This window comes from Lissotriton vulgaris, chromosome 10, assembly GCF_964263255.1.
Source record: "Lissotriton vulgaris chromosome 10, aLisVul1.2, whole genome shotgun sequence".
In the NCBI taxonomy this organism is placed as follows: domain Eukaryota; kingdom Metazoa; phylum Chordata; class Amphibia; order Caudata; family Salamandridae; genus Lissotriton; species Lissotriton vulgaris.
In genome coordinates, this window is record NC_141698.1 from 1,021,582,829 (window position 1) to 1,021,654,917 (window position 72,089).

The window sequence follows — 72,089 nt, forward strand, 5'->3', positions numbered from 1 at the left end:
CAATTAAACTGTCTGACTTGCTAGATCGTAATTTCATGCGATAGTTTTCTTGAGGAGTCTTTTCTCGTTCAGATTCTGTAAATTCTTTCGGTTTGACACAGTCTTTGGTGGGGGTGGACGAGTCTAGGTCAGGTTTCAGTCCAGCAAACTTTTTTATGTGACTCGTGTGTACCCACCCCTTTCTTCCCTCGATTTTCACCGCCGTCCTTGTTGTTAGAAGAACGGTCTTCGGAGACTTCCAGCGGGGCTCCAGCGGACTTTTTCTGTCGAAATTGCGGACGAGGACAGTATCACCGGGACGGACGTCATGTGGCTTTACATCAGTGTTGTCAGGGAAGGCTGCGGCAACCTGTGAACGACATGATTGGAGTGCAGACATCAAGGAGGCAAGGTAATCTGTCAACATGTTAGAATCAACATCAGTAATCTTTTTTGGAATGGGCGTCCCCCACATATTCGGTGGTCTTCCAAAGACCACCTCGTACGGAGATAGCCCTGATCTCGAATGGGCGACCATTCTCATATAGAATAGTGCCACTGGCAGGGCGACTATCCAGTCGACCCCTTTTTCCTGACATATTTTGGCAAGGCGGATCTTTAATGTCTGGTTATGCCTTTCAACAAGGCCTGCGGCTTCTGGATGTCGGACACAATGGAATTTCCACTGGTATCCCAGTAACAAGGAAACTTCTTTCATTAAGGCAGACGAGAATGGCTGACCGTTATCTGAGTACACGACACGAGGCAGGCCGTATCGTGGGAAGAATTCACGAACCAACTGTCTGGCAGTGGTCGGAGCAGTGTAATCTGGGACTGGGTATGCTTCGGTCCAGCGGGACAGAGCACAGACAACTACGAGAACATATTTAAATCCTCGACAACGGTCCATCTGGATATAATCCATCTGGAGGACTTCAAAAGGGTGATCGGGAGGATGAAATCCACCTTGCTCTACAGGGACGCTTTTACCTGGATTGAACTGACAACAGATCATGCAAGTACGCACTTTCTGTTTTGCTGCTGCTCGTAAGTGTTTATTGTTCCAGAGATTTTGCAAACTGTCTAGCATTGCTTTCTCTCCTAGATGGGCAGGACTATGTGCTGTATTTATCATGACTTGAACCATAGAGTCAGGGAGAAACCATGTAGATTTTCCCTTCGTCATCCAACCTTGATCTGTCTGGATCCCTCCTAGTTCGATCCATTTCTTTATTTCTTCTGGAGTAGCATGTGTCTGAATGTCAATAACGTCTAGTGTGGGATCCCTGACTGTCATACAGTTTGTCGGATCTGTTGTCTTTGTCGTGTCAGTTGTCTGAGTGTGAGTCAGTGCTGTATGTTTTGCTGTCTGATCTGCCAGGTCGTTACCCTGGGAAACAGAATCTGTGACTTTAGTATGTGCTTTACACTTCATGACGGATATGGCTGAAGGCAGATGTATTGCTTCTAACAGTGCTTGAATGAGAGGACCATGTTGTATCTTTGTACCATGAGAGGTCAGAAAACCTCGTTCCTGCCAGAGCATGCCGAAGTCGTGTACGACTCCGAACGCATAACGGGAATCTGTGTATATGTTGACATTTCTGTTCTTGGCTAGAATACAGGCTCGGGTCAGAGCAATGAGCTCTGCTGCTTGAGCAGACAGTGTATCGATACGGTGTGTTGCTTTAACTTCAGTTTCAGTGGTCACGGCATACGCGGCCACTAACTCTCCTGTACTTGTTCTCATGCATGAACCATCCACATAAAGTGTCAGGTCTGGATTTGTCAATGGAACATCTGTTAAATCTCGTCGGGGCTTTGTTACTGCATTAATGATCTCTATACAATCATGTGGAACTGGATCTGTCATAACTGTAGGTAACAGTGTTGCTGGGTTCAGGATACTGCAGCGTCTGATTTCTATATGTGGCTGGAATAATGTCAGTTCGTAACCTGTAAGTCGTGCTATAGTCAAGTGTTGAGTCTGGGTTCTGTTTAACAGAACCTCTACAGAATGTGGAACTTGTACTGTTAACTGATGACCTAGAACAATTGAGTCGCTCTGTCTGATTGCTAATGCTGTTGCTGCTACTGACTTTAAGCATGCAGGGAGTGCCTGGGCTACTGAATCCAATGTACTTGAAAAATAAGCGCAAGGCTTATGTGAACCTGCTTGATCCTGAGTGAGGACAGACAATGCTGTACCATCACGTTCTGTAACAAAAAGTGTAAACGGTTTGCTGTAACATGGTGTTGCTAAAACTGGTGCTTGGCATAATGCTTTCTTTAATTCCTCAAAGGCTTGTGTGTGTTCCTGAGTCCAAGGGAGGGCAATGGAAGTTGCTGCCTCCTGTGTCGTTAACTGGATGAGTGGTTTAGCTAGAAATGCATATTGAGGAATCCATTGTCTGCAGTACGAGGTGAGGCCTATGAAGGCCCGCACTTCCTTTTGTGTCTGGGGTCGCAGCATATTTATAATTAACTGAATGCGATCGGGAGTGAGCTGTCTCCCCACTTTGGACAGCAAGTGGCCCAAGTACACAACTTGCTGAACACAGATTTGAAGCTTTGAAGGGGACACCTTGTGTCCCTTGTCGGCCAGAAAATGCAAAACTGTCAGAGATGCTTGTTCACATTCGGGCTCACTTCGTGCGGTGATCAGTAGATCATCGACGTATTGCAGTAAAGCGGTATTAACTGGCATTTGGATACAATCTAGTTGTCTTTTCAGTGCTTGACTATAGATGCTGGGGCTTTCTGTAAATCCTTGAGGTGCGCGGGAAAATTTGAAACTTCGTCCATTTAAACTGAATCCGAAGAGATATTGGCTCTCCGGGTCAATAGGTACACTGAAGAAAGCGTTCTTGAGATCGATTACAGTAAAGAACGTTGCTTCTGAATCAATAGCAGTCAATAGGGAAGAGATATCGGGGACCACAGGGTACTGTGGTACAATGCATTTGTTCAATTCTCGAAGATCAATCACCAGCCGATATACTGGCGGTGCATTGCGGTCTGTACGTTTAAGAATCGGAATGATAGGTGAATTACAGATATTGGAGTCGGTCTCTACGACCACTCCCTGGGCAATAAGCTCTTCAATTATTTTCAGTAAAGCCACTACAGCATCGGGTGGTAACCTGTATTGTCTGATTCTGGGTAGAACAACTCCTGTCTTGAGTGTCACACGATATGGAGTGATATGCATACAACCTACATCAGCTGGGCCTTTTGCCCATAAGTGATCTGGTACATTTTTCAATCTGACATCAAAATCACGTAAAACATAATGACCCTTGAAATCTCGTAGAAAGAGTCTGACTCCCTCCGGGGAACAGCATATTATAGCTCCTAGAGCCTTCAGTGTTTTAATTCCTAACATATTCTCTGGACATGATTTCGTAAGTAACAAATCTGTAACTCGAGATAATGGACCTACAGCTAATGGTACTGGTTCTGATACTTCATTTACAATAGGCTGTCCTGAAAAACCAAGGGAAACATTCTGCGAGCCTGAGAGGGGTGCCCCTGGGACTTCATTGTGACTGATTGTAGTGCGACTTGCCCCTGTGTCAATTAAAAATTTTCTGTCTTTTCCTAATACGTGACTGTGTACATAAGGACCTTCTTGATCTACAGGAATTTCAATAAGAGGCAAATCACTTTCCCTCTCTAGGCTGTTTCATGTGTATCGGGGATAATCTGGATATGCTGATTGGGCATACTGGTACATCTGTTGTGATACTTGCCGAGTTGCGGCAATGGGCTGTGTCTGGGCATGTTGTGGCTGCGGTACTGCTACTGTCTGTACTGTATGGGACTGATCATGCATAGGTTGTGTATTCTGCATTGGCTGTTCGTTCTGTAAGGTCTGTTGATGACCCTGTTCATGTCTAGGCGGATGCGGTCTTTCTTTAGTTTTACCTGTCGCGATGTTGTGTTTCAGGACTGGACATTCATGTACGTAATGACCTGGCTGCTTGCAATAATTACATGTCCCTTTAACGGGAGCGGCAGAATGATTGGACCCGTCTGCTTCTGAGAGTCCCCTCACCACTATGATTTATTTTGTTCCCCTGTACCTCCAAAAATTTGTCGCTTTTTATTTTTGTCTACCAGGACTTTTTGTGTGATTGTCTCATGGGGTTAGATGTTCCTTGACACTCAGTTACTCACGAGGTTTCTGGCACCTATGTACAAGGCGCCTGGCGAAACCTGTGAGCCTGGAAACTGAGGTTGACAACCTGTGTGTGTGTCCAAACTTAAACTGGTGGACACATAATTCCCTCATGTGAGTGACTCCCATTGGAGCCTACATGAACGCTGGCCTTTTGAGGTTTTGGCGCCCTTTTGCTTGGCGCGCATTCCTGACAGGAATCCCTTTAGTTTCCTCAGGAACACAAAATGGCTGCTCCAGAACCCCAGGATGGTGGCTCTGAAGGACCAGAAAGTACCTCAAAAGTGCCATGTCATGGGCCTACCCAGAGAAGGTTCTAGAACCTCCTGGCTCGTGCTAGCACCCCAGGGCACTGGCTATATAAGCTCCAGTCCCTGGCGGCCATTTTAGATGATGCCTGATTCCTGATTTGACCTCGACAAGGAAGGAGTTCTAGACTGACACCAGATTGACACCTGCCCTGTTGACCCCTAAGGCAGCTGGTGACAAAGGCAATAGTGCAGCTAAGGTTGCTGGCGTTGGATGTGACTGGCGTTCCAGTCAACAGCGTGGGCGGTGACCTAGCGCCTGTAGCGCCTGCCCAGCGACCGCCTTGAATTCCCCAAAAGACTGTGGCCAAGTTCGAGTGCCTCTTCCCCCCCTCCGGTGGCTGAAGCGGCTGTGGAAGCGAGTCGCTAGGCGAGAGTGATGTCGCCGCGATCGTGATCTCCCCTGAAGTGCCCCCTTCGTGAATAGCGCCTACCGCGAGGAGCTCGGACGTCTCCGAGCCCCATCTGCGAAGAGCGCCTCCTGCGTGGACCGAAGGTGAGGTGGTACGCCGGGGCGGGGAAGGCCAGCCTGCATTGGGCGGGACTAGCGAGTCAGCCCCTCCTTGTTGACCCGGGAGCTGAAGCTGTGGGCGGGAACCACCCCGAAGAAGGAAGTCGGAGGGCGGTCTGTGGAGCCCCTGCGAGCCCCGTTGCTGGCTAGAGAAGTGCTGTGCTTGACTGCATCGTCCGCTACAGCTGATGTGAGGTGGGCCGTGTGTTCCGCTAAAAGACTGCGGTGTGTGAGAGCTAAACAGCGGCATTACTGTGACTGAACTGAGGAGTTTTGCGACCTCCCCGGCAGCCCGTTCGTCGTCTTAAGACTCTGAACTGGTGCCGCCAGGGTTCTGAGGGTGAACCAGCCCTGTAGGCGAATATTGACCCCCAGCGCCAAGTATAGGTCCTCTCCCGGTGGCAGCCGAGTGTGAATGAACTGCTAAATGTATTTCCTTGCTTTCTAGATACACGCGTGTGCATCGAGTGGTTACAAACGAGTCCCAAAAGTAGTTCTGTATCCCAAGAAGCCTGAAAGCCTGTCGGGCTGTCCAACTAACTGTAAGAGTAATCTCTCCTTTCTCCATACTGGAAAAGTGACTGTATTAGAAGTGATTAATTGGTGGCAGCGATACCAGTCATTGGTGATAACTAAAGTGATATTTCGGCTAGTCATTATTGTGCTAAACATTGCTGATATTTATTGTGGTATTTATTCTGATCTTTGATATTATTCATTCTATTTATTCCAGTCATTGCTAACTTAATATTTATTCTACTGTATTCATATCTACTACTTATCCAGTGTATTTATTCCTTAGAGTCCAACTATTTAATTATTTATTTATGAGAAACCAGTATTCCATTGAACCAATGCTTACCAGAAATGTAACTGTGAAACCCTAAGTGAATTTGCTACAAATCCAGAGCACTTTTATATAAATGAATCGTATTTTTCCATAACAGTGGTGTGGTGTCCTTCTTTTTGTGTGGTGTACAGGGGGTTATTATCGGGTCCAAGCTGGCTTAACACTATAGCCTTCACCTGCCTAGCCACTCGAGTCAAGCTACCTCCCCCTTTATGCTGGGCTTGCCTGCGCAGGTCCAACATAAAATTGGTGGCTCAGCGGTGGGATTGCGAGCCGTGCTTGTTGTGAACCCCATAATAATTCAGTGTGCCCCACAGGTACACACCTGGAGTTTTCTCCCAGCGGCCCTCTAAATTATCGTTTTGTTTTTTCCAAATTCTTGTCTGGTGGTGGGTGGAAGTGACCCTCAGTTGTCCTTACCTTACAACCTACTTCGTGGTAGTGGTCCACACTTTTCGCTGACGAGATGGAATTCAATATGTCAGAGTTGGAGACCTATACTGTGGCGCAACTCAAGGATTTCTGTCAGGAAAGGGGTGTGTTCGTCAGGCGAGGGGCCAAAAGAGAGGAGCTCCGTACTAGTCTGCGAGCCTGGGTGGAGGCACACACGGAGGGAACGGTGGAGGAGGAGGAATTTGACAGAGATACTGTTGTTGAGGTAGTGACTGCAGGTCCCCCGGGGGTGGGTGAAATGTCAATCAGCCCCAAGGTAACTTCACGGGAGGGCAGCAGCGTATCCTCTAGAGGGTTGTCTGAAACCGAGTTGGCCGACAGGAGGGAAGAAAGACATCTGAGGTTAGAGTTGGCTAGGTTAGAGCTGGAAGAGAGGAGGATGGAACACGAGTTCAGGCTCAAGGAACTCGACCTCAAGTCCCGTAACAACACTCCAGGGGGTGTCGAGTCTCAGGAATTTGCCAGGGAGCCCAGACCTCATTTACCTAAGGACGTGGTCGCCAGCTACACTGCTGGAGACGACATTGCTAAATGGCTGACAGCCTATGAGGTCTCCTTAAGAGCCCATGGGATCCATGAGAAGCATTGGGGTGGTGGATTGTACCGGTACATGCCTCCGACAGGGAGGGATGCCTTATTGGCTCTCGACCGGGAGGAACAGGTAAATTACCCTGCCATGAAGGTGGCGCTCATCAGGAAGTTTGGGTTGACCCCCGAGAAATACCGGCAAAGGTTCAGGGGCAGCCACAAGCTGAGCTCACAAAATTGGGTTGACTTCCTGGATTATGCCAAGAAAGCCCTGGAAGGGTGGGTCCAAGGTAGTGAGGTGGAGGACTATCACGGGTTGTATGACTTGATACTCAAGGAACATCTACTCGAGAAATGTCTTCCCGAGCTGAGGCAACACCTGGTAGACAGCAAACTTACTTGCCCCCGTAAGCTTGCTGAGGAGGCGGACGTCTGGGTAAGTACCAGAGTGTCCACGAGGGGGACGGGAGGAGAAACCCAGAAGTCCGGACAGGGCGCTCCCCAGAGGAAAGAGGGGGGAGATAACAAGAAGCAGGAGTTCTCCAAAGGCCCCCAAAGTAGCTTTAAGGGGAAAAACACCTTCTCCAACCCTAAGGTTAGCCCGCAGAAGAACCCTAATCCTGGCCAGAGTCAGCAGCCAAGGGTTGTCCATTGCTTTGAGTGCGGTGGTATTGGACATTATAAGGGAGACGTGAAATGCCCAAAAAGACCACCCCCTCCCACTGGAGGAAAGGCCCCGGGAGTCGCTAGTGTAGCGCTTGGGGAGGAGATGTCCTTGAGTAAGGGAAGGGAGTGGGCGGGAGTCACCTTAGTGTCCCTGGGTGATCGGGCGATGGTTCCAAAGATCCAGGTGCCCGCGAATACTGCCAAGTATGGGCAATGGGTCACCATCAATGGCCATAGAGGGGAGGCTCTGAGAGATACAGGAGCCAGTGTGACTATAGTTAGGAGTCATCTGGTATCCTCAGAGCAGGTGATTCCAGGCGTACTTCATCCGGCCGCGATGGCTGACGGCCGAACGAGCCACTATCCTGTGGCCGAGGTTCCCTTTGAGTGGGGAGGGGTTGCAGGTTCACTTCGAGTTGCCGTAAGCCCCGCCGTGCCAGTCGATTGTTTGCTGGGCAATGATATGGAGCACAATGCTTGGAAGGAGGTGGAATACCGGACTCATTCTGAGATGCTGGGTACACCTGAATGGGCCTGTGTGAGTACCAGGTCGGCGGCTGCTCAGAAGGAGAAGTCGCGTGGGTTGGAGCCTGGAACAATGGCCCACCCAGCTGCCGAAGAGGGAGCATCTCGAGGACAGGAGGAGCCTGCCTCGGTGTCCGTGCCCCGTGAGACGGATAGGCCACCGGAGGAGGTGGACCCGGAGTCCGCGGAGGAGGACATGGTTCCGTTGGAGGACCTGCCTATCCCCGCCGAGTGGCGAGTGGAAGGAGGACCGTCCAGGGAGGAACTGAGCAAGGGACAGAGGGAATGTCCCACCCTCGAGGGTCTGAGGCAACAGGCTGAAGCCCAGGCAGCAGGTAACCAGTCTGGGAACTATCGTGTTTACTGGGAGGATGGTCTCCTCTACAGTGAACCCAGGGCGCCAGTGCACGGATTGTCACGGGCCCTGGTAGTCCCACAGTGTTACCGAGCCTTCTTGCTAGAGTTGGCTCATGAGATTCCATTGGCAGGACACTTGGGTCAGGACAAGACCTTTGCCCGGCTTGTCCCCCACTTTTATTGGCCTCGAATGAGGGTGGCGTCCGACACATACTGTCGGACGTGTGTGTCATGCCAAGCCAGTGGGAAAACAGGGATGAAGCTAAAGGCTCCTCTGGAACCACTTCCCGTCGTTGGCACCCCCTTTGAAAGGGTGGGCATCGACATTGCTGGGCCCCTTGATCCACCGACATCATCCGGTCACAGGTTTATCCTGGTACTGGTGGATCATGCCACAAGGTATCCAGAGGCCATACCTCTGAGAACCATCACTGCACCGGTGGTGGCGAAGGCCCTGATGGGGATCTTTACCCGAGTGGGTTTCCCCAAAGAAGTTGTGTCTGACAGGGGGACCAACTTCATGTCAGCATACATGCGGGCAATGTGGAAGGAGTGTGGAGTGACCTACCGGTTCACCACTCCTTATCACCCACAGGCCAATGGCCTCGTGGAGAGATTCAACAAGACGTTGAAGGGTATGATCAGAAGTCTACCCGAAAGCCTGCGGAGGAAATGGGACGTCCTCCTACCCTGTTTGCTCTTTTCCTACAGGGAAGTGCCACAGAAGGGAGTGGGTTTCAGCCCCTTCGAGCTTCTGTACGGGCACCCTGTACGTGGACCTCTCAGCCTGGTGCGAGACTCCTGGGAAAAGTCTCCCCGGAAAGTCCCCCAGGATGTGGTGAGCTACATGCTGGCCTTCCGAAGCCAAATGGCTAAGTTGTGGAAGCAGGCTTCTGACAACTTGGAAGCCAGCCAGTCTGTGATGAAAGCGTGGTATGACCACAATGCTCACCCGGTGGAGTTGGAGCCTGGCCAGAAGGTGTGGGTGATGGAGCCTGGAGAGCTGAGTGCCCTCCAGGATCGGTGGACAGGCCCCTTTGAGGTGTTGGAAAGGATGGGCAAGGCCACCTATTTGGTGGACGTGAAAACCCCTCGGCATCCGCATCGGGTGTTACATGCCAACCGCCTCAAACCCCACTACGAGAGGCCCGAAGTCACGTTAATCATGGTGACTGATGGATCGGAGGAAGAGGACGCTGAGCCTCTCCCCGACCTATTTGCGTCTCAAGAGAAGGATGGGTCAGTGGAGGGAGTGAAACTCTCACCATTTTTGACTCCTGAGCAGCAGGAGGAATGTCGCCAGGTCTTGGGGTCATTCGCTCCTCTGTTCTCCCTTGTCCCGGGTAAGACCCACCTGTGTACCCATGATGTGGACACAGGAGACAGCCCACCTGTGAAGTCCAAGTCTTACCGGCTGTCTGACAAGGTGAAGGCCAGCATCCGAAGCGAGGTAGCCAAGATGCTGGAGCTAGGAGTCATCGAACCCTCAAGTAGCCCTTGGTCTAGCCCGGTGGTTTTGGTTCCCAAACCTGCGCCACCTGGCACCACGCCCGAATTGCGATTCTGCGTGGACTACCGAGGCCTCAATTCGGTCACAAAGACCGATGCTCATCCGATCCCTAGGGCGGATGAACTGATTGACCGGTTGGGAGCGGCCCAATATCTCAGTACCCTTGACCTCACCGCAGGGTATTGGCAGATTCCCATGACTGATGGAGCCAAGGAAAGGTCAGCCTTCTCCACACCTGATGGACACTACCAGTTCTGTATGATGCCCTTTGGGCTCAAGAACGCTCCTGCAACATTCCAGCGACTGGTGAACATGATCCTCACCGGAATGGAGTCCTTCTCAACTGCTTACTTAGATGACATCGCTGTCTTCAGTAACAGTTGGGAGGATCACTTGCAGCATTTGCAAACTGTTCTCCAGGCCCTGGAACGGGCTGGCTTAACGATCAAGGCCAGCAAATGTCAGATTGGGCAGGGGTCGGTGGTGTACTTAGGTCACTTGGTGGGCAGGGGAGCGGTGCAACCCCTTCAGGCAAAGATTGAGGCAATCATGGCCTGGAAACCCCCCAAGACCCAGACTGAGGTCCGAGCCTTCCTGGGCCTCACAGGTTACTACAGACGGTTCGTGAAAGGGTATGGCACTATCGTGGCACCCCTTACAGAACTCACGTCCAAGAAGCAACCCAGGAGAGTCATTTGGACGGAGGCTTGCCAGCGAGCCTTCGACACTCTGAAACAAGCATTGTGTAAAGCTCCAGTCCTGAAGGCTCCAGATTTCACGAGAGAGTTCATTGTCCAGACAGATGCATCCGACATTGGCATTGGGGCGGTGTTATCGCAACTCAATGAAGAGGGTCTGGATCAACCCGTGGTCTTTCTGTCACGAAGACTGCTTCCCCGGGAACAGAAATGGAGTACCATTGAACGGGAAGCCTTTGCGGTGGTCTGGGCACTGAAGAAGCTGCGACCATACTTGTTTGGCTCGCACTTCCTGGTTCAGACAGACCACCGACCCCTTCGTTGGCTCATGCAAATGAAGGGGGAAAACCCCAAACTGTTGAGGTGGTCTATCTCCCTACAGGGAATGGACTTTCGGGTGGAACACCGACCCGGAGTTGACCACGCCAATGCAGACGGTCTCTCTAGGTATTTCCGCCTTAGTGTTGAGAACTCCCAAGGGGTTGGGTAGCTCTCCCCACTTTCAGCTGGGGGGGACGCGTGTTGGACCCGTCTGCTTCTGAGAGTCCCCTCACCACTATGATTTATTTTGTTCCCCTGTACCTCCAAAAATTTGTCGCTTTTTATTTTTGTCTACCAGGACTTTTTGTGTGATTGTCTCATGGGGTTAGATGTTCCTTGACACTCAGTTACTCACGAGGTTTCTGGCACCTATGTACAAGGCGCCTGGCGAAACCTGTGAGCCTGGAAACTGAGGTTGACAACCTGTGTGTGTGTCCAAACTTAAACTGGTGGACACATAATTCCCTCATGTGAGTGACTCCCATTGGAGCCTACATGAACGCTGGCCTTTTGAGGTTTTGGCGCCCTTTTGCTTGGCGCGCATTCCTGACAGGAATCCCTTTAGTTTCCTCAGGAACACAAAATGGCTGCTCCAGAACCCCAGGATGGTGGCTCTGAAGGACCAGAAAGTACCTCAAAAGTGCCATGTCATGGGCCTACCCAGAGAAGGTTCTAGAACCTCCTGGCTCGTGCTAGCACCCCAGGGCACTGGCTATATAAGCTCCAGTCCCTGGCGGCCATTTTAGATGATGCCTGATTCCTGATTTGACCTCGACAAGGAAGGAGTTCTAGACTGACACCAGATTGACACCTGCCCTGTTGACCCCTAAGGCAGCTGGTGACAAAGGCAATAGTGCAGCTAAGGTTGCTGGCGTTGGATGTGACTGGCGTTCCAGTCAACAGCGTGGGCGGTGACCTAGCGCCTGTAGCGCCTGCCCAGCGACCGCCTTGAATTCCCCAAAAGACTGTGGCCAAGTTCGAGTGCCTCTTCCCCCCCTCCGGTGGCTGAAGCGGCTGTGGAAGCGAGTCGCTAGGCGAGAGTGATGTCGCCGCGATCGTGATCTCCCCTGAAGTGCCCCCTTCGTGAATAGCGCCTACCGCGAGGAGCTCGGACGTCTCCGAGCCCCATCTGCGAAGAGCGCCTCCTGCGTGGACCGAAGGTGAGGTGGTACGCCGGGGCGGGGAAGGCCAGCCTGCATTGGGCGGGACTAGCGAGTCAGCCCCTCCTTGTTGACCCGGGAGCTGAAGCTGTGGGCGGGAACCACCCCGAAGAAGGAAGTCGGAGGGCGGTCTGTGGAGCCCCTGCGAGCCCCGTTGCTGGCTAGAGAAGTGCTGTGCTTGACTGCATCGTCCGCTACAGCTGATGTGAGGTGGGCCGTGTGTTCCGCTAAAAGACTGCGGTGTGTGAGAGCTAAACAGCGGCATTACTGTGACTGAACTGAGGAGTTTTGCGACCTCCCCGGCAGCCCGTTCGTCGTCTTAAGACTCTGAACTGGTGCCGCCAGGGTTCTGAGGGTGAACCAGCCCTGTAGGCGAATATTGACCCCCAGCGCCAAGTATAGGTCCTCTCCCGGTGGCAGCCGAGTGTGAATGAACTGCTAAATGTATTTCCTTGCTTTCTAGATACACGCGTGTGCATCGAGTGGTTACAAACGAGTCCCAAAAGTAGTTCTGTATCCCAAGAAGCCTGAAAGCCTGTCGGGCTGTCCAACTAACTGTAAGAGTAATCTCTCCTTTCTCCATACTGGAAAAGTGACTGTATTAGAAGTGATTAATTGGTGGCAGCGATACCAGTCATTGGTGATAACTAAAGTGATATTTCGGCTAGTCATTATTGTGCTAAACATTGCTGATATTTATTGTGGTATTTATTCTGATCTTTGATATTATTCATTCTATTTATTCCAGTCATTGCTAACTTAATATTTATTCTACTGTATTCATATCTACTACTTATCCAGTGTATTTATTCCTTAGAGTCCAACTATTTAATTATTTATTTATGAGAAACCAGTATTCCATTGAACCAATGCTTACCAGAAATGTAACTGTGAAACCCTAAGTGAATTTGCTACAAATCCAGAGCACTTTTATATAAATGAATCGTATTTTTCCATAACAGTGGTGTGGTGTCCTTCTTTTTGTGTGGTGTACAGGGGGTTATTATCGGGTCCAAGCTGGCTTAACACTATAGCCTTCACCTGCCTAGCCACTCGAGTCAAGCTACCTCCCCCTTTATGCTGGGCTTGCCTGCGCAGGTCCAACAGTCTGGGCCCCACCTTTTCTATGACCGTCGGCTGGGATCGTCTGAGCTACTAACATTTTCATTTTCGTGTCTTTCATACGTTTCTGTTCCTGATCTTGTTCTTCCCTAATTCTGTTCTGGTGATATTGTAACATTTGTAACATCTGGGATGGCGTGTTTGCTTGCCAAGTACTTTCAACCTTGTACACTCTATTTTTGACTAATGGTAGGGCATTCTCGACTAGTTTTGTTACAAAAAGGTGTGGATATGACTCACTGCTAACTTTTAGGCCACTATTTATAATGAAGCATTTCTCGAATCTTGAATAAAAGTCACTAGTATCTTCATCTTGTTTCTGTTTACAGGACGAGATTGCGTCCCAATCTTCCTTTCTAGTTGTCAATAATCTGGGCAAAACCTGTACTATTAAACCTGGTAATGCTTTAGTCTTGTCCCCAAGGCCTAACCCTGGGACTCGTTTGCTTTCTTCGTCTTCTATTTCTGCCCATGCTATCTTTGACTCTCCCACCTCCCAATCTTTTTCCTTTAATTTCTCGTAAATGCCCGTGGGCAACAGTACCTTTAACATTTTCATAATATCATCATACGTGTAATCTCCCATCAGTAACATGTCTTTAAGCTCTCTGTGAAAACCTGCAGGGTCTTTATCATGACACGGGACTAATTTCTTCATTTCTAACAGTTCTAACTTAGTCAGTGGTGTGTGAACATACACACGCTTCAAGCGTTGGTCCGTACCCATAACTGGGTGTACTTCTCGTAAGGGATTCTGACTTGCATTGCATGTGGTACGTTTTCCTTTCTGGAGGCGGGGCGGTAACATATTCAGAGCTTATAAAGGTGTTATACTTACGTCGTTGTTCTAGAATTATTTGTATTAATTTGGTACTAAAACCTCTCCATCTATCCATGAGTAGTGCTTCTAATGTTTCGTGTAAGGGACCTGGATCAGAATGATGGTTTCTGAACTTGATGAGGAGGTGCTGGATCATGTATACACCTGCTATTTTCTGCTCTTCCGGGGAAAGGTTCAGGAATGTCTGCACTAACGTGTCATCATTATACATGTCTGGGTTTTCGGCCCATAACACGGCTGACCGGGCTAGTTCCTGTTCATCCATAGAATTGAGTACATGGTACCCCATTCGGTCTCGAAGCCTTTTATCAGTTTCCTGGAACTGATGTTCAGAAGAGTTCGGATTTGTTAACTCAGAGAGAAAAACTCTCTTGCTTTCTGGACGGATACCTTTCCTAAGGTAGGCTCCCCTACCTACATATGCTATAGTATCTGTAGACCTTCCTGGTGTTTCATGTTCTTCTTCCTCCTCGGAGGAAACTTTATCATTCTCTTCCTGGTGTGCAGTCAATACTGCCTTTCTAATTTTCTGGGACATACTAGCTATGCAAGTCCCCTTATCATGTTTTCCATCGGCTATATTTTGACCCCACTTGTTTAATGCGTCTAATTCACTTTGATCTGTCCCGGGCCTGTCTCGTTCTCTTATTACACAATTTATGAAAAATCGTAATATCTGTGCTTGAGTGTCAACTTTCTGTTTATGCATGGCAGCTTTGACACTGTCGGGGTCTTTCCCTGTCTGGATAAACTTATATAATCTGTCGAGGAGTTCCTTCATTCCTACATAGCATAGCAAGCTATCGGTGGCAGATCTTAATCGTAGTGATGCTAATATCATTAGATCGGTTCTTCCGGGGACTGGATCATATCTGCAAACTGACATTTTCTCTTTAAATGCGTCAAGACGCGACGAGTGGGGAGACTGGAAAGGATTCTGCGTGTCTCTTAAATTGAGTCTGTGTGTCGGTGGCGGGGTCTGAAGACCCGCAGTCGCACCTCCTGAGGCGGATGCTTGAGCATTATCTCTCCGCGGAGTCTGGATCTGAGTCTGAATTTGTCGTTTTGTAAGATCAGGTAGGACTGGTTTCGGTAGGTCAATCTTGAGTGCGGGAAGTGGCGGAGCTGGCGGAACAGGGGAGGTCTGTCGTGGTACCGGCGGGACATTATCTGGGGGCGCAGTGCCACCCCCATCCCTGTCTGTAGGCAGGGCACGAACAGGCAGATTGGTGTAAGCTGGTGCTACATCCTCTAGATATGAATTTAGGAATATGTCTTTAGTAGTTTTATGCATTACTTTAGTTGGAACTAATGGTGTCGGTAAGTTTTTCGGTGACTCTGATTGGGCTTCAGATGTGCCATCTGCTGCAAGATACATACCGTTTACTAGATTATTTCGGGCACGGTCTATTTGTTCTGTTTTTACTCGGACTCCTTCAGTAACTAATTCGTTTTCTTGGTCTTTTTCTGATTCTTTAAGTCTGTCTTCTCTACGGAGTGCTTTATCAGCACGCTTACGTGATTCCTTACGCCAAAATTCTATGGCGTCCTTCTGAGATTGTCTAGCTTTCTTTTTCCATAATGCTTCTTCTACCCTCATGATGCACTCGGCATCCCATGTTCCGGTGACAGGCCATCTGTGTCTTTCGTCTAGGTGCTTGGTATAATCGGCCCATAAATCTAGATATAATATGGCATCTATGCCATGTTTCTGATACATAAAATTGCCTGGAGTGTCCCTAGGGGGAATAGGAATTTCTTCCTCCAGTAACCCTTTCCTAGTTCCTATCTGTTTTAACTTGTTGAAAAACGGCATCTTGCTTACTTATTACTGAACGCTAGATCTTTATTCCTTAATACGAGTTACAGCTAGTTGACACAAGAAATACAATAATACACGTTTAAACAGTCACATTCATACCACAACATTAATCACATAAAAACATTGAAGACATAGATGACTACCCCCTTATACTGGATGTACTGCTCAACAGTACGGATACACTGGTGTAACAGTGCAGGAATTCGGAATACTTGATATACTGCTAAACAGTACAGATACACTGCCTAAAAACAGTGCAGACCGGACTTGCGTACCCAAACCCGTCTAGATACGACCCAGCAATGGTACTCACCGGGAAGCACGGAAACAGAAGGCCTCGGAAAACTCGACTGGACTCGACTCGGAACTTCGGAAAACTTCGGAAAATTTCGGAAAACTTCGGAAAACTGGTGGGCCTCTTCACACCTCGGACCTTGCTTCTTTCGGCTAGGCTCTGGTCGGGATCCTCCGCACTCCTCACCGCCTCGTCTGGGCACTGATCGCAGTCTTCGTCACCTCCGTGGGTCAGAGGGAGATGCAGGAAATCCTGCCAGTACACGTGTGTTCCGTCTAACTGATGGCAGGGGACATAGCTTGCAACGCACCAACCGGCGCGTGAGGTGGGGGAGGGGTCCCTATTCGGGCGCCAAAATGACGTAAATAATTAATTTACTCTCTTAATTTCTATGCAGGTAAGTACTTAATCAATAATAACTCAATCAGAATGAAAAAAGACAGAGTCCGTGGTGTTAGAGTTTCTAAGGGTTTTATTCCTCATAAAGGAATCAGGATATCATGTTCTGACCACCACAGGGGTGTCAGAAGGGATAGAGCGCTGAATTTTATTGACAGTACATAGCTTATATACTTGATTTATACCATAAGAATAATGTAAGAGGCGTAACAGCTGAGAGAAGACAAGATAACATGATACACGTGATACTAGTACATCATCAAGAGGCGTAAACTAGGCGTGAACCAGAGGTGTGTGCTAGACACGTCACTGATAGGTGACGCAAGTGGGTGGCACCAAGGGGTGGTGCTAACAGAATGTTGCAATGTCAGCAGAAATCGGAAGCTTGGATGCGCGCGCAGCTGCATGACGTGTGATTGACGGGGTGCAGGGGACTTGACATTTACACTGACGGAAAGAGACAGAAGTCTGGCATGTCAGATCAACTTGTACTTCTATCATATCTGATATCTGATGTTTAGGAACTATACTATCTGGGCGGAAAAGTCTCTAGGGCAGAAGCTATTTTATGCTAACTGTGGATGCGTGTATGAGCGCCTGAGTGTCTACATGTGAAGCGTGGGGCACGGGGCCTTCCATGGAAGCATGGCAACAGAGGCTATGAATTACTTGCATTAAGACAGGTCGGCCCTTTGGCTCTGCAGCTGGAGAGGATGTTTACAGGATCTAGTAGGCAGGAATGCATTCTCGAGGAGCGGAACAGATAACTCGAAGGTTATAGTCAGTCTTGGCAGAAAGCAGGCTTGAGCTGAGCGCGAGGGGCCGCGCTGAAAGTAGGACAGAGTTCACGGGTACAGAGGTAGCCTGGGCAGAGTCAGGAGCCACAAAAGAGGTTCAGATGGCAGGAATTCAGGGCCTACTCTTGCTAGAGCAGGAAAAACATGTAGAGTGTATTACAAAAAGACGGTGGCATAGCATACTTAGGAACGGACTACATAATCCATTCATGGTGGATCTGAAAGAGGACAAGTCGACGGTGGACGCAAATGTATTTGCGTCTTCATAGCTGGCACAGGAGGGAAGTTACATGCACTTTAAGCTGGTACATGGAGTCGGTGGGGTACGCGCTAGGGAACACAACATGACCAAAATTTAATTTTCCTCATAGTGCAAAATAAATTGCAAATATGGATAGAAGAACACAATATTTTTACCCCATATCAAGCTGGCTTTTGACCATGTACTAGTTCAATTGACCAGGTCTTTTACTTCATAGCACTTTTCTGGAGGAATGTGGCCTTAACCAATGGGACACTTTACGCGGTCTTTGTAGACCTGAAATCGGCTTTCGATTTAGTCCCCCGTTCCAAACTTTGAAGGGTTCTCGCTGAAGCAGGGATGTCCCCAGAACTATTGACTCTTCTCGTCCGCCTGCATGAGAACAACTACGCCAGAATCAGATGGGGGCACAGGGTGAGGTGACCGACTCATTCCCTGTCGAGCGTTGTGTTCGGCAGGGGTGTGTTCTGGCACCCACGCTGTTTTCATTATACATCAACGGCATAGTGGATCATCTTAGCCGTTCCCCCACTGATGCTCCCGTTTTAGCTGGGGCCCGTGCGCCTGTTCTCATGTTCGCGGACAACACGTTGATTGTTTCCCGGACCCTGAGTGGGCTCCAGAAGGCTGTGAATGCGTTTGAAGAATTTTGTCAACTGCGTGGACTTGAGATAAACACCTCAAAAACCAAGTTCATGTCCTTGAATCAGCGGAAAACATTAAAAGGTACAATTCATTTGAATGGAACTCCACTAGAGCAGGTAGAGGCATTTACGTATTTAGGAATATCTCTCCAGAGTAACATGAGCTGGAAAAGTCATATTGACATGGCTGTTCTAAAATTCCACCGGCTTGCGGGTGCCTTAGCCATCAAGCATAAAGCTTCTTTTACCAAGCCTATTACACCTGCCTTAGAGATCTACAATATGAAGGTTATAAGCGCCTCTTTGTATGGTTCAGAACTATGGGGATTTAACTATTTGAACCAACTAACAAAGGCGGAGAATAAATTTATACGCTGTTTAGTCGGGGTCCCCCAAAGTACTCCCACTGTTCCGTTTTTATATGATCTTGGCATGAAAAAAATTGAGGATATAGCATGGTTACGGCCTCTATTATATTGGAGACGTATCTGGACAACCCCAGAACTAGCTCACTATGCCCTTGCATTAAAGGATATTATCAGGGCAGATCATTTTCATTCTATCCCATGGCTTAAAGAGATAAGGGGTTTATTATCAAAGCTGGAACTTGACCACCTATGGGAAGACTCAGACGTCTAAGGTTCCCATCAAAAATAAATCGGAAAAAAAAGTATCGGGAAATGATTTGGATGTCCGCCCATAGTACCTGTGTAAAGACTAATTTAACTGGACATTTCCTTGAATTTAAACCTCGTCCACTCTGTTAGGCTTATTGGGATAATATAGAGGGTCCGTTTGACCGAAAACTGTATTTCCAGTTTAGAACTGGGACTCTTCCTGTAAAAGCTTTTAGCTATAAATGGTCAGCAACCCGGGATGATAAATGTCACAACTGTAAAGATCTGACTGAGAACATAGCCCATATGTGGTTTGTATGTCCCCTTTATACAAGCCCTCGTCGTAAGTGGCTAAAACCAACGTGTATTAACTTGGGCACCCGGAGGTATATTGAGGCTCTAAGGATATTAGAGTCAGATTGTTCACCCTGTATAGCGATTGCTGTTGCTAAATTTTTAAGGTGGGCTTGGATTATACGCACTTGCACTTTACAGTCCCTAGAAGCTAGCTAAAGCACTCTAAGACATCTAAAAACGCAAGAACGATCTTCATTTTATGCATAATTTTAGTTGTTTAAAATACTCTTTAAACATTTTTAATTCTGTAAATGACAGCAATTAAGATTTAATATACTTTTTAACATTGAATTTTGCTATGTAATATTTATAGTGTTTGTGATGGGATGTATACCCTGCTTTTATGACATGCTGTCGAATAAAGCTTTGAAAATTGAATTGAACTATGTCATTATGCCACCTTTTACACTTCCTTTGCAAAATCTTTGAAAGCTCAACATTCATTAAGTTGTAAAGGTTTCCTGCAAACAAATTAAATTGCAAAAGCTAAGAAGTGAGACATCTACCACCTTTGCCTCTGCTTCCCAGCAATGTTCCACAAGAGCAATTTCTACCACAGTAGTTTTAGGTCTGTAAACCGCAGTACAAGTACAAGTGCTGATCCTAGAACCTTACTCTTAGGGTAGTCTTTTCACTGTTCAGTTTGTCAATAAAATACAGTGCAGATAATGTTTCTGCCAAATATGGCGCAATTGGTTTTACGGTCATCTTAGGCTACTGCCGAGCACAGGCTAGGGGGTCCAGGAGAGTAAAATGAATTGCCCAAACGTGGGACGTCAGTTAATTTAATAATCCAGAAAAATACAATGAACTTGTTAAAGCTGCAGAATATCTTAAGCGCTCAGCAAACAATGCCTCGTCCCAGGCCCAATCAGAAAGGCAGACACTGCTAGCAAGGACTGGCAAAGACAATAGGTCTGCCTGTTTTAATTTACGCATATGTTTTAGTTATGTGATACGTCTAGATACAACAGACAGCTCAAAGCAGCATTCAAATAGAGCGCAAGTGGCACGTTTGATGCACAAGATTTTAGTTAACAGGTTTAAAGCTATGCCCCAAATTACATAGCAAAACCAAAGGAAATGATGGACGGAGCGTTGACAATACAAACACTCATCCCCAGTCAACTGATCTAGGTTTAATCCATCACCGTTCTCTAGCCCACTCTGCCACCCCAGTTCAGACGTGGACATATGCAAATCAGTCGGACCCTGTGCCTCATGGGAACAGTCCAGCCCGAACTGCCAAGCCATGCCTTCCCTGGACCGGAAACAAGCTACCGAGGACCGGTTTCTGGCATTTCAGCCTTCTTCAGCCCGGCTTGCTTGAATCCAGTGGCAATGTGAGCAAGGGACTCACGTCTGAGCATGCCCTGCCAACTTATGGTGAACAAAGAAAAACCAAAGCAAATGATGGACGGAGCGTTGACAATATAAGCACTCACCCCCAGTCAACTGATCTGGGTTTAATCCATCACCGTTCTTTAGCCCACTCTGCCACCCCAGTTCAGACATGGCCATATACAAATCAGTCTGACCCTGTGCCTCATGGGAACATTCCAGCCCGAACTGCCAAGCCATGCCTTCCCTGGACCGGAAACAAGCTACTGAGGACCGGTTTCTGGCATTTCAGCCTTCTTCAGCCCGGCTTGCTTGAATCCAGTGGCAAAGTGAGCAAGGGACTCACGTCTGAGCATACCCTGCCAACTTATGGCGAACAAAGAAAAACCAAAGGAAATGATGGACGGAGCGTTGACAATACAAGCACTCACCCCCAGTGAACTGATATGGGTTTAATCCATCACCGTTCTTTAGCCCACTCTGCCACCCCAGTTCAGACATGGCCATATGCAAATCAGTCTGACCCTGTGCCTCATGGGAACAGTCCAGCCCGAACTGCCAAGCCATGCCGTCCCTGGACCGGAAACAAGCTTCCGAGGACCGGTTTCTGGCATTCCAGCCGTCTTCAGCCCGGCTTGCTTGAATCCAGTGGCAAAGTGAGCAAGGACTCATGTCTGCAGCCTGTTGATCCACCTGTGCCGGAAGTCCCAGCCCATTGAGCCTAATTGATGGTCCCACTTGCGTGAAATTTCTGCCCCCCTTGGTCCATTTCAGATCTGACCCCACTCCACCCTCTCTTCCCTTGACCTCCCCAAACACACCCCCCTTTTTCATATGGCGTTTTTGTAATTGACTTGATGAAGAAACACAGCACGAAGATAGAATAGGGTTAGTAGGAATGGACAAGGATCAAGAATAGGGTGCGGTTCCCTGTCTAAGGTACCTATGACAGATTAGACAGGGAACAGGACAAAAAGGACCGTGGTCCGAGAGCAAGAACGACCTCGCCCTGCAACGTGGAATCTGGATCAGAGCTGGACGCCTAGCTCCACCGCCGGTGCTCAACAGCGCCAACAAAAGAAGAAAACAATGGGAGCCTACCAGTGATGGTTCACTGTAAAAGACACTGGAAAGAAGAGAAAATGGGAGCCTACCATTGATGGCTCGCTGTAAAAGACACTGGAAAGAAGAGAACAATGGGAGCCTACCAGTGATGGCTCGCTGTAAAAGACACTGGAAAGAAGAGAACAATGGAAGCCTACCAGTGATGGTTCGCTGTAAAAGACACTGGAAAGAAGAGAACAATGGGAGCCTACCAGTGATGGCTCGCTGTAAAAGACACTGGAAAGAAGAGAACAATGGGAGCCTACCAGTGATGGCTCGCTGTAAAAGACACTGGATAGAAGAGAACAATGGGAGCCTACCAGTGATGACTCGCTGTAAAAGACACTGGAAAGAAGAGAAAAATGGGAGCCTACCAGTGATGGCTCGCTGTAAAAGACACTGGAAAGAAGAGAACAATGGGAGCCTACCAGTGATGGCTTACTGTAAAAGACACTGGAAAGAAGAGAACAATGGGAGCCTACCAGTGATGGCTCACTGTAAAAGACACTGGAAAGAAGAGAACAATGGGAGCCTACCAGTGATGGCTCGCTGTAAAAGACACTGGAAAGAAGAGAACAATGGGAGCCTACCAGTGATGGCTCGCTGTAAAAGACACTGGAAAGAAGAGAACAATGGGAGCCTACCAGTCATGGCTCGCTGTAAAAGACACAGGAAAGAAGAGAACAATGGGAGCCCACCAGTCATGGCTGGCTGTAAAAGACACTGGAAAGAAGAGAACCATGAGAGCCTACCAGTGATGGCTCGCTGTAAAAGACACTGGAAAGAAGAGAACAATGGGAGCCTACCAGTGATGGCTCACTGTAAAAGACACTGGATAGAAGAGAACAATGGGAGCCTACCAGTGATGGCTCGCTGTAAAAGACACTGGAAAGAAGAGAACAATGGGAGCCTACCAGTGATGGCTCGCTGTAAAAGACACTGGAAAGAAGAGAACAATGGGAGCCTACCAGTGATGGCTCACTGTAAAAGACACTGGATAGAAGAGAACAATGGGAGCCTACCAGTCATGGCTCTCTGTAAAAGACACTGGAAAGAAGAGAACAATGGGAGCCTACCAGTCATGGCTCGCTGTAAAAGACACAGGAAAGAAGAGAACAATGGGAGCCTACCAGTCATGGCTCGCTGTAAAAGACACTGGAAAGAAGAGAACAATGGGAGCCTACCAGTGATGGCTCGCTGTAAAAGACACTGGAAAGAAGAGAAAAATGGGAGCCTACCAGTGATGGCTCGCTGTAAAAGACACTGGAAAGAAGAGAACAAAGGGAGCCTACCAGTGATGGCTCGCTGTAAAAGACACTGGAAAGAAGAGAACAATGGGAGCCTACCAGTGATGGCTCGCTGTAAAAGACACTGGAAAGAAGAGAACAATGGGAGCCTACCAGTGATGGCTCGCTGTAAAAGACACTGGAAAGATGAGAACAATGGGAGCCTACCAGTGATGGCTCGCTGTAAAAAACACTGGAAAGAAGAGAACAATGGGAGCCTACCAGTGATGGCTCGCTGTAAAAGACACTGGAAAGAAGAGAACAATGGGAGCCTACCAGTGATGGCTCGCTGTAAAAGAGACATGGAAAGAAGAGAACAATGGGAGTCTACCAGTGATAGCTCGCTGTAAAAGACACTGGATAGAAGAGAACAATGGGAGACTACCAGTGATGGCTCGCTGTAAAAGACACTGGAAAGAAGAGAACAATGGGAGCCTACCAATGATGGCTCGCTGTAAAAGACACTGGATAGAAGAGAACAATGGGAGCCTACCAGTGATGGCTCGCTGTAAAAGACACTGGAAATAAGAGAACAATGGGAGCCTACCAGTGATGGCTCGCTGTAAAAGACACTGGAAAGAAGAGAACAATGGGAGCCTACCAGTGATGGCTCGCTGTAAAAGACACTGGAAAGATGAGAACAATGGGAGCCTACCAGTGATGGCTCGCTGTAAAAGACACTGGAAAGATGAGAACAATGGGAGCCTACCAGTGATGGCTCGCTGTAAAAGACACTGGAAAGAAGAGAACAATGGGAGCCTACAAGTGATGGCTCGCTGTAAAAGACACTGGAAAGAAGAGAACAATGGGAGCCTACCAGTGATGGCTCGCTGTAAAAGACACTGGAAAGAAGAGAACAATGGGAGCCTACCAGTGATGGCCCGCTGTAAAAGACACTGGAAAGAAGAGAACAATGGGAGCCTACCAGTCATGGCTCGCTGTAAAAGACACTGGAAAGAAGAGAACAATGAGAGCCTACCAGTCATGGCTCTCTGTAAAAGGCACTGGAAAGAAGAGAACAATGGGAGCCTACCAGTCATGGCTCGCTGTAAAAGACACTGGAAAGAAGAGAACAATGGGAGCCTACCAGTCATGGCTCGCTGTAAAAGACACTGGAAAGAAGAGAACAATGGGAGCCTACCAGTGATGGCTCGCTGTAAGAGACACTGGAAAGAAGAGAACAATGGGAGCCTACCAGTGATGGCTCGCTGTAAAAGACACTGGAAAGAAGAGAACAATGGGAGCCTACCAGTGATGGCTCGCTGTAAAAGACACTGGAAAGAAGAGAACAATGGGAGCCTACCAGTGATGGCTCGCTGTAAAAGACACTGGAAAGAAGAGAACAATGGGAGCCTACCAGTGATGGCTCGCTGTAAAAGACACTGGAAAGATGAGAACAATGGGAGCCTACCAGTGATGGCTCGCTGTAAAAGACACTGGAAAGAAGAGAACAATGGGAGCCTACCAGTGATGGCTCGCTGTAAAAGACACTGGAAAGAAGAGAACAATGGGAGCCTACCAGTGATGGCTCGCTGTAAAAGACACTGGAAAGAAGAGAACAATGGGAGCCTACCAGTGATGGCTCGCTGTAAAAGACACTGGATAGAAGAGAACAATGGGAGGCTACCAGTGATGGCTCGCTGTAAAAGACACTGGAAAGAAGAGAACAATGGGAGGCTACCAGTGATGGCTCGCTGTAAAAGACACTGAATAGAAGAGAACAATGGGACCCTACCAGTGATGGCTCTCTGTAAAAGACACTGGAAAGAAGAGAACAATGGGAGCCTACCAGTCATGGCTCGCTGTAAAAGACACAGGAAAGAAGAGAACAATGGGAGCCTACCAGTCATGGCTCGCTGTAAAAGACACTGGAAAGAAGAGAACAATGGGAGCCTACCAGTGATGGCTCGCTGTAAAAGACACTGGAAAGAAGAGAAAAATGGGAGCCTACCAGTGATGGCTCGCTGTAAAAGACACTGGAAAGAAGAGAACAATGGGAGCCTACCAGTGATGGCTCGCTGTAAAAGACACTGGAAAGAAAAGAACAATGGGAGCCTACCAGTGATGGCTCGCTTTAAAAGACACTGGAAAGATGAGAACAATGGGAGCCTACCAGTGATGGCTCGCTGTAAAAGACACTGGAAAGAAGAGAACAATGGGAGCCTACCAGTGATGGCTCGCTGTAAAAGACACTGGAAAGAAGAGAACAATGGGAGCCTACCAGTGATAGCTCGCTGTAAAAGACACTGGAAAGAAGAGAACAATGGGAGCCTACCAGTGATGGCTCGCTGTAAAAGACACTGGATAGAAGAGAACAATGGGAGCCTACCAGTGATGGCTCGCTGTAAAAGACACTGGAAAGAAGAGAACAATGGGAGCCTACCAGTGATGGCTCGCTGTAAAAGACACTGGAAAGAAGAGAAAAATGGGAGCCTGCCAGTGATGGCTCGCTGTAAAAGACACTGGAAAGAAGAGAACAATGGGAGCCTACCATTGATGGCTCGCTGTAAAAGACACTGGAAAGAAGAGAACAATAGGAGCCTACCAGTGATGGCTCGCTGTAAAAGACACTGGAAAGAAGAGAACAATGGGAGCCTACCAGTGATGTCTCGCTGTAAAAGACACTGGAAAGATGAGAACAATGGGAGCCTACCAGTGATGGCTCGCTGTAAAAGACACTGGAAAGAAGAGAACAATGGGAGCCTACCAGTGATGACTCGCTGTAAAAGACACTGGAAAGAAGAGAACAATGGGAGCCTACCAGTGATAGCTCCCTGTAAAAGACACTGGATAGAAGAGAACAATGGGAGCCTACCAGTGATGGCTCGCTGTAAAAGACACTGGATAGAAGAGAACAATGGGAGCCTACCAGTGATGGCTCGCTGTAAAAGACACTGGAAAGAAGAGAACAATGGGAGCCTACCAGTGATGGCCCGCTGTAAAACACACTGGAAAGAAGAGAACAATGAGAGCCTACCAGTCATGGCTCGCTGTTAAAGACACTGGAAAGAAGAGAACAATGGGAGCCTACCAGTCATGGCTCGCTGTAAAAGACACTGGAAAGAAGAGAACAATGGGAGCCTACCAGTGATGGCTCGCTGTAAAAGACACTGGAAAGATGAGAACAATGGGAGCCTACCAGTGATGGCTCACTGTAAAAGACACTGGAAAGAAGAGAACAATGGGAGCCTACCAGTGATGGCTCGCTGTAAAAGACACTGGAAAGAAGAGAACAATGGGAGCCTACCAGCGGTGGCTCGCTGTAAAAGACACTGGAAAGAAGAGAACAATGGGAGCCTACCAGTGATGACTCGCTGTGAAAGACACTGGAAAGAAGAGAACAATGGGAGCCTGCCAGTGATGGCTCGCTGTCAAAGACACTGGAAAGAAGAGAACAATGGGAGCCTACCAGTGATGGCTCGCTGTAAAAGACACTGGAAAGAAGAGAACAATGGGAGCCTACCAGTGATGGCTCGCTGTAAAAGACACTGGAAAGAAGAGAACAATGGGAGCCTACCAGTGATGGCTCGCTGTAAAAGACACTGGAAAGAAGAGCCTTTGAACATTATCAATCCCTGTCAATCACTTATATTAGGTTGAATTTCTCTCCCAATCACCTCGTATAGATTATGCCCCAATTGGACAAGAAAAAGATTTTCTTTTGAAACCTTACATCGGTCGCTTTCACTGTGTATGAATAAGTAATGAACAAATATGGAAGAAAGAGTAAACTGTGTATAATGATAATTGTAGAACACCAGTTGTCCTCATGAACATGCTTATTAGTTTAGATCCTCATGGAGTCTAGACCTCAAATAATGCACTTAATGGTCCTTATCCTATCACAACAAATTGTATGATAACATTTTTGTATTACAACGAAATGACTGCATCTTCTAAGACTTATGCTCATCTCCAGGTCTAAACGTATGGTACGACAAATGTCATTTTGTATGCACTGTCTCCTCGTTTGTTACATTGACTCCATAGGTTATTGACGATACTGTTTGTACTGATAGCAGAATTGTTTTCATCTGCCCATAAAACATATAGGCCCCCAAAGACCGCAATGGACAGCCCAACTGCATACTTAGATTTTGTGTATAATAATGTCAACCTGTACATCATCACAACAGATATGAACAGAAATGAACTAACTTAGTATAAAAACTGGGGACTGTGGAAATCGATAAACCTTAAGTATACATAAGCGGCATTCATTTATGTTTGCCACAGTCACTGTTGAGAGCAGAGTGAAGATAGTGAAATATTGTCTGCATCATCTTGCGTAGCAAGGGCCTCTACGTGCGCGTAAGCAACAACCATCTTAGATATCACAGCCATTTTCATTCCCTGCTAGTCACCCATGATTCACCCTGACCTCGCAATCATCCCCAGCACCCTGACTAAGCCTGAACACACGTACTAGGGTCGTAAAAACCTTGTCAGCCAGACAATGCCCCGGAGTCACTTCCTGCGCCAAACCCACTTGTCCTTTCATCCTCCATGCACAGGCAAGCCCCCTTTTATAACCTCCTTCCCTGCACCTGGCCACTCAGTCGGGTCCCAGGCACTAACCGAGCCCTGTGGACATTGTTTATTGCCTACACACGGCAGGGCTTGTTTCACCAACAAAGGGGCCTGACTAAATCAATAACCCAAAACCCTTAGATATGACCGATCCACATGTTTTTAGATCCTGTCGGAATGTCCAGCTGCGAGATAGCGATCATCTGTTACATCTAGGTGGGGGACGATTGCTGCTGGGTTTATGTGGGAACTAGCTTAAGGCTGAGATTCCAAGGATGTTTGACCATGCAATAAACTGACGAAAGAAATTTATAAATAGCCATGCCACAGAGATGCAGTTAGAGCACCTCCTGATGATAGCCCCGGTGTCTGATGTGATGTGTTCTTCTCCTGGAGTAATAAACCTGTTCTTCGCTTTTCCACTCCCAGCGCCTGCCTCGCTATTTTGATAGCTAATATTAAGGTAAATTAGAGGTGGTTTGACCCAAGCGGCATCGAAAGTCTTGGGAGTCACAGCTGCTTTTTACACAACCACTCACACACACAGTCACACATCCATACAAACACTCTGCCACTCAGCCCCCCTCCAGGGCCGATTTTGGCCCTAGGGGACCCCATCCTCCAGGGCCCAGCCTTAACTGAATGGGGAAGGAGGCCACGTGGCCCCCTGCCCAGGTCAATTTCGGCATTCCCATCCAACCGAGCCCAGGCATAAATATATACATTTTTAATGGGGGCGGGGGTCTTCATGGCCCCCCTCCCTGGGCCAATTTAGGCCCTGGGGACCCCATTCCCCAGCCATAAACAAATGGGGAAGGTGGGCTGCAGGACCCTTTCCCCGGACCAATTATTGGCACGAGCTCCCCATCCCCCTGGGCCTGGCCATTTCACCTGGGAGCCCTGGGCACACAGTGTGCCTAATGGGGATCGCGAGGGGTACCTCAAGGCTCCCGCGTTCCAGGCTGGCTCGTGGATTCCTGCTGTATGAACAAGAGCTGGAGCCCCCACTTTTTTTGCCATATTTGCTATAAATTCGCAACACATTTAAAAAAATGCTTTTTTACCCTGCAGGGTCCCTCTGGGACCCCAAGATCAAGGCTTGGAGGTCAGGGTATCCCTACCCAGTCCCCTTTTCTTTTCTTTTTTTAAATTTTTTGGGGGGGGACTCGGCAGAAGCAGAGTCCCAAGATGGCTGTTAACACTTCCTGGTTGAAGTGTTGGCAGCCCCAATCAGTTATGCCGTTCTCTGCACAAGCTCGTTATTATTTGTGAATTAGCCAGCAATCGGAGATATCTAAATTTGGTTTCCTTAAATTTCTCAACAACAACTGAATGGATTTACAACAAATAATAGCATTTCGGGCTGCAGCTCTGTCTAAAGAGTTCAGGGGAATTAGCATGGAAAAGGCACCTTTGTTGACCCCTTATTTCCCAGCCCCTACTTGACCGATCTCCCTGAAACTTTCCATGCACAACAAGACTCACCGTGACCCTTCGTTGGAAAGTCTTGTGAAGATTTGTCAAACAGCGCCAAATTTACAGGCAACGCTTATCTTATGGAAAATATATATATATATGGCGGACAAGCTGGGCGTTTGAATGCACGAATAAAAGCACCAAATATCTGGCACCAGAACGGGTTTTTGCTCATCGTCATTTTCTCAACCGGAGAAGGGTTGCAAACGTGTTGGCATGTGGCGAGAAATTGTTTCATATATATATATATATATCGAAGTCCACAATCCTGCAGTACACGGATCCAAACAAACACCGGCACAAACAGGTACAGACCACAGCGAAGGATGAAAAAATGTGCTTTATTCCAAAATGGGCAGCAGCATGACGCGTTTCGTCCGGGGAACCCGGACTTGATCACATCAATAAAAGTACCAAATATCTGGCACCAGAACGGGTTTTTGCTCATCGTCATTTTCTCAACCGGCGAAGGGTTGCAAACGTGTTGGCGTGTGGCGAGAAATTGTTTCATTTATCTATATATGTATGTATATATATATATATATATATATATATATATATATATATATTTATATATGTATATATGCAAAGGAGAGAGGTTGCCCCCAGACGAAGTGCGCTCGCAGCAGATTTATTTCTAATAAGAAAAACTTTAGTGAATCACATGTACATGAGAAGTGTGGCTCAATGATTAGAGCGGCAGACCCTAATGCAGAGGTCTAACCCGGGACCAGGGTTCAATTCCCTGCCTCGGCGGGTCTTGGCCTCAAAAACTTCCACAGACCTGATAATTCTCGCCTCGGTGCCTAATCCAATCATGGAGTCCCACTCTGCAACTCTGGGCAACAGCTTGCTTAATCTCCATAACGGCCCCCACAACGCTAAGGATGCCTGGCCTCCACCTTGGGGGTGCCCAGGAGTGGACGCCTCACAGGGAAAACCAGGATGGGTTCCACAGCGGTATTTGTACAAGCGCCTTGAGACCCTTGTGGGTGAGTAGTGCGCTATACAAGTATCAATTTACATTTAAATTTACATGTACCCAGTAGTCCAGTGCAGACGCGTTTCGGGCCTCGAGCTCTTTGTCAGAGGCATCCTGCATGAAAACTGCAACATTACCACAGGATATATCCCCTCTTTTATGTCAATCATATCATATGTATATATATAGTCACTCAATGATCGAAATGTAACAAAGCGGGCTTGTTAGTGAGGCCAGTGGCAATGAGTAAGGCTGAAGATGGTCCTAGTGGGACATCCCCTAGACTTCTAGATCGAAGTAAATTGATCTAGAGTTCCTCATGTACCGGCATGTGTCCAAATTCATGCTTAAAATGAGACCAGCCTCCTCGTTACATATTTCTCAAGCTGGAATCATCAAGATGTGTTGAAAATCAAAAGTGGTACTCTTATCCAAAATGTATTGATACATTTTTATTTTACTTTTGTAGAAAAAGAATACAAAAAGACATTCGCACTTTTGACTGTAAATCTGTCTTCCAGCTGTATGTTTAGCTCAATAAATAAACATCAATAAAATAAAATTTACATATAGTCAGGCAGCTGAGATTCCAAAACAGGATTCAGTCGTGTGTTTTCTAATGAAAGTACAGTGCAGTGCAAAAAGGAATTCACATTATCAATTTCTGAAACTGCAATTGTTTGTTTTACGGTAACAGTTGCAGCACCTTTTGGCCTACCATCCGAACATTATTGTACACAATATTGAGGCTCACTGCAAGATGTTAAAAAAGAGGAAATACATATTTGAACCTATAGGGCTCCATCTGAGATCAGGAATGAACCTGCACCATGCAGCAGCATGTTACTGGCAGTTATGAACTACATGAAGAGAGGAAGGTGTCTCCTGATGATGCTCTGCAGAGGTGTCAGAAGGTCTTGGAGAAAAAGTTGGGTGCATGATCTGTAAAGTGCTGGAATTCATCTGTTCCTGCAACAAGCACGGTGGCGGGGAAGGATCGGGGGCGCTCGGGGTCCTGGAATCAGAGAGGAGAGAAGTGCATTAAAATTAGGGCATTCAGACGTGGGAGAATACAAGACCTTATCATAGAGGACCTACACTGGTGTCATGTAGAGAGGGAGAAAAGGGCATGATCAACCGAATCTCTAAAGCGTGTACTCTAGAACAATAACTAACCATAAACCTTCCCTCTCTTTCAAAACAGCCTAAGAACCATCGCTAGCTAAATCCCCAAACTATCTAGCATTCAAACCTGCCTCTCTTATAGAACATCTAATAAAAGAGAGAGGGACCCCGAAACCAAAAGGATGGGGTTCCACAATCGACGTTAGTCAAAAAGAAAGTCCCCTTGGGTTAAGTAGCAATAGTACAAAAATACTTTCAAACAACCATTTACGCCACACAAATATAACGTGGAAGCAATGTAGACAGATGGGACCAACAGTACATATGAAAACAATCTAAAAATGTATTTAAATTATAAAAACAATTTATTAGGGATCCATTACATTAAATAAAAACAGAATAAGAAATTGGGAAACACATAAAAACGGTACAATAATCAATAAAAACCACATTCAAATAAAAAGGAGTGTACAGGGAAAAGGATAGAACTCAAATAGAACGACACAATTTTGAATTCCTCCTTGTTTAGTTTTCCCAGATTAACTCCTTAGGCGTCGACGCGTTTCGGCGGAGTGTTCATGTTAATCCGCCTTCATCAGGACAGTAATAACGTTTCCCAAATAAATTCTCAGACACTGGGTTGGTCTAATGGATATAGTAAGGGGTTTTCAGCCTCCCTGTTGACAGCTCAGGTATGTATTCAGCGAGCTCAAATATATAGAGAGGGACACATTAAAAACGCTTTTTAAAGATGTGAAGCGTAAATACATCTATTTTCGTTCGTCAAATATTCCAGCTAACTGGCTGGTGGAATTAATTAAAAAGCTAGTGCTTGAGCACGCAGTAAACAGGAGTTCAGATGCCGCTTTTCTCTCATTAGTCAGGCTTTTATATACTCTATGTTACATCATGGGTTCAGGCAATATAGTCCAGTGATACCCGCTGTATGTAGGCAGCCCCTCGGTGAACCCTTTCTTAATCAGTATTATCAGGCTCTTACAAGGTCGGAGTCAGCGTGGGTCCCGAGAAAATTCTCCAATTATTCCCAGCTGCCCAAGGAAGCCACTCTGTGAGCCCTTAAGCGCTGTGGTTGCGGGCGTCCTGCGTGCTTCTATGCGTCTTCACGGCTAGCCTAATACTGATTAAGAAAGGGTTCACCGAGGGGCTGCCTACATACAGCGGGTATCACTGGACTATATTGCCTGAACCCATGATGTAACATAGAGTATATAAAAGCCTGACTAATGAGAGAAAAGCGGCATCTGAACTCCTGTTTACTGCGTGCTCAAGCACTAGCTTTTTAATTAATTCCACCAGCCAGTTAGCTGGAATATTTGACGAACGAAAATAGATGTATTTACGCTTCACATCTTTAAAAAGCGTTTTTAATGTGTCCCTCTCTATATATTTGAGCTCGCTGAATACATACCTGAGCTGTCAACAGGGAGGCTGAAAACCCCTTACTATATCCATTAGACCAACCCAGTGTCTGAGAATTTATTTGGGAAACGTTATTACTGTCCTGATGAAGGCGGATTAACATGAACACTCCGCCGAAACGCGTCGACGCCTAAGGAGTTAATCTGGGAAAACTAAACAAGGAGGAATTCAAAATTGTGTCGTTCTATTTGAGTTCTATCCTTTTCCCTGTACACTCCTTTTTATTTGAATGTGGTTTTTATTGATTATTGTACCGTTTTTATGTGTTTCCCAATTTCTTATTCTGTTTTTATTTAATGTAATGGATCCCTAATAAATTGTTTTTATAATTTAAATACATTTTTAGATTGTTTTCATATGTACTGTTGGTCCCATCTGTCTACATTGCTTCCACGTTATATTTGTGTGGCGTAAATGGTTGTTTGAAAGTATTTTTGTACTATTGCTACTTAACCCAAGGGGACTTTCTTTTTGACTAACGTCTCTTATAGAACAACCTAACTACCCAAACTATCTAAATCCCCAAACTATTGAACCTTCTTACCTGCCTCTCTTATATACCTAACAACCATAACTATCTAAATCCCCAAACTATTAAACCTTCAAACCTGCCTCTCTTATATAACTAACAACCATACCTATCTAAATCCCCAAACTATTGAACCTTCAAACCTGCCTCTCTTATATAACTAACGACCATAACTATCTAAATCCCCAAACTATTGAACCTTCAAACCTGCCTCTCTTATATAACTAACAACCAAAGCGATCTAAATCCCCAAACTATTGAACCTTCAAACCTGCCTCTCTTATATAACTAACAACCATAACTATCAAACTCCCCAAACTATTGAACCTTCAAATCTGCCTCTCTTATAGAACAACCTAACTACCCAAAGCGATCTAAATCCCCAAACTATTGAACCTTCTTACCTGCCTCTCTTATATAACTAACAACCATAACTATCTAAATCCCCAAACTATTAAACCTTCAAACCTGCCTCTCTTATATAACTAACAACCAAAGCTATCTAAATCCCCAAACTTTTGAACCTTCAAACTTGCCTCTCTTACATAATTAACAACCAAAACTATTTAAATCCCACAACTGACCTTCAAACCTGCCTCTCTTATATAACTAACAACCAAAACTATCTAAATCCCCAAACTATTGAACCTTCAAACCTGCCTCTCTTATAAATATAACTAACAACCATAACTATCTAAATCCCCAAACTATTGAACCTTCAAACCTGCCTCTCTTATATAACTAACAACCAAAGCGATCTAAATCCCCAAACTATTGAACCTTCAAACCTGCCATTCTTACATAACTAACAACCAAAACTATCTAAATCCCCAAACACACACAGTTACGAGTAGAAATGCACGCACACAAACACACGTGCATGGATGCACACACACAAACACATACAGTCCACACTGTCACTCTTGTCGTCTAATAATCCCACTGGCACACATTCATACTCAGACAGTATGAAGGAGAGGATTGAACTCACCTCCACGGGGTAGGCTGTGGTGGGGACGTAGCGAATAACGAAGCCACATCTGCGTCTGTGGGACGTGTTGGGTTCACTGGCATGGACTGTCAGCCCGTCGTGGATCTGACGAGAGAAATGTAGGATATGAGCCGTGCTTATCTGCCGAAAATGTAAGTGGCAGGGCCCAATCTGTTACTCACTGGTCCACTGCAGCTGGCACTGCCCGCGTCACTTTTTTACCTTTAAGTTTTGTCATTTTTTTAAAGCTATATTAAATCATTTAGTTCTCTACTAATGAACGTTAGTTAAAAATACACACACACTGCCACCATATGGTGGTTTCTCAGACATATGTGCCTTTGTTTACAGAAAAGCACCGGAAAACACAGGCACAAATTAAGCACTGGATATGGGACAGAGAAAAGACAGGCAGCTCCCTGAGGTGCACCTCAAGGGGAAACTGAGTACATAGTCCTGAGGCACCCCAAGGAAAGCTGTGAGTGCACAGCGCTGGTGCACCCCAGGGGGAGCTGTGAGTACACAGTGCTGGTGCACCTCTTGGGGAACTGTGAGTACACAGTGCTGGTGCACCCCAGGGGGAGCTGTGAGTACACAGCGCTGGTGCACCCCAGCGGGAGCTGTGAGTACACAGTGCTGGTGCACCCCAAGGAAAGCTGTGAGTGCACAGCGCTGGTGCACCCCAGGGGGAGCTGTGAGTACACAGTGCTGGTGCATGCCCAGGGGGAACTGTGAGTACAGAGTGCTGGTGCACCTCGGGGGAGCTGTGAGTACACAGTGCGGGTGCACCCCGGGGAGCTGTGAGTACACAGTGCTGGTGCACCCCAGGGGGAGCTGTGAGTACACAGTGCTGGGCACCCCAGGGGGAGCTGTGAGTACACAGTGCAGGTGCATGCCCAGGGGGAGCTGTGAGTACACAGTGTGGGCGCTTCTCTATGGTAAGCTGTGAGTACACAGTGTGAGTGCACCCGGGGGAGCTGTGAGGACAGAGTACACAGAGTTGACGCACCCTCATAGAAAGCTGTGAGTACACAGGTTAGTGCACCGTCATGGGGAGCTGTGAGTCCACAGTGCTGGCGCACCCTCAAAGAAAGCTGTAAGTACAGGGAGGTACAGTACATGGGCACCCTTAAGGTGGGGTAGTGAGTACACAGTACATGGGCACCCTTCAGGGGGGGTGGTAGTGAGTACACAGTTCTGGGGACCTTTAAGGGGGGTAGTGAGTACACAGTTCTGGGGACCTTTAAGGGGGGGTAGTGAGTACACAGTTCTGGGACACCTTTAAGGGGGGCTGTGAGTACACAGTTCTGGGACACCTTTAAGGGGGGTTGTGAGTACACAGTAATGGAGACAAAAGGCTCATTATGGGAAGGGCGGTGCCATAAATTGATGGATGTCTTGGCCCCGCCCACTTCCCGGCTGCCTCATTTATAAGTGGGGGATTCACTGGTCTGCCTGACACCCACAATGCACCGGGCTCCAGTATCATGGCTTTTCATGTTACTTCGTAACATTGCAGTAACCCCTTGCTTGTTTGCCTGTGGGAATAACCACAACTGTGAGACATGAGTCCAGGAAACGACAGAGCGCTGTGAACTCACCGACATCTGCCCAGCCTGAAGAGGACACTCAACCGCCTTCTCTGCATCCACCAGGTGCCGCGGAATCGCCTGATTGGTGGACAGCATGTTTCCGGGGGTCATTGCTGTGCGGTGCTCCAGGACACCTTGTTTGTGACTTCCTGCAGAAGAAAAGAGGGTTGGAGTAAGGGGGGCACTGTCTAAAATGAGGTGTCAGCACGGGCCACACCCACAATAATTATACACACATTTACCTTTAATTATCATGAGTGGTAAAGGCATATGCGTGGTAAAGGAAGCGTGGTAAAGGCATGCGTGGAAAAGACTGTGTGGTAAAGGCATCTGGGTTGTAAAGGAAGCGTGGTAAAGGATGCGTGGAAAAGACTGCGTGGTAAAGGCATCTGCATGGTAAAGGCATGCATGGAAAAGACTGCGTGGTAAAGGCATTTGCGTGGTAAAGGAAGCGTGGTAAATGCATGCATGGAAAAGACTGCGTGGTAAAGGCATTTGCGTGTTAAAGGAAGCGTGGTAAAGGCATGCATGGAAAAGACACGTGGTAAAGGATGTTTTTCATCTAACAGAGGACTGCGGCTTCTAAATAAAGAGAGAGCCATCTCTGAACACTAGAACCCCGCGAGGACCCCGGGGATCTTTCATCCAGGCCTCCACAGCCCCCAGGAGTCTAGCCTCTGACACTAATCTGGGTGAAGATTGTAGGCTCCTACTAAAGCCCTGTCTGGCCAACCCTGTCCAATATCACTCTTTCAAGGCAGTGGTGCCCGTGTTTACAGGCAAAGACATCTCTGCCTGTAGAACCATAAGCAGCGTCCCTCTGTTAGGACCTCGTGTCCCCCCGCTCCAGCTGTACAGTAAAGCACGGGTCAGGGTTTGATTGGCTTTGAAAAAAGTTGGCCCGGGCACGCTGAAAAAAGTGCCCCACATTTGCGGATTGCGGGGAAGATTTACAAGGACTGGCGCATCCCTGCAGATTAGCAGTGATGCGCCAGTAACAATGCGATTCGCAATTCTCCTTGCGCCACCACGGATGCGTCGCATTTACAATGCAGCACACTGTGGCGCAGGGATAGACAGGTGCGTGTCGCATCTGATGGTGTAAGGTCGGTGCAAGGCTGGAGTCATGTCGCAGGCGCAACGCTATTCCAGCAATGTTCAGGGACCGCCCATACCTAACGTGCTGCCCCACTCCTTACGCCTGCTTGAAGCAGGCGTAAGGTTTCGTCGCAGCAGCCTCTGAAAAATGACTCTGTGAAATCTTGTAGATTTCACACCGTCACTTTTACGAGGTTTTTTCCGACGGAATGCCCACCCTGCATACCTTAAACCTGACGCATGTTTAATGTGGTGCAGGGCTTCACAACATGACGCATCTCCCTAGATGCGTCAGGTTGTAAATAAGTCGCAACGTGGTGCATGGTTTACGCCGCCGCTGAGTCACAGAAGTGACGCAACAACAGCATAAATGTGACGCAATTGACTTGTAAATCCGCACCCGTCTTTTTTTAAAACATTGCTTCAGTGTTTTAAGAGTTATAAAAAGAAGTTGGGGGATTTCTATAAGAGAGGTGTGTTTTATCTTAACTTTACTAAGATTTAAAAAATGCGATGATTGTTGCTAGGACTCTGTGTTGTTGGAATAGTTTACACTGGTGAACCACACCTGAATATAAGTGAGGCCACTTAAGCTCAGCCCCACTGCCACTGCTCAATCTGCATACATTAATGGGCGGGGCCAGCCGGAGACTGGGAATGATACCTCCGCCCCCTTGGTAAAAGGGGGGTAACGGAGGTCCATCTGCCTCCGCAAAGGCTGCTCAGGCCCCCACTGGGTGGAGCAGCATAGTCATCCCATATCGGCCATCACGCTGCCCAAAAAAGCGGCCCACAGCTGCAACTCAGATACCAGCCCATCGCCCATTGCCCGAGAGCCCCCTTACCAATCCGACCATGGCACGGATCCCTCTGATCACACTGGGGCGTTCGTACATAGCAGCATGGACTTGCTCCATCCAGAGATATAGTTGTGACCCACATGGTGCTGAGGGCGTCAGAACCTGTGTGGAGACTTTCTGTACAAAGACAACATCCCTGTGTCAGGACAGCAGTGGACTCCGATAGAGAAGTAGACAATTTGTCAACACCACTGAGTCAAGGCCCAAGGGCTTCAACAATATTAGCCTGCTGCACCTCTGCTTGTCTGGACTCTGACTCATTGTGAATGAATGCGCCGTCTTCCATTCTGTGTAACTCTCTCCCACATCCCTATGTCGCGACATTGAGGCTCCTTGGTTAACAGATGGCCTCTCCTGCTGTATAGTCCATTCCCAGATCCCTATGTCACGACACTGGGGCTCAAGGTAAAGAGATGGCCTATCTATCTCCCATGCTGTGGAGCCCTGTCCTAGATTCTTATGTGATTACATTGGGGCTCACCAGTAGAGTATTAGCCCATCCCCCATTCTCAGCCAATCAGTGTTACAGCTCCAGGCTGTTGTGATGCATGCATTGACTATGGGAGTTTATCCATACCTGGAATAACCTGCAGGACACCATTCTCTGTGTCTACGTCATCCAGGGCAAGCCACACTGAGGCCACCGGGCCCCCCTCGAAGCCCCAATACCTGGAAGTAAAAGGAGGAGGACACTGTCAGCCAAACATCGGCAGACCCCGGGGCAAGAGGATGGCACATGAGGGCACAGGATGGCACATGACAGGATGGCACATGAGGGCATAAAATGGCACATGAGGGCACAGGATGGCACATGAGGTCACATCATAGCACATGAGGGCTCAGGATGACACATGAGAGCACAGGATGGCACATAAATGTATAGGATGGCACAGGATGGCACATGATGATACAGAATAACCCATGAGAGCACAGTATGGCACTTGAGGGCAGAGGATAGCACATGAGGGTACGGGATGGTACATGAGGGCACAGGATGGAACATGATGGTACAGGATAATACATGAGAGCACAGTATGGCCCATGAGGGCACAGGATGGCACACGAGGGTACAGGATGGCTATTGATGACACAGGATGGCACATCAAGGCATGGATGGCACATTTTGACACATGAGGGCACAGGATGGCATATGATGGCACAGAATGCCACAAGAGAACACACAATAGCACATGAGGGCAGAGGGTGACACATGAGGGCACAGGATAGCACATGATGGCACAAGATGGCATACAACGGGCATAGGATAACACATGGAGGGACAGGATGCCAGATGATGGCACAGGATGGTGCATGAGGGCATAATAAGCCACATGATGGCACATGAGGGCACAGGATGACACAGGGTGATGTGTGTCTGGTAGTGCAGCCAGCCTTATGCCGTCATGTACTGCCTAGATGAAAGATGCTGTAATCTATGCTGTGTGTGCACCCCGCACCGCCCTGTGTATTTAACACCAGATGGTGCCCACCAGGTAGCCTGATAATCAGACCTCACCAGGCTGAGGGGCAGGAATGCCATCCTTTGGCCTTACCCTTGAAGTACAATCAGACACATCACCCCTGCTGAGCCCTCCCCTCCCCCACCCTGGAGCCAGCACCCCGCAGTCTGACTTACTTGATGTCCTGGTGCCAGGCCACGTAGGGGGCGCTGTTCCCTCGGTGGGGCACGTCGGAGGCCGGGTATTTACAGATGAACCTGGAGTCCAGCAGGACCACGTGGGCCCCCAGCACAGCGGTGATGGCCTGGAGGGTGTGCGGGTGGGTGGCGAGGCCCAGTACCCACGGCAGGCGCATGTGGGCGTTGTGCAGGCTGTACTGGGCGTGCTCCTTCCCTGTAGGGTGAGAAAGGAAAAGACACACAGATGATGGACGGAATGCAAAGCAAATCAAACATTCACCCCCAGTCAAGAGGTCCGGGTTCAATCCATCGTTCTTTTGCTCACCTTGCCACCCCATTTTAGACCCAGCCTGCAGGGGACACAAGGAGGGGGGTTAGTCTCTACCCCGAGAGGCCTCTAAACGGAGGGGTTTATATATGGGAATGGTGGCACCGAGCAGCGCAGCAAAAAACATTCCTGCGCCGTCCTGCGCCACTGGAAAAGGCAGGAACGCACCGCATTTATCCAATACGGTGCATTGTTTTCCTTTCTCCCTGCGCTGGCGCCGTTTCTGCAGCCTAGTGCCAACGCTGGCACCCTTGCACCATGGTGCAGCACTGCCTGTGTTACAGCAGGATTGTATTAGCGCAGGAAGGGGCACCTTCCAGCATATAAACAATCCATAGAGGCATTTTACTCTTTCTAGGTGTGCTGCAGAATGCAGCGCACATTGAAAGTTAAAAACAAGTAGAAATAAAGATATTTCTCCTCTTTACAGCCACCATACACAAGACACAAGCAACATAAAGCAGATAAAGCCACCAGACACAAGATGCAAGCAACATAAAGCAGATACAGCCACCAGACACAAGATACAAGCAACATAAAGCAGATACAGCAATCATACTCTTGACACAGCCACCAGACACAAGATACAAGCAACATAAAGCAGATACAGCCACCAGACACAAGATACAAGCAACATAAATCAGATACAGCCACCAGACACAAGATACATCAATATAAAGTAGATACAGCCACCATACACAAGATACAACCAACATAAAGCAGATACAGCCACCATACACAAGATACAACCAACATAAAGCAGATACAGCCACCATACACAAGACACAAGCAACATAAAGCAGATACAGCCACCATACACAAGACACAAGCAACATAAAGCAGATACAGCCACCTGACACAAGATACAAGCAACATTAAGCAGATACAGCCGCCAGACACAAGATACAAGCAACATAAAGCAGATACAGCCACCATACAAGAGATACAAGCAACATAAAGCAGATACAGCCACCAGACACAAGATACAAGCAACATAAAACAGATACAGCCACCATACACAAGCAACATAAAGCAGATACAGCCACCATACAAGAGATACAACCAACATAAAGCAACATTAAGCAGATACAGCCACCAGACACAAGATACAAGCAACATAAAGCAGATACAGCCACCAGACACAAGCAACATAAAGCAGATACAGCCACCAGACACAAGACACAAGCAACATAAAGCAGATACAGCCACCATACAAGAGATACAACCAACATAAAGCAACATTAAGCAGATACAGCCACCAGACACAAGATACAAGCAACATAAAGCAGATACAGCCACCAGACACAAGCAACATAAAGCAGATACAGCCACCAGACACAAGACACAAGCAACGTAAAGCAGATACAGCCACCATACACAAGATACAACCAACATAAAGCAACATTAAGCAGATACAGCCACCAGACACAAGATACAAGCAACATAAAGCAGATACAGCCACCAGACACAAGCAACATAAAGCAGATACAGCCACCAGACACAAGACACAAGCAACATAAAGCAGATACAGCCACCATACACAAGATACAACCAACATAAAGCAACATTAAGCAGATACAGCCACCAGACACAAGATACAAGCAACATAAAGCAGATACAGCCACCAGACACAAGCAACATAAAGCAGATACAGCCACCAGACACAAGATACAAGCAACATAAAGCAGATACAGCCACCAGACACAAGCAACATAAAGCAGATACAGCCACCATACACAAGATACAACCAACATAAAGCAACATTAAGCAGATACAGCCACCAGACACAAGATACAAGCAACATAAAGCAGATACAGCCACCAGACACAAGCAACATAAAGCAGATACAGCCACCAGACACAAGATACAAGCAACATAAAGCAGATACAGGCACCAGACACAAGATACAAGCAACATAAAGCAGATACAGCCACCAGACACAAGATACAAGCAACATTAAGCAGATACAGCCACCAGACACAAGCAGCATAAATCAGATACAGCCACCAGACACAAGATACAACCAACATAAATTAGATACAGCAATTATACTCTTGATACAGCCACCATACACAAGATGCAACCAACATAAAGCAGATACAGCAATCATACACAAGATACAAGCAACATAAAGCAGATACAGCCACCAGACACAAGATACAAGCAACATAAAGCAGATACAGCAATTATACTCTTGATACAGCCACCAGACACAAGATACAACCAAATAAAGATATTTCTCCTCGTTAGGCCTCACCTTGGGAGCCATAATATTTTAACACATTCCTAGATTTACAAGACCTTGTAAATCTGCGTCAAAAACGATGAGTTGCGACACCCACGCAACGCCCATGGAACACCTTCCAGGCGCAGTGTAACGCGACGCAGTGATTTGCGCTGCGTTGCCTTTCTCCATATTTGTGAAGCCGCGCAGGGCCACACAGAGTGGCTTTGCGGAGCTTCATAAATTTGGCTTGGGGCTTTGCCTCGTGCATGTACCACTTAGCATGATGCAAGCATGACGCAAGGCCCTCATAAATAAGCTCGAGAGATAAGGCTGCCCTCCCTGCACCTACCAAACTCCTGCTCCAGCTCCTCGAAGGCCCTCCTGGCGCCCTCCAGCTCCTCCAGGTCCAGCACTGGCACTGACGTCAGGAAGCCCCGGGCGTCATAAAGGGTCTTCATGTGCTGAGGGTCCGCCTCCATGATGAGGGCGAGGACTCGGACCCCGCTTCTTGTGCAAGGGATGGGGTCTGCCGCCGGGCTCCTGAGAGCTGAGCCCCAGATGTGGATATGCTCCTCTGGCACCGGACTCCAGATGTTGCCCTTCACCTCCAGAGGTGTTGATGCTCCAGGCGTTTTCTTCTGGCTCCCAAGACGCAGGTGCTCCAGATGTGGCCCTGTGGCTCCCCAGGTGCTGGAGATTCTGTACCCTGGGAATCAAGAGCTCCAGATGTGAGTGTTTCCTCCTGCCCCTTGCAGTGCTGGAGCTCCAGGTGTTGCTGGGGGTCACTGCCGCTGCTGTCCACCCTCCTCTGCCTCGGCATCTTATGTAGGGCAGCTCAGACCCGCCCCCGCCCCGGGGCTGCACTCCCATGACGTCACCACAGCCGGGGGCTGCTTTCGGTTTTTCCCATTAATCCCAGCTCATGACCCCAGGCTGCCTGGCATTGTGTAATCCTGTTCATGTCCGCAGCGGAGGAGTCAGGGGGGAGGCACTGCAGACGCCAGCTCGGACGTTTCCTGATGGTTCAAGGGGGCTGCCACAATGGGGTTCACGCGGGAGTCGTACAGTGATACCCCCAAATTATGGGACTTTGAAGTATGTATGAATAAAGAAACATTCCTTATTTACACTGAAGCCAGTATCGGGGTGTTACCGGTCCGAGGGGCTCCCGAGAGAAAAAGCCGGGTCTAGGCCAGACTTGAAAAGAACAGGTCAGTAAAAGCAGCAGTGAAAGGCCACAACAACGTCACAAGAGGTGAAGCCATGACGTTAAAGGGGTATACTGACCCCAGCATAAGTGCAGCGCCCACACCCCAAACACAGACACCAGACACAGACACCACGGCTGACAGGCCAGATACAGACATCACACACGAGGGAGAGCCTCACATGTGGGATACACGCCTCAAAGGCTACATACGTGTATGCACAGAATGGATTCTTCATATGAAGGATGCTGCCTTTATACATGGAATCCAGGCATCACACCGAAAAACAGCCATAATACACCAAGCATATCCGGATACACCATGGTGCAGCCCTCTGACGTATGAAGCAGGCCTCATATGCCAAATACAGCCACCAGACACAAGATACAAGCAACATAAATCAGATACAGCCACCAGAAACAAGATACAAGCAACATAAAGCAGATACAGCCACCAGACACAAGATACAAGCAACATAAAGCAGATACAGCCACCAGACACAAGATACAAGCAACATAAATCAGATACAGCCACCAGACACAAGATACAAGCAACATAAATCAGATACAGCCACCAGACACAAGATACAACAACATAAAACAGATACAGCCACCATACACAAGATACAAGCAACCTAAATCAGATACAGCCACCAGACACAAGATACAAGCAACATAAATCAGATACAGCCGCCAGACACAAGATACAAGCAACATAAAGCAGATACAGCCACCAGACACAAGATACAACAACATAAAGCAAATACAGCCACCAGACACAAGATACAAGCAACATAAATCAGATACAGCCACCAGACACAAGATGCAAGCAACATAAAGCAGATACAGCCACCAGACAAAAGATACAACAACATAAATCAGATACAGCCACCAGACACAAGATACAAGCAACATAAATCAGATACAGCCACCAGACACAAGATACAGGCAACATAAAGCAGATACAGCCACCAGACACAAGATACAAGCAACATAAATCAGATACAGCAATTCTGGGGATACATGAAAGTAGGTTGCTAGGAGGTGCTGAGGGAACCTCGTGCACATGAGGTGTGAGACACGTAGAAAGTGTTGTGCGGAGTGACCAGTCATTACATTTAGGCGCCTGACCTTGTTTGTTGCAGTTTGATATAGTGCTAACTCGACACAAGATATTGGAGCCTTTTACATGAGCACCAGATACCTCACCGGAGGACGCATTCATTTTTGGGAGGCACCGTGAGGTTCAGTGATCTGCCCAGAATCACAGGATGCCGAGCCAACGCCGACACTCGAGCCTGGTTCCCCAGCTCCGTAGTCGGCAACTCTTGCCGTTACGCCTCATCCTTGTCATAAATACACAAACATTCCAAGAACAGGAACACAGCGTCCATCAAGTAACCCTTCAACCGATGGAGGAACACGAGACACGCATCTCCCCAGCCAGTGGGGGCTGTAAACTTGACCCCAGTGCCAGTAAGGCCTGGCCCAGGGAAGGGCAGAGTCGAGGCATCCAGTGCTCGAGACAGATGTGCTGTGAACCGCCTGGGGGCACTCGCCACTGTCCGGGTTCAAGGCTGGGTGTTGTTTCCTGCTGTTAATGTCCATTGTGATAGCAGCAGAGTGAAACAATTAGCCACCCCTGCCTGCAATTAACAGGGGAGGGGTCCCCCCAGAATAGAGCCCCGGGGTGCCCTGGCCACAGTGGCGAGTGGGACTTCCCCGTGGCTGCTGCAGTGTGGGGGGTTTACACCTGCAGGGAAGTGACACTTCCTCTCTGGGGTACAGTTGAAACCCCCCAGGCTGCCTTGGGGCGTATTCCCTCCAAACTTGTTTAAGAAAGGTTCTCACTCCACAACCCAAACCCCCTGCAGAGGGCGCTTCTTGCTTTTTATTGGTTGTAACATGGATCTGGTATAACACGCTATTGATGCCGTGACGTCAGTCCCGAAGAGGCTGATCTGGGTGATCGATCGAGTGGCTATGAACGGCGACCCCTGCTTTCTTTTTAAGGAAATGTTTCAGTTGAAAGGCGTGCAAAATGCTGCTGCTGGGCGGGGGTGTTACTGTTACCACTCTATACCATAAGCCAGTAGCAATCGGAAAGGGACTGCTGTTGCCATGATAAAACAAGCATTGAAAATGCAATAGGGAGAGGATATGGCCTTATGGCTAAAGCTGCCGACGTTGGAGCTGGGGAACTGGGTTTGAGCCTCGGCGGCGGCATCCCGTGATTCTGGGTAAATCATTGAGTCTACCCGTGCCTGCCAAAAACAAGATGGCCGTCTAAAAGTGAAAGCGGGCATAGTGCGCTGCAAAAACAAAACAAGCTGTGGCCAGGGTTTAAGTGGGCCGGGTCTGATTGGTACTGAGCACCAGCAGTTTTTAGGTCTCGCTGAGCCAATGCGCTTGTGCATTGCTGGCGAGATTATAGTAAGGGGAAAAGTAAAGTCTACCAAAGACCTTGGAATGCGGTTTATGGCCAGTGCATGTGAGGCATTTAAGCGCGAAGCTGGAATCTGGCATCGACTTGAAAGCAGCAGACTGCTTACGCCGGCGCGTGCTCGGCCTCACTTCCTGCTTCCCCTCTTACTTGCGTTATCGCTCACACCCCATATGCTCGTTCCCTCCCACCCTTGATCTATGCGCGTGCACGCCATCGCCAGCCACATAACAAACCACCATTTGTCTGTGCCTCGGCATCAGACTTCAAAGGCTGCCGCTCCCCCGCCCCCCACGTGCACATAGCACACCACCATTTGTCTGTGCCTCGGCATCAGACTTCAAAGGCTGCCGCTCCCTTATACCACTATTTTAGTATATGGTTTAGTGTCTGTCCCCTCTGCTTTCAGGTGCTCTTCATCTTCGATCCACCCTTGGATCCACCCGGACACTTCTCTCCTGGTCGCCTGCAGCATCTTTCTTTCAGGCTCCATAGGATTTGTCGACGAAACCCGACACACTTTGACACCTATGCACCCACTTCCTGTGGGTGAGGTAACGCGAGTACTTCGATGCTCCTGTGGGTATTGACTATCCAACTGTCTAGATTTTAAGTAACTTTCACCAAGTCCAGTTAGAAGTTGTTGTATTCCTATTTCAGGTTGTATTTCTTTAAGAAGCTTGGTCATTGTCGCATGCCACTGCATGCGACATGTTTCCTTTCAACAGAGCTCTACATTCCACATGCTAGTGGAACTGACATGTTGCTGTCTTAGAAATGAGTTGTAGCTGTACTCTGTAACCTGTGGATGGATGGCCATGCTGCTAATAAATACATTGCAACTTTACAACCTTTTCCATGATTATTCAACAAAATATGGCGACGAGGGAAATCACCACTAAGCAGCATGGATTTCAGTGGTGTTGAACTCACTATTTTCTTATCTTGCTGAAATTCTGGTATGTACTTTTCTTCATTTATTTGAATTCATGTACATTGATTGTACCTGCGGCTGAAATTGAATATATTTATGTGCTATGATCGCACCTGCGGCTGAATACAGCGTTAATTACAAGCTTTATCTATTTTTTACAAGTACCAGTTTTTATCAAATTTTATCGTTTCAATTTCAACTCGTTTTCTGATTCTATCACCTCAACTGAATTGAAAGCGGCACTCGTTTAACATTTTCGAGCATTTTTTCAATCTATTTACCTGTTTTAAAACTGGAATCTTGAATGTAAACATTTTCCGATGTCTGTGCTCGAGCGCTGTTGATTCTTTCAGCGCATGCGCTTTTGGTTCTGTGACGCATCACGTTCATCACGCTCCTACGCGGCTTTCATTATTAACATGGTTACTCTGTTTGGCGTTTCCATAGCAACGCTACTAACCCGACAAACATTTCTTTAAAGATTTTATACGTTTACAAGCTTCGTTTTTCAACGCGATTTCGCTCAACGCGTTCAAGTAAGTGTCATACCAATTCAGGTTCAGTTGGTGAAAATTTTTTAAAAATATTCATTTTGAGACTTTGAATTGATTGAAATACAGCATAGGTGATACATGACTTTCCATTCTATGTTTTCTTCAATTGAAAATTCATAACTGTTCTACAGATTAAAGACAAACAAATACAATTTACATTTTATTGTACAGAATTTCAGCATTGAACTATATTTTATTTATTTATTTTTCTTCCATCTACATTTTATAATATAATTTTTCAAGTTACTTACTTACAACATGCAATTCGATCCTCCTGCTAAATTTTTACAACTAAAAGGAGATCCACCCATGCCATGGACTAGGTGGAAAGAAGAATTCATGACTTATATGAAAGCCATTGATGGTGAAAGAATGGGCTCAGAGAGGAAAAAAAGTATCCTTTTACATTGCCTTGGTTCAGAAGGTCAAGTTATTTTTAGATCTTTACCGCAAATTACTTCTCCAAGCGATGGTAGTGGAGATTCTATGAATGTCTATACTGAAGCTTTAGCGAGACTTGAGAAAAGGTTTAAACCAACTGTCAGCATTGCTCTAAATTCTATACTAGGAAACAGAAAGAAGATGAAACGTTTGATGACTTTTTAACCTCTTTAAGATCGTTAAGTTTACATTGCAATTTTGGCATGATGACAGATGAAATGATTCGAGACCAGATCATTGTACATGTTAAATGCAAAAAGATACAGGACAAACTTTGGGTCATGGGTGATCCCAATCTTACAGAAACAATTGCAATTGCGAAAGCACAAGAGCAATCTGACTTATGGATGAAAACTATTAGAAATGATTCAGAAAAGAAAGTTCCTGAGGAAGAAGTCTGTGTTATCAAAAATAGACAAGATAACAAATTTGTGGCTAACCAATCTTTATCTAAATATGTGCCTTCCAGATTTAAGACTAATTTTACACAAAAGTCCAATGAATATACTAATATGCAAGGAATGTGTTTTAGATGTGGAAACAAATCTCATTATGCTTCCTTTCCAGGTTGTCCAGCACTTAAAAAAGAATGTAATTTTTGTAAAAGAATTGGTCATTTTGGGAACATGTGTAGGGACAGACGATTTCAATCTCATAATAAGGGTTCTGTTTCTTCTGTAGCAGAAGTGAATGCTGATGAAATTTGTAATCTTGAATCACATTCTTCTGGTTTTGTAGTATCCATCATTGATGAACAGGCTTTGTTACACCTTAAAGCACCTGATTGCATATTCAACATTGGTAATGTTGAATTGTCCCTCATGGTGGATTCAGGTTCGCCTTGGACTATCATCACCCAAGAGTATTTCAACCAGATTTTAGCTAATTATTTAATGTTGAATGAAAAGAATGAACCTGATATTTTTGCAAAAAATTTCTCTGGTACAAGAATTGACATTATTGGTTTTTTTCACGTAACGATTCAATTTAGAAATAGGAAAGCTGACATAAAATTATATATTTCTCTCAGGGGCGTTAACGTTTTAGGATGGTGGGATCAGTGGCAATTAGGAATTTTGATTAATCCACGTGCCAAAGATCCCATTTCTCTATGTGATGACAGTCTCATGGGTACTGTTTCATTGATTGAACCATCCAATATTACTACTACTTATACTGAAAAAGCTGATAATCTAGTAAAGTCTTTTGGTTCAGTTTTTTGCGAAAAATTAGGAATGCTCAAACATTTTTCACATAATATTGTTCTCAAGAGGAACCATACACCAATTGTACAAAAGCTTAGAGGTGTACCTATCAACATCAGGGAGGAACTTAAAAGTATGTTGAAAGATTTGCTAGATGAGGGCATCATTGAACCAATCGAATCCTCCGAATGGGTTTCGCCCATAGTTCTAGTAAGAAAACCGGACCAAAAATTAAGTCTATGTGTAGATTTAAGAGCACTAAATGCTAATATCGTTATTGACTGTCATCCCTTACCCAATATAAACGAGCTAGTGTCTATGTTAGAAGGTGCAAAAATATTTTCAACATTAGATTTGAGATCGGCTTATCACCAGATCCCTTTAACAGAAACATCTAGGAAACTTACAGCATTCATTACACCTCAAGGTTTATTCCAATATGTACGTATGCCGTTTGGGTTAGCATCGGCTGCATCCGTGTTCCAAAGGACAATGTTCCATATTTTCAGAGATTTGGATGGGTACGTCAAATGCTTTCAGGACGACATCCTAGTATTTTCAAAAAATGCGAATCTCATTTGCAAGAGGTTTGCAGAAGATTAGAGTCAAATGGGCTAACACTTAAAGCACATAAGTGTAAATTATTTCAGGAATCTGTGGAGTATTTAGGACACACATTGTCGGGTGAGGGTGTTGTTCCTAAAAAATCAAATGTAGATGCTATTATTAAGGCTCCCGCTCCAATAAATAAGGATCAGTTGCTATCATTTGCTGGAATGTGTGAATATTACAGTAAATTTGTAGTAAACTTTGCAACTAAGATGGAACCCCTGAGAAAATTATTAAGACAAGGTGAGGAATTCAAGTGGTCTACTACACAACAACAAGCTTTTGATACCATCAAAAATGATATTATAAGTTCCCCTACTCTTAAGCCCTTCCGCATAAACAAGGAATGTGTAATTACGGTTGATGCGAGTTTGTATGGATTGGGCAGTGTTTTATCACAGAAAGAGGGTGATAATGAGTGGGTTGTAGTGTTTGCATCCAGAACTCTCAATGAGTGTGAGAGAAAATATGCAGTGATAGAAAGGGAACTTCTTGCTTGTGTCTGGGCGATTGAGCACTTCAGATTGTATGTCTGGGGTTCTAAGTTTGTCCTTAGGACAGATCACAAACCACTGGTCAACATTTTATCAGTTGGTGGTGGGTGGAACTCAACAGCCAGGATAGCCAGACTTTCCTCTAGATTACAAGAATACAATTTTGTCACTTGCTATGTACCTGGGAAGAAGAATGTTATGGCTGACTGTTTATCGCGTTTACCGTGTCAACAAGATGTAGTGGGCACTTTACATGAAGGTGATTTTGTGGTTACGGTTCAGGATGTTTTACAAGATTCTTTTCAAGATATTTCTGAATCGTTGTGGTTGGAGTGTGTACAGAAAGATGATAAATGGGAGGAACTCAAAAATTATGTCTATGAGGGTTGGCCTAGCAAAGACAAAATTAGAGCAGAACTTTTGCCTTTCTATAATGTGGAAGAAGAATTGGAATTAGAGTCTGGTTTTATTTTTAAGTCAGGCAAGTGTGTTCCTCCAGAAGGAATGCAGGATGTCATACTTAAGGTGGCACACAAGACTCATCCGGGAATTTCATCTATGAAAAGATTAGTTAGGTCGTATTTTTGGTGGCCTGGAATTGACAGATTCATTGATAGAGTTGTCAGAGAATGTCAGGATTGTGCATCCAGTGACAGGATGATGAAAACCATTACTCCACCCCTCAAAATGGTTAAGTGGCCATTGGAACCGTGGGAAAAAGTTGCATTTGATATTTCTGGTCCTTTTCACATGTTGCCAGAATCTTCTAAGTATGCTTTGGTCATGATAGACTACCATTCTAAGTGGCCGGAAGTTAAATTTGTACCCAAAGCTTCCACAGAGGCCGTGATTGGCTTTTTCAAGGACATTTTTACTAGAGAAGGTTGTCCCTCGGTATTGGTGTCTGATAATGGGGTGCAATTGACCTCTGTAGATATGTCTTCTTTTCTCAAAGAATGTAATGTTGTCCACAGATTAACATCTTTATACGAACCACATGAAAATGGGCAAGTGGAGAGATTTAATCGAGTGTTAAAAAATTTCATTGTGGAATCTGTCAAATTTGGAAACAATTGGGTAAGTGCTTTACGAGAAAGGTTGTGGACTTATCGTATCACGCCCCACTCTACGTGGGAAAAAGTTGCATTTGATATTTCTGGTCCTTTTCACATGTTGCCAGAATCTTCTAAGTATGCTTTGGTCATATAGACTACCATTCTAAGTGGCCGGAAGTTAAATTTGTACCCAAAGCTTCCATAGAGGCCGTGATTGGCTTTTTCAAGGACATTTTTACTAGAGAAGGTTGTCCCTCGGTATTGGTGTCAGATAATGGGGTGCAATTGACCTCTGTAGATATGTCTTCTTTTCTCAAAGAATGTAATGTTGTCCACAGAATAACATCTTTATACGAACCACATGAAAATGGGCAAGTGGAGAGATTTAATCGAGTGTTAAAAAATTTCATTGTGGAATCTGTCAAATTTGGAAAAAATTGGGTAAGTGCTTTACGAGAAAGGTTGTGGACTTATCGTATCACGCCCCACTCTACTACAGAGGTGAGTCCTTTTAAACTGTTTAAAGGTCGAAATCCGGCTTCCAGTGTTCTACCTTGGTGGTTAAAAGAAAAGTATAGCAAGGTTGTTTTGAATGACAAGGAAAATATTGTTGAGGTGGCTAAACGTGTGGAATGTAAACAGTTGAAAACTAAATCATGGTATGACAAGAAATGGAATACCAAACGCCTTTTTTTTCAAGAGGGTGAATGGGTCAGAATTCTTAAACCTGGTCTTTTGCCCAAAGGATCCAGCAAATTTACCGATCCAATTAAGATTAAAAAGGTGTTTACCAACAGTGTCATGACCCAAGACGGTAGGATTTGGAATATGTGTAGGTTAGCCAAGTGTACTAAGCCTTATAATGTTTACAATAGTTTGGCTGATAAACAAGTTGATGCTGACACAGAGGACTCTATAGCTCATAGAGTCAAGGGTGAAAAACGTGTTGTCAACTTACCTAAAAGATTTTCTGACTGAATGTAACTTTGTATTTTTTTTATTTTCATTTTTTATTGTTATTCAATATTGTACATATTTGTTCTTCTCTTTTTCTTTTTGTTTTGAAAAGGGAAGATGTTGTATTCTTATTTCAGGTTGTATTTCTTTAAGAAGCTTGGTCATTGTCGCATGCCACTGCATGCGACATGTTTCCTTTCAACAGAGCTCTACATTCCACATGCTAGTGGAACTGACATGTTGCTGTCTTAGAAATGAGTTGTAGCTGTACTCTGTAACCTGTGGATGGATGGCCATGCTGCTAATAAATACATTGCAACTTTACAACCTTTTCCATGATTATTCAACAAAATAGCCCTAAAATAACTAGTTTTCTTCTTTTACGTTCCCATTCATTCTCCATGGTAACGTGTGTGTGTGTTTAGACCCTGCACACGCATCCCTTGGGTCTCCTGCTTCCTAACTCTTGGTAGCTCAGCATAGCCCCAGCGATTCCCTAGGCCTATTCACTTTCCGTGTAGTGGTCCTTATACCACTACTTTAGTATATGGTTTAGCGTGCCCCTAGGGCCCTACTGTATTTTGTGCAACTTATTGTATTTTAATTGAATATCTTGTATTGTGCTAGTGCCTCTGACCTCATAAAGAGTTCAGAGGGTTGGTCTAGTAATAAATAACATATATGTTTTATATATATCCTGTGTGGTGTCCTTTCATTTGGTATTAAAGGGGTTACATATGGTAAAACAGCCGGCTTCACATGCCCTCTTGAGATTAGCCTAAGACCTAAGACTGCTTTGTCCATGCTACCACTAGGATAGCTGGTCTATAACGTTGACTTTACAACCATCACCATAAGGGTTGTTTGGACTGGTGCAAGGTGCTCACTAGAATAGTGAACATCATATACCAGGCCAACTTCTCACATACTGTTCATTCATCCCCTTTCTATGCTCATCCTTTCGCTCGCCATTGCCTGTGTATGCTCAACAGGTTGTTGCACTTAAACACCCTCCACCCGCCTCGGTGGTCTGTGTTTTCTTTCACTACTGTGTGACTCTTGATTCCTTCTGTTTGCTTGTTCAGCCCTCCACACTCTTCTCCTCCCATCTGTACCTGGCTCCCCACGGTCACTCCTTTTGCTTTTTCTCTGGACATGCTCTGAGGGTGAGGCTCTGTTTGCTCACTTGATCTTCGGCTGCGCACAGTATGAACTCTGCTATGCGCCACAATTGAAAATATATTGACTTACCTTTTGAGGCTATTAACAGTAAAAATGCAAAACTTGATTTGTACTGTGTGAAATACATCTCCTACAGTGTAGCAACTCGCAATGTGTCTTGACATCTGCACAACTAAGATTTTCTTTCTAGGTTAGCCAATCAGACTTGTCAGGACACCGAAGTACAGAAACTTGCAGTGTTAGGTGTGTGCACAAACTAGTATGGGTTATGAAGAGTGGAACTCTCATACTTTGTGCTAGCCCAGGATGCTTGTTTCCAGTCCAGGGAAGACATGGCTTGGCAGTTCGCCCTCACTCTATCTATCTATCTCCCACACTCTATCTATTGCCCTCACTCTATCGGCCTCACTCTATCTATCGCCCTCACTCTATCTATCTATCGCCCTCTAGCTATCTATCATCCTCACTCTATCTATCTATTGCCCTCACTCTAACTATCGCCCTCACTCTATCTATCTATCGCCCTCACTCTATCTATCTATTGCCCTCATTTTATCTAGGCATCACTATCAGAGGCATCACAGAGCTGCTTGCCTTTAGGAAGGCCCTGAAAACGAGGCTATTTAACCCTGTGATTAGGCCATAGGAGGATATCTTACATAGTGCCAGGAAGCCCTTGGGCAGCAGTGCGCTCTATAAATATCACTAGCATAACATAACATAACATAACATCCATCTATTGCCCTCACTCTAGCGCCCTCTATCTATTGCCCTCACTCTATCTATCGCCCTCACTCTATCTATCGTCCTTATTCTATCTATCGGCCTCATTCTATCTATCTATCACCCTCACTCTATCTATCGCCCTCACTCTATCTATCTATCGCCCTCACTCTATCTATCTATCACCCTCACTCTATCTATCGCCCTCACGCTATCTATCCATCTATCGCCCTCACTCCATCTATCTATCCCACTCACTCTATCTATCGCCCTCACTATATCTATCGCCCTCACTCTATCTATCGCCCTCGCTCTTTCTATCTATCGCCTTCACTCTATCTATCTATCCCCCTCACTCTATCGCCTTTGTAGGAGAGTGGGGTCTGCAATCCTATGGTCACCCCCAATGTTTGCTTTTTGCTTCACTGGTTTACGAATTTCCCTGGTTGTGGGCCTGCTAATCAGACCCACAGCCTAGCTGTTCTCTCTCTAAATTGACAAGCATGTACTTTAGGTGCATTTACCAATTGGTACTGGGCCACCTTATCAGTCCCTGTACAGCATACCTTAGGTATCCAGGGCATAGGTGTACCCAGGGCCTACCAGGGGCTGCAGAATGTATTATGCCACCCCTGGCTGACCATCCAAATCTGACACAACTGGCTGCACGACAGCTGGGGCAAGGTGGTGTAATCACCCTTTGCTTTAGATATAATATCCCTATATCTAAACCTAAAATGGACACATATATTCCTATCAGTCACTCCTATGGCAGGCCTTATCAATCCTGAAGGCAGAGTGCTTGGAATTATGTGAGATGGTGCTCTGGCATGAGCTGAGCCCGTTTGCAGCTTGCGGAACCAAGTCCTAATAGCTGTTCCATGATAACGCTATACCATATACTCTTAAGTGCATTATGAACCTCGCGGTCAAATGCTAACTTTGGCATTGCATTATCAAAACATGTCGAGTAAGGTGTCATACCAATTGGAATACTAACCCCTCGCCAGATATGCAGCCCTTAGCTTCCAGGAGATTGAGACAATTGTGTACCTCCAGGAAACTAAAACAGGGTTCTAACCCTACCACTCCTTTTCTGATAGGTCTCTTAGAGACATATGATGCCAGAAGGGCTTCTAACAGAGGCCCCTCTAATCCAGATGGAAGCATGCCCCCCTTAGAGGGAACCCTTGGTGACCCTGACCTTAACCTCCATGGAGCAAAAAGTGAAGAGGAGGGAGAGGAAGATGAGTTATCAGGGGATGAGGCAGAAAAAGGTCCAGTAGTAGTCAGTAGGATCACCAGGACCAACTTAAGCGTGCATGAAAATGGAACTGGGGGACGCCCAGGCCCACTCTCAGGCAGGCTTAACATTGGGAGTGGACGAGTTAGGTCTCGCTCCAGAGGCTCTAACAGATCCATTCGCACCCATGTCTCTCAGGCATCTTCTCAAGGAGGGATGACATCCCCTCAGAGAAGAGAGCATGAAGCTAGGATGAGGGAAGTCAATCTGAGGATTGAGAGGGAAGAATTTGCCCTTGCCAAAGAAAGACTTGCCTTTGCCAGAGAGCAGAAATTGAGTGGGGCAGACCCCACTGGTGGCAGCATTATCATTAGAGATAAAGGCAGGAGTTTTGATACTAGACACCTGAGCAAAATAGTGCCCCCCTTTAAACAAGGGGATGACATCCACAAATGGATGACTGCTTTGGAGAGGGCCTGCACTGTCCAGTGCATCCCCCAGAGTCAGTGGGCAGCTATACTGTGGCTCTCCTTTGAAGGTAAAGGTAGAGATAAGCTCCTCACTACTAGAGCTGAGGATGCTAACAATTACCATGTCCTGAAGAATGCACCGATTGATGGGTTTGGCTTAACAACTGAGCAGTACAGGTTGCTGTTCAGAGACACCCAGAAAATTCAGTCTCAGGATTGGGCTGACTTTGGTGATTGTGCCACTAAGGCTTTTGAAGGCTGGTTACTGGGAAGTAAAGTTACTGATTACACAGGATTGTATAATCTAATTATGAGAGAACAAATCTTAAGTAATTGTCAGAATCAGTTGTTGCATCAGCACCTTATTGACTCAGATCTTACCTCTCCCCAAGAATTGGGAAAGAAGGCAGACAGATGGGTCAGAACAAGGGTCAAGCAGCAGAACCAGAACCAGGGTGGTGGCCAGAAGAAAGCAGACCAGAAGGGTAATGAGAATAAGCAAAATGACCAGAAGTCTTCAACAGGGCCCCAATAATCTAAGGAGGGTGGGTCCCAGAATTCCCAAAAGAAAAAGAATAATGGTCAGAAAAAACCATGGTGCCAATACTGCAAAAGTAATACTCACTGGTTTAGTGAGTGCACCAAGAAAGGCCCAGCTCCTACCACTACTTCCCCTAAGGCACCTGCAACCCCTAGTTCAGTTAGTAGTGGTAGTGTTCCCTCTAAGGCTATAGTGGGGTGGACATTGGTATCTGAGGCAGGCTCTGACCCAGTCAGAGTACCTACCCAGGCTGTTCTTGTTTGTACTGGGGACATGGATTTGACCCCTACAATAAGTCCCAGTACTCTGGGCAAGTACAGGCAAACGCCTTTAATCAATGGAAAGATGGCTCAGGCCTACAGGGACACCTGTGCCAGTGTCACTATGGTGACACCAGCATTTGTGGACCCTGGACAGGTAATACTAGGTTCAGACTACCTAGTGACCAATGCTAGCAATGTCACTACCAACCATAGTATGGCACTTGTTAATTTTTCCTGGGGAGGGGTAATTGGCCTCAAAAGGGTTGTTGTTAGTTCAGACCTCCCAGTGGAATGTCTTGTGGGCAATGATTTGGAATCCTCCCTATGGTCAGATGTGGAGTATAGGACTCATGTGGAAATGTTAGGTTTGTCAGCACATGTCCTTGCTGTGACTAGGTCACAGGCCAAAAAATGCCCAGCTGAACAAGTGCTGGATCCTTGAACAATGGACCAGACACTTCCCAAGAGAAAGAGCAGTAGGGTTAAGGCAGTGCCTTCCCCCTTGCCTCAAGGAGAGGATCAGCTCTCACAGGAGACTGGCCCAAAGACCCCAGAAGGAAGTGTCCTGGAAGAACTTGAGCCTGAACAGGTTGAGTTTCTTGGGACAGGGGGACCTTCCAGGGCAGACTTGAGGCAAGCACAATTAGACTGTCCATCTCTTGAACCCCTCAGACAGCAGGCTGCTGCTGAGGCTGCAGGGAATGCCATAGGTGCCCATAAAGTGTATTGGGATGATGGACTCCTTTACTCTGCGGCAAGAGACCCCAAGCCTGGTGCTACCAGGAGGCTGGTCACCCCCTTGTCTCTGAGAGGTTTCCTTTTCACCTTGGCCCATGAAATTCCTCTTGCAGGTCACTTAGGCCAGAACAAGACTTGGGACAGGCTTGTCCCTCACTTTCACTGGCCCCATATGTCTGAAGACACTAAAGAGTTTTGTCGCTCATGTGTCACCTGTCAAGCCAGTGGCAAATCAGGTGGCACAACAAAGGTCCCCCTTATACCATTACCTGTGGTGGGGGTACCCTTTCAAAGAGTGGGGATTGCCATTGTTGGACCAATGGACCCCCCAATAGCATCTGGGCACAGATTTATACTGGTGGTAGTGGATCATGCCACCAGGTATCCAGAAGCTATTCCCCTTAGGACCACTACAGCTCCTGTTGTGGCCAAGTCCCCACTCTCAGTTTTTACTAGAGTGGGGTTTCCTAAGGAGGTTGTCTCTGACAGAGGTGCAAACGTCATGTCAGGATACTTGACTGCAATGTGGAAGGAGTGTGGTGTCAATTACAAATTCACCACCCCCTATCACCCACAGTGCAATGGGCTTGTTGAGAGATTCAACAAGACCCTAAAAGGGATGATAAAAGGGTTACCTGAAAAGCTTAGGCGAAGATGGGACATCCTTTTACCCTGACTTTTGTTTGCTTACAGAGAGGTCCCACAGAAGGGGGTTGGATACAGCCCTTTTGAACTTCTGTTTGGGCATCCTGTAAGAGGACCCCTGTGTCTTGTAAAGGAAGGATGGGAGAGACCTCTCAAAAAGCCTAAGCAAGACATAGTGGACTATGTACTTGGTCTCCGCTCCAGGATGGCAGAGTACATGGAAAAGGCACCCAAAAACCTTGAGGCCAGCCAAGAACTCCAAAAAGCTTGGCATGACCAAAAGGCTGTCCTGACTGTGTATCACCCAGGACAGAAGGTGTGGGCTTTGGAGCCAGTGGCCCCAGAAGCTCTCCAAGACAAATGGTCTGGACCCTACACCATTCTTGAGCAAAAGGGAGAGGTCACCTACCTGGTGGACCTTGAAACTCCCAGGAGCCCTCACAGAGTACTTCATGTGAACAGGCTCAAGGCATTTGTCGACAGGGAGGACATGAGCTTGCTCATGGCCACAGATGAGGGACAGGAGGAAGAGAGTGACCCTCTCCCAGACCTGCTCACTCAGAACCCTGATGATGGGTCAGTAGATGGTGTAGTCTTTTCTGACAGCCTCTCTGAGCATCAACAAGAGGATTGTAAACAGGTTCTTCAATTTTTTAGACAAATGTTCTCTCTGACACCCAGTCAGACAAACTAGTGCACCCATGAGGTGGACACTGGTGACAGTCTGCCTATAAAGAGTAAAATCTACAGGCAACCTGACCACGTCAGGGACTGTATAAAGAAAGAAGTACAAAAGATGTTGGAATTGGGAGTCATTGAACCCTCAGAGAGCCCTATGGCTAGTCCTGTAGTTCTAGTGCCTAAACCTCACACCCAGGATGGTAAGAGAGAGATGAGGTTTTGTGTAGACTACAGGGGTCTCAATGCTGTCACTAAGACAGATGCCCATCCAATACCAAGAGCAGATGAACTCATATATAAATTGGCTTCTGCCAAATTCTTGAGTACATTTGACCTGACAGCTGGCTATTGGCAAATCAGGTTAGCTGAGGATGCCAAGGCCAAGACAGCATTTTCTACCCCAGGAGGACATTACCAGTTTGTGGTGATGCCCTTTGGTTTGAAAAATGCACCTGCCACTTTTCAAAGGTTGGTGAACCAAGTTCTCTCTGGGCTGGATGACTTCTGTGCAGCATATCTAGATGATATTGCTGTCTTTAGCTCCACCTGGGAGGATCACCTGATCCACCTGAGGAAAGTTTTGGAGGCCCTGCAAAATGCAGGCCTCACTATCAAGGCTACCAAGTGCCAGATAGGGCAGAGTCAAGTTGTATACTTAGGCCACCTTGTAGGTGGAGGCCAAGTTCAACCTTTGGAGAGCAAGATACAGGCCATAAAGGACTGGGCTCCTCCAACCACCCAGACACAGGTCAGAGCTTTCTTGGGCCTGTCTGGTTATTATAGGAAATTTGTCAGAAAATATGGAACCATTGTGACTCCACTTAATGACCTGACAAGTAAGAAAATGCCAAAGAAAGTTCAGTGGACAGTTAGCTGTCAGAAGGCATTTGATGACCTAAAGCAGGCCATGTGCACTGCACCTATTCTCAAGAGTCCAGACTACTCCAAGCCATTCATTGTCCAAACAGATGCTTCTGAGTTGGATGTGGGAGCTGTTCTTTCTCAACTGAATATTGATGGTCATGACCAGCCCATTGCTTTTATAAGTAGAAGGCTGACCCCTAGAGAGAAACGTTGGTCAGCTATAGAGAGGGAGGCCTTTGCTGTGGTTTGGGCCCTGAAGAAGTTGAGGCCATACTTGTTTGGCACTCACTTCAAGATTCAGACCGACCATAAGCCCCTCTTATGGCTAAATCAAATGAAGGGTGAAAACCCCAAACTTCTTAGGTGGTCCATTTCCCTACAGGGGATGGACTTTACAGTGGAGCACCGCCCAGGGACTGACCATGGTAATGCAGATGGTCTCTCCAGGTACTTCCACTTAGAACAAGAAGACTCACCTGGTCAAGGTTAGTTTAATGTCCCTAAGTTTGGGGGGGGTTATGTAGGAGAGTGGGGTCTGCAATCCTATGGTCACCCCCGATTTTTGCTTTTTGCTTCACTGGTTTACGACTTTCCCTGGCTGTGGGCCTGCTAATCAGACCCACAGCCTAGCTGTTCTCTCTCTAAATTGACAAGCATGTACCTTAGGTGCATTTACCAATTGGTACTGGGCCACCTTATCAGTCCCTGTACAGCATACCTTAGGTATCCAGGGCATAGGTGTACCCAGGGCCTACCAGGGGCTGCAGCATGTATTATGCCACCCCTGGCTGACCATCCAAATCTGACACAACTGGCTGCACGACAGCTGGGGCAAGGCGGTGTAATCACCCTTTGCTTTAGATATAGTATCCCTATATCTAAACCTAAAATGGACACATATATTCCTATCAGTCACTCCTATGGCAGACCTTATCAATCCTGAAGGCAGAGTGCTTGGAATTATGTGAGATGGTGCTCTGGCATGAGCTGAGCCCATTTGCAGCTTGCGGAACCAAGTCCTAATAGCTGTTCCATGATAACGCTATACCATATACTCTTAAGTGCATTATGAACCTCGCGGTCAAATGCTAACTTTGGCATAGCATTATCAAAACATGTCGAGTAAGGTGTCATACGAATTGAAATACTAACCCCTCGCCAATTCTGGCGACGGGGTTAGCATTCCACCCTTCTAGAGGGACACGACATGTATGTAACTGCGAACCCCGGTTAAAGTTAACTCGAGTCTCAGCATCACAAAATGGATGCTGCCACCACAGACACAAGTCATACCTCCTGCTGCTGGGAGTCCTTCCAGCGAGGGAGGCTCGGACAAAGGGTTTCCTGCCTTGGGAGGTGCTAGCACCACCCCAGACAGGATTTTGTTTATTAGGTAGGACAGGACTCAAAGGAATGAGACATGCCTGGGGAACACAAGGTGCCCTGTCCATACACCGGTCCAAACCAGTTCCTGGGGCACTCCAGCCCCAGAGCTGGCGCAAGACCGGACAAAGGAAAGGGGGTGTAACCACCCCCCTTCCTGGTCCCACCCAGAGGAGGGACCTAGTCGTAGTGCAGCCCCCTTTAGCTGAATAAAGGTAGGAGCTGGTCCCATTCCAAATCAGATTACTCTTGACAACTTCCACGAAGAAACCCTTGACCTTCGACCTCCTGAACATCAGAAGACTGAAGAATCTCCCCTATGGTCAGGGAGTGACCATCTTGCTTTGCGGGCACCATCAAGCTCCTGTGCGGTTTGCTGCAGAGTCCTTCCATCCCGGAATCCGACGACCCAGCTCGACAAGACCCGGACCTCCGGACCTCTCTGACCTCTACCCACATCCACAGCACAGCTGGGACCCGTGGGTCCGGCGAGCAACATGGAGACGGCCATCTTGAGAAACCTGCACAGTGCTTCCAGCACGACCGCCGAGGGATCCTCGAGTGAGTGCATCAGGGCCTGAGAAGCCCTACACCGACGCAGCTCCTGCACCAAAGACCAGCCCCCCAGCATCCACCAGATCTGCGTGGGGCCCTTTTGCCTGGTTGCTGCTTGTCCTGTTGTCTGGTCACTTGCCGGCTGGCTTGTGACCTCCGAGACGACGACCTGAAGAATCCATCACTGCTAGTCTGGTCCCCCAAACGGGCCCTTGCTTCCTTGTAAAGGGTAAGCACCCCGGACCCTCCTGGTCCGCAGCAGATGCCATCTTTGTTTCACCGCGTGGCTTGCATTAGCCAAGGCCTGTTGTCCAGATCGACGATCCGACACCGCCAACAGCAGCAGACTACGTGAGACAGCTCGTGCCTCCAGCCTGGTTGAGAAGAGCAGCTCCTGGTCCGCGCAGCTACAGAGAGAAGCGACCCTTCTTCCACCTGAATGCGGCAACAGCATCTGGTTCCCTCCTGGTTCCAGCACCGTCACTGGCTAGTGACCGAGACTCTGTCCCCTTCCTTTTCAGGACTTCTTCCTTCCAGTTCCATCCTTGGAACCACCGGACTCCTCCATCTGGCTGCCTGCCAGCAACTTCTTGTTTCAGGCATCACCGGGGACAACACAGCAAACCCGACGCAACTTCAGCCCTATGCACCCGCAGCCTGTGGGTTAGGTAACTAAAGCTTCTAGGTGCTGGAGCCTGTGTCCACTATCCTAGTGTCCAGGTCCACTGTTGTTTTCCCTCCATCCAGCCGGGTTCGTCCGGAATCTGTAACTTTCTAAACTGTAAGATCCATAGATGTTGGTATGCATCCCGCGTGAGAGTTCTCACTCTGCACGTGAGTCCCGTTGGCCTCCTGCTCCTTACTTACCTAGTTTGTAGCGTAGTCCCAGCGATCCTCCAGCCTCTGGATCTCCTTACAGTACTTTTCTTCCTCGCATTCCATTGTTTTGAGTATATGGTTTGTCGCGCCCCTAAGGCGCACTTGTAAATATTGTGCAAACTCGTATTTCCTTTTAAGTATTGTCATGTGCTTAGCCCTCTGACCTCATAAAGAGTTCAGAGGTGTATGTTAGTTAATAAATAACTGTTTATTTTCATAACAACCTGTGTGGTGTCCTTTCATTTGGTATTCAAGGGGTTATATGTGGTAAAACAGCTGGCTTCACATGCCATAAAGAGTTTAGCCTAAAGACTGCTTTTGTCCACGTTTCTAGGATAGCTGGTCTATAAGGTTGACTTTACAACCAATCACCATAAGGGTTGTTTGGACTGATACAAGGTGATCACTAGAACTAGTGAGCATCATATATCAGGCCAACTTCTCACAGCCTTCACTCTATCTATCGCCCTCACTCTATCTATCGCCCTCACTCTATCTATCGCCCTCACTCTGTCTATCTATCGCCCTCACTCTTTCTATCTATCGCCCTCACTCTTTATATCTATCGCCCTCACTCTAGCTATATATCGCACTCACTCTATAGCATCACTCAGGGGCACCACAACATCAGTATGCGCTTCCACAGCATCACTGAACACGACAGCATAACTCGTCGCAACCACAACATCACTCAGTGCCACCACAACATCACTCAGTGCCACCACAGCATCAATCTGTGCAAGCATTCAACAACAACTGGTTCAAATATGTTCTCTCAAAGTTTCAATCTTTATTACAAATGTCACAAAAAGATGTAAATATTTCACTTCTGTTCTTGGATTTTCATCACAATAAAATACACTCAACATAATCTTCACAAAAGTTATTTACAAAAGTTTAAGCTATTGCCATTGTAAATTACAATAACTTTTATTTAAGTATTAAGTATTAAAAAAATTAGAAGCCATTGTTATTTGTAATAGCAATACATCTAAGTCACGTAAATAGAACACATTCATTTATTTATTTATTTAGAAAGTTTTATATACCGTGAACAAGGCCCTTGCGGGTATCAGAGTGCTTTACAAGGTAAGTGTCTTAAATACACAGGTACAAGGTAAATAACATAAAGCTCAATGCTAGTCAATGATGGTGTAAACACCCTATCGTAGATACGTAGGTATATGGTGCAAAACAAAACGTTCCATGAAGAACTTTTCTCTAGGCTCCAGATATTGCAAAATACTGCCGCAAGATTGGCTCTGAAGGGTCCGGGCGGAAGCTTCGACGATCTTTCCGCGGGGGAGGAACCAACATTAAAAACCTCATGGCGGTATCACTGGGGTCCGGACGTCCCTGGGCCAGAAGATGGAGACTCTTAATAACAAGCTGGACACTGTTTCAATAGAAATGGGGCTGATCAGGGCAGACCTTTCGAAGGCGAACAAGAAAGTTAAATCGCTGGTAGTCAAAACAACAAGCCTTATTGATGATGTGAACCAGCTGCAGCAGGAGGTGCGTGATCTTAGGTCCTCTAGGGAGTCTACTGATCGTCGGCTTGATGAATACAAAGGGCGGGCTCGACGCAACAATGTTCGCATCCTGGGAGTGCCGGAGAAGGCGGAGGGGCAGGAAACGGATCTGTTTATGGAGAACCTCATCCTCAATCATCTTAAACCTAAGGGCCTCAGTAAGTTTTTTATGGTGGAACGTGCCCACAGGGTACTGGGTGGCAGGCCTCGGGTTGGGGCGAACCCAAGACCGATCATTGCTTGAGTCCTTAACTTTCATGACCTGGATGCTATCCTGCAAGCGGCTAGTGCAGCGGATCCCCTGGAATTCGAGAATGCAAGCTTCTGTTCTTTCCGGACTTTACTCAGGCGGTGAAGAAGCAAAGGCAGAGGTTCTTATCGATCAAGAAGAAACTGAGAGACAAAGGCATGAGGTACGCCATGATGTTTCCTGCCCGCCTTCGAGTGGAACTTGATGGGAAGGCCTGGTTCTCTGATAATCTTGATGTGGCTGCGGACTGGTTGGATAGTGTTCAGTGGCCGGACCGGGAGTCCTGCGATCAGGGGGAAGCCCATGAAAAATGACTTGGCTTAGCGTGAGGTCATCTGGGGGCTGTAGATAGTTGTTTCGGGGGACGTTTCAGCGGGAGCTAGCGATAGGAGTTCCTGCACATCTGTGCTTATATTGTTTTGGGGATGCTTTATGGTGCGGGTATATCCACAAAGAGTTTGGGGAGGGGGAGATGGTGGGCTTGCTCGTAATCCCTCCTCTGTTTTCTACTTTTAGATTTTTGTAGATTAGCTGGCGGCGACAGGCACACTGCTAGTTGGGGATGAGCGTAAGCTGTATGCAGGGGTGCAGGAGTGGGGAGTGTGGTTCACTGTTTAGAGCGGCAGACCCTGATGCAGAGGTCTGGCCTGGGACCAGGGTTCAATTCCCGACGCGGCAGGGTCCTGAGCCCAATAATGTCCACGGACTCGATAATTCTCGCCTCGGTGCCTACTCTAATCATGGGGTCCCACGCTGCAACTCTGGGCAATAGCTTGCTTAATCTCCACTACGGCGGCCCACCCGCTGCGGGATGCCTGGCTTTCACCTTGGGGATGCCCAGTAGGGGTTATCTCACAGGGAAAAAGCCAGGACGGGTTCCCAAGGCAAGCGCCTTGATGCCTTCGGGTGATACGTGCGCAATATAAGTCGCAATACATTTACATTTACATTTACAGGGAGGGGGGATGGGGGGTTTTCGGGGTTTGTTTTAGTTTTACTGTATGTTGTTTTTTTTTACACTGGGTGCCGTCAGTCGATTCTGTAACGTCTTGGTATTGTGATGTCCTCTGTTAAAAGGGTGGTTGGGATTTCTGCACTGAGCTGGAATGTGAATGGGCTTGGGGATGAGATCAAGAGAGGTATGGTTGGCCAGTTGATCCGGAGGCACTCCCCAGATGTGGTGTTATTGCAGGAGGCTCACCTCATGGGAAAGCGATGCATGGCACTACACAGAGGGGGATACAAATTGGTTGCTCATGCTGGTTTCACAACTAGGTCTAGAGGGGTTGGGATTTTGGTCAAGAACTCCTTCCCGCTGGCCATCCAGGCCACATGGACCGATAATAGGGGTAGATATGCTGGGATTTCGGGGCTATGGGAAGGGAGTACTGTGATCTTTTTGTCTGTTTATGTCCCACCGGCCCTTCAGACCGATACTTTTCAGGACCTGTGCAAGATGTTTTTTGACGTTGCCTGTTGGGGTGTTGGTTGTTGGCGGTGATTTCAATGCAGTTATGAATGGTGAAGCTGATAGGTGTCCGGCTCTGGCTTTGTTGCCGTCCCGGAGATGGTTGACCGACTTTGTGGAAACTACTGGTCTGATTGATGGGTGGAGGCTTAAAAATCCCGGTGAATCTCAATATACACATGTTTCGACAGCACACGAGTCCCTTTCCAGGATAGATTATGTATTGGTGCCGGCGGCACAGGCGGTTTGGATCCGGGAGGTGTGGCACTTGGCTACGGGGTCTCGGATCACTCACCGGTCCGGATTGATTTGGACCTCAGCGGGCGTGACGTGGCTAGAACTGCACCTATTAGCGCTTGGCGGTTGCGGGACCCTGCAGCTAAAAAGGAGATTGTGCTTGTTGCTGATAGTTATTTTCAAGAAAACGTCGGTACGGTGGACTCAAAATGTTCCCTGTGGGAAGCCTACAAAACTGTCCTCAGAGGGAAATTACTATTGTTTATTTCCGGGAAGAAGAAGGAGGGCCGTGCTGAGGTTGACAGAGTGGAAGCACATCTGTTAGCGCTAGAACGGGAGGTGTCGCTTGACTCCACCCCGGAGGGATTGCACCACCTGCGCCTCCTTAGAGATGAGTATAGGAGCTAGGCTCGTGATAGGGCGAAGACACAACTGGCGGACACCCAGAGCAGGGTGTACGAGCATGGAGATGTGGTTGGGAAGTTGATAGCCTGGCTGGAAAAGGGGGAATGGGCGTCGCGGTTGGTACCAGTACTGCAGCCCGTCGGCTCGGATAAAATAACGGACCCGCAGGAGATTGTGTGTTTTTAAAAAAAAAAAAAAAATTTATTTAAAGGTGACGCAAGCATTTTAAACACATACAGACTATTTCGTTTAACAGAAATTCCAGAGTCTGCGTAAATATTACAAGAAGCAGTAAAAGAAGAAAGAAACAGAAAGAATAGAATGAGTAAATGAAATTACAAAATAGTAAGAAGAGACAGGGCTCAATTTCACATTAATTCAATTCACAAATAGGAAACAAGCAGCCTCAAATTCTATCTATTTTAACCAGTGCTTTAGCACCTCTTTTCCTAGCTAACAGTAGTTCCATATGATGTATCTCTGTCACCAAGCACCACCATTCGTTTGCATGAGGTGATTGTTCCACTATCCATGCTCGAGCTATGACCAGCCTTGCACATGCTAATAGAATAAAAATTAAGTCTTGAAATGGAGAAGAGTTAAGTTGCAAGCCGAAAATGATCATGTCTGATGATAATGGTACCTCGATTAGTTGTTTTGATCTCAGAATATTTTCTATGCTGTCCCAGAATGGAGTGAGAACAGGGCAGAGAACCAGCATATGTTCTAAATCAGTAGCCTGAGTATGAAATTTTGGGCATTTGGTACGATCATTGAAAACGTTGTTGGGGGCCCATTTACTTATTTGTAAAGGGGTATAGTAAAGTTGACTTATCGTTTTATATGCTTGGAGTTTTAAGCTTGAAGAGTGGACTAATGTATCAATTTTGTTTAAAAAAGAGGAAATGTCATTTGAACAAATACCGGTCGTAAACCGTAGAGCCCATTTCTGTGCTAATTTGGGACAATCATCTATCTTACCTTCAATAAAGCATTTGTATCCTTGACTAATGGTATTTTTCTTGTTCCCCACTCCTTTATACATGCACAGCCATAAGTCTGAGTCAACAATCTCTTTAAGGTTTAATTTCCCTATAAGGAAATCGCGTATTTGTATATACTTAAAATAAGTATTTGCAGGTAATTTATATAATAGCCTAAGTGAATCAAAGTCCAAGAAACCTGATGACCCATATAGGTCCCCCAATCTTACTATGCCTCGGTTTGCCCATATTTTACATCCTGAATCACTAAAGATACTTTGTAATCCCGGATTATTTCAAAGGGTTAAAAGGGAATGATAGAATGATGCTTTATTCTGAGTCATTACCATCTTCCATATGCTGAATATATCTTTCGCAGTCTTGAACTTAACTCTTTTAAAATAGTTCGGGTCATTATTTCTGGCCAAAAATTGTAAGGAATCTAATCCTAACATAAATTGGTGGAAGAAATATGGGTTACTAGAATTAAACAAGCTCTGTAACCGTCCCAAAAATGATGCAAAATAGTACATTCTGAAATCCGGAAAGTTAAGCCCTCCTTTAATGAAAGGTAGTTTCAGGGAAGAAAGTGCTCTATGATTCTTTTTAAAGCCCCATATAAAACTGCCCAATAAGCCGTCAAGTTTCCTAAAAAATATTTTATTTATCTTCAAAGGAATGCATCTAAATAAGTATAAAAATGTTGGCAAAATATTCATTTTAATAAGATTAATTCGCCCAATAAGGTTTAAAGGCACCTTATGCCATTTTTTAAGAAGAGCCTGAGTGTCTTTTAGTAAAACATGATAGTTCAATGCCATTATATCCTTGATATTAGATGTTATTTTGATACCTAGATAGGTAGCAGCGTGGCATATTCCCGTTATTGGGATCTGTGGTTTATAATTGGCTATAATTTGAGTCGTGCCTAGATTTAACTTGTATCCTGAAACTTCACCAAATGCATCTGCTTCTTTGATAATTCCTGCCATAGCTTCCATCACATCAGTTGTATAAACTGCCAAATCATCCGCGTAAGCAGTAATTTTAAGCGATCTTGTCCCAGATGTAAATGGTTTTATCAACACCTGCTCTTGTATAGCATTAATAAAAGGTTCCATGGCAAGAGCAAATAATAAAGGTGAAAGCGGGCATCCCTGCCGGGTCGGTCTCAAAATTGAAAATTTAGAAGAAAGTAAACAATCGTACCCAATTACAGCATTGAGGCAGTCATAAAGTGCTTGAATTTTCGTTAAAAATTTAGTTTTAAACCCAATTTCTTTAAGAATTACCCAGAGATAATCCCACCCCACTCGGTCGAAAGCTTTTTCAGCGTATAGTAGTATCATTTCGAGTGGGGAGGGATTAGTGGCTGCTATGTCAAACAGAGTAATAGCCGTGTTTACGTGTTGAGTTGTATCTCTGCCTACTACAAAGCCATGCTGATGTTCACTAACCAATTTAGGCATGAGAGGGGAAAGTCTTTTGGCGATTACTTTAGCAAATACCTTGGCATCAGCATTAATCAAGGAGATTGGGCGGTAATAACCGCATTCCGTAGGTGGTTTGTTCTTTTAAAAAAATATATATATTTTAGCAGTGTTCCAAGAGGTCGGGGCCCTATCTGTTGTACTTATCTGATTAATAACTGAGCAAAATATTGGAAGTAATTCCTCGCAACATATTTTATAAATTTCAATCGGCAAGGTGTCATCCCCCGCAGCCTTCCCAGAGGGAAGAGAGAAGATAGCTGATTTTAGTTCTTCCTTAGTAAAATCTTTTTCCAGTTCTTCCATATCTACTATATCATTCTCTAGCCGCCAATTGTTTCTAATGTAATTTTCCACTATCGCCATAGGGGGGACGCCCTCTGGGGTGTATAATTTAGTATAGTATTCTACAAATTGTTGCAATATCTGCTCTGGACTAGTATGATTAATACCATTTGCGCCTTCTATGCTCTTGATTAAAGAAGTAGGTCTATCGTCAGCAATTTTATAAGCGAGGATTTTACCTATTCTATCGCCGCTCTCGTATTGCGAGAATTTATATTTATGTAGTTTAGTCGTGGCTTTGTCTCTTAAAAATTTCTTGGTCTCGCATCGTAACGTTATCAGCTTAGGTTCTAGTTTAGCTTTGTTTAGGTTATGAGAAGCCCCCGCATCTTCTTTTCTGATAAATTCAGCCAAATGTTCTTCTAGCCCCCTTATCCTTGATGTAATACAACGGATCTCTTCCTTACGATTGGCATTCTGTTGGATAATAAACTGTTGGGCGAAACCTATGATGCTAGCTTTACAACAGTCCCAAACTGAGGTGACTTTAGCCGCATCAATATTAAACTCTAGAAATTCTTTTATGTGTTCTTTCAAAAGAGAAATAAACCTAGGATTAGATATCAGATGTCTGGGAAAGGAGAATAACCTAGGTTCTGTCTTTTTAGATACGATCTTGAAGATTACCACTATAGGGTTGTGATCAGATGTTACCTTTGGGCAGATCTCCATTTTACAGCCCTCAAAAATATGGGTCGTTGCCCAAGCCATATCTATGCGCGAGTACATTTTATGTGGTATTGAGTGGTAAGTATATCCTGCAAGCATAGGGTGAAGGTGCCTCCAAACGTCTTTCAGTTTATGTATGCGGGCTAGTTCTAGAATAGATGCCCTAGTCTTACGCATTCTTTGTGATGAAATGCCCTTGGTCGTATCTTTTGCGTAATTAATAACACAATTAAAATCCCCCATAAGTAATAACTCCCCTTCCCAACCTAGTAGCTCAATATTTAATCGGTCAAAAATTGCTGCATCATCATGATTAGACCCATACACTGCAAAGAGGGTATATTTGAGATTAGACAGCGTAATTTGAGCAATTACCCATCTTCCGGCTTTGTCCGATGCAACCCTATTAACTTCAACCTTAAATAGCTTTCTCTTGAGTATAGCCACCCCACGGATAGAGGCATTCAATGGTGTGCATATTATAAGCTCATACCCCCCCTGCTCCAACATTTTCCTATCCTGGTATCGTATAGGTGTTTCATTTAATAGTGCAAAGTGAGGGTTATACATTTTTAATTCTTCAAAGACAAGTTGTCTTTTGCTTTTATTATTAAGCCCTGAAACATTCCAAGCAAGGCAACTAACTTGACACATGTCTTAATTCAGATATGTCTTGAACAACTGCTTCAAGGAAGAAAAACCCTTCTAAAATTATAAATTTGTACCTCATATTGTGTCTGCTTGTGTCACCTTTTTCAGTTTCCCCTAAGTCCCCCCCACCCCTCCCCCAAACTCCCCCTAGCCTCAACCTACGTCCCTCCCCACACCCTTTACCTACCCGGAAGCCTACCCCTATCTTCTGCTGCCGTTGAATGGGCAGCCAGTCAGTGGGAGCTCCCCAAGGACCCCCCTCCCTCCGTATTAAATCATACGTGAGTATCCTATTACCCTATTAGAAGAGTAGAGAAAAGTGTAGAGAAAAATAGTAAGGTATGAAAAGCACCCATAGAAAAAGAAAATGAGAAAAAAAAGAGAGCCAACCCTCTATGATCTATCTGAGATCAGTGTTTTTTTGGAGGCTAATGATCATTAACCAATGAAGCAAGAAAATGCTCAGCCTCTTTAAAGTCATCAAATATGTGGGTGTGGCCTGCTTTTATAACTTTAAGCCTGGCGGGCTCCTGGAGATAGACCACTGCCCCCTTAGATTTTAAAGGGTCTATCAACTTTCGCAGCTCCCATCGTTTATCCATTGTAGTTTTGCTAAGATCAGACTTCGTGAAGAATGTAACATCATCCACCGTAACCGGTGTATTGGGCCTGGCTTTGATGGATATTGCCTGTCTTAATAAAAAGTTTCCCAGATAAATCAGTATGGGTCTAGGAAATCGGCCATCTTTTTTCTTCGTAAACATAGGTAGTCTGTGAGCTCTTTGTATTTGGGAGTCCCAATCCCAATCGGATAGATCTGGGAAGGCTTTATGCAGAAACTTGACCATATATGCCCGGGCGTCTGCCCCTTCAGACCCCTCAGCAATTCCAAAAAATCGCAGATTCTGGCGCCTTTGGCGATTTTCCAAATCCTCAACCTTATTCTTGAGTGTCAAAATATCACTATCCTGACAATCTAAAGATATAACAGTAGTAGCAAGAGTTTCTTCAACAGTAACAATCCTCTGCTGGATTTCAACAATCTCTTCAGTAACATTGTGTAGTTTACCTCTAACCTCCTGCAAACAACTCTGCATTTTACACAGTTGTCTTCTCTTAATTGAGAAAAGCTATGCTGAACTTCTTGGCGATGTTCTAATAGCGTCTTCAAAATTAAATCCAATGAGGTTCCCATGGGGGAGGCTGCAGGTGCTTGAGGTGGTTGTTGTTGTTGTTGGGGTGAAGTTGGTATCAGTGCTGGGTCTAATGCAGTAAGAGGAACCTGAGTGGGTTCACTGCAAGCGTGAAAAGAAGACAAGGAGTCAGCATTTTCACCCAATATAGTAGTGGAGCTGGAGCCATTACCTATTACCTTCTGAGAGGCTATTTGCAGAGGATCTGGAGATATATTTTTACTGGCGGATGTAGTCTTAAAGTTATTTATGCTATATTGCCAGAGAGGCGCTTGGCTATAGTTTTCACTCCTCCTTTTGCCTGTATCCACTTACGCAGTGGGCTCTGACCTTTCAAAAGTTTTTCCCGGGCGCTGGCAGATGTCAATGTCGATGGCAAAATGTTAAAGTTCAAGCCTCTGCCCTTCTTAACCTTGATCTTAGCTTTCCCTCTCCTTTTTAAAAGACCATTGTGTTTACCGTTGTTCGTTATCACGGCGTCATCTTCAGTCTCTTCAGTCTCTTCACCCTCGGGCCCTCTCCAGCCCCTAGGTCCTCATACTCATCCTCGTTGGATTCTACTGCTGAAAAGTCGGTTGCAGTTTCATTAGAGGCGCTTGCTATGTTTGTGTTTATATGATTAGTAATCTCAATATCAATGACTGAGTTGGCCGGTGAGTCAGGTTGATTAGATACCTCATTAGATACATCATCGGTGATCAGCCTCACACTCCCCGTATCAGATCCTGGGGTCTGTACCCCCCTGTTTGCCCCCTCAAGACCTTGTCAGTTTTCAACAGAGCGCTGCACCGTATCTGCCTCAGACTGGCATGCGTTAACAGAAACTGTATTGGTGTCATCTGGCACTATAGGCGCGTCATTAGTGGTAGTAGTGCCAACGTCTGATTGATTATTGGCCATGGGGCTAGTAGAAGAAGAAGCCAGAGGGTTAGCTAGTCCCTTATTGCTAGCAGTTACTGTTACATTCTTTCCATTATTTAATGCTGTATCTTTCCCCCCTGAGGCCAGTAATACCGATGGGCGGATTACTACTTGTTTACTAACTTGTTT

General features: G+C 46.4%; 1 protein-coding gene across 1 annotated transcript; it reads right to left on the reverse strand.

Annotated features, from left to right (window-relative positions):
- Nucleotides 1-30,828: 30,828 nt before the first annotated feature.
- On the reverse strand, nucleotides 30,829-42,229 carry LOC147689254 (phytanoyl-CoA dioxygenase domain-containing protein 1-like). The gene is made up of 6 exons (XM_086940058.1): nucleotides 42,100-42,229; nucleotides 39,193-39,409; nucleotides 38,134-38,225; nucleotides 35,608-35,747; nucleotides 34,007-34,111; nucleotides 30,829-30,936 (listed from the first exon to the last, which is right to left on the reverse strand). Exons 1-6 carry the CDS (start codon nucleotides 42,227-42,229, stop codon nucleotides 30,829-30,831), a joined length of 792 nt encoding a protein of 263 aa, XP_086796184.1.
- Nucleotides 42,230-72,089: the final 29,860 nt, after the last annotated feature.

Excerpts from the sequence above, each read along its gene's own strand:
- LOC147689254 (XM_086940058.1), bottom strand. The coding sequence starts at position 42,229 with ATGGAGGCGGACCCTCAGCACATGAAGACCCTTTATGACGCCCGGGGC. Across the intron at positions 39,410-42,099 it reads GGAGCTGGAGCAGGAGTTTG|GGAAGGAGCACGCCCAGTAC; the intron begins GTAGGTGCAGGG and ends CTCACCCTACAG. Across the intron at positions 30,937-34,006 it reads CCACAGCCTACCCCGTGGAG|GACCCCGAGCGCCCCCGATC; the intron begins GTGAGTTCAATC and ends CTCTGATTCCAG.